The sequence below is a fragment of the Mustela erminea genome, chromosome 3 (genome assembly GCF_009829155.1).
Source record: "Mustela erminea isolate mMusErm1 chromosome 3, mMusErm1.Pri, whole genome shotgun sequence".
Taxonomy (NCBI): Eukaryota; Metazoa; Chordata; class Mammalia; order Carnivora; family Mustelidae; genus Mustela; species Mustela erminea.
Genome location: NC_045616.1, coordinates 142,339,775 through 142,411,863, shown reverse-complemented (window position 1 = coordinate 142,411,863; position 72,089 = coordinate 142,339,775). Strand labels below are relative to the sequence as shown.

The following is a 72,089-nucleotide window of genomic DNA, read 5'->3' as shown; positions in this document are numbered from 1 at the left end:
GAAAGTGGGGGAAGAGGTATTATGAGGACACAGAGAAAGGACTGCTTAAAGAGAGCTACCATACACAGCAGTGACTTCATAAGAGGATACCATCAGAATGCAATAAACCCACACAGATGGAGCTGAGACAATAAATATCCCAACCTCACTCACCTTTTCCCCTTATTTGTCCTGCTGGTACCTATTTTGGTTATCAGTCACCAGAGAAGAGAGAGCAAGAGAGCCTTTTGATCTGGCCAAGGTCTGTCAGTCTTCAGGAACAAAAGTGAAGCTAGATGAATAGAAAATATCCTGCACATTACATCCCTTTTGCCCCACAGCATCCACTATTGTCCTTTCATGGTTGAAAAACTGTGTAACAGAGAACACGAAAAAGCCTATCAACTGTCAAGTATCTCGATATAATGATGGTTCAGCCAGAGGTCCACCTGAAACTCAAAATGTTAGGTACTACCAAGCTCTTTATATGACACAGCAAAGGGAGAAAAGGCATGATAATTAATATTCACAGGCAACTTCTACTTTCTCATTTCTGCAACTATTCCTGAGTCTAAGTTGGTAATCACTGCTGTCTCCTTTTACTAGCTTTTCCATATTCTATTTATCTTCTATCAGCACCTCATCTAACAGGGCTCTTTATCTGGTGGAATGATTCAAATCTTTAATTTTATAGAGGCTGAGTCTAATTATCCGACCTTTATTGCCTTAGGTATCCATTGGCCAGGATCACTGGGCAAGAAAGTACTAGAAGTCATTTCAGTGAATCCTTTAGATTTCTGATAGGATCTTCCACTCCTGCAATGTCTAACAGCAATCCACTTTACCTATGGTAATTAGGATTTCGTAGCCAGTGTCACCCCTATCTGCTTACTCAATAGAAAACCAATAGCCCCAGGACAGACTCAGTTTCAGATTCAATGGAAGAATGACCATATTCACGATTAGAAGCCTTCCTTTAGATCCCTGGTGCTTTCAAAACAAATGAGTTCAAGGTCATGGTGCAAGAAGAAAAGAAAATGCTGCGAGACTACGATAATTATGATGAGAAAACTATTAGTTTTATCCTTTTTTCCTTGCTACGACAAAGATGGCACCAAACACTGGCTTCCATTTTAAAACATGTCTGAAATTAACCTCTGAGATAGCTGTTCTAAGTTCTTAGGGTTCTATTTTCCAGTTGGTGTGGTAGCTGCCTTTTCATCCAGTCATTTCACTGTCCTATCAAATTAGCTGATTCAGGATAAATTATTTCTTTAGACATGAATCCATAATCACAAAATGGATTACCTAGATGGAAAATACCTTGTATGGAATAAATGTAAGATGAATAAAATATTCTGCATGTCCATGAAAGTGAGTGCTGGCAGAAGTGCTTCAGTCAGAAAACACAAATCTGTTTCTTGATATGTACCTCTATTCCCGTATTGAGAAAGCTCCAGCCTTCCATGATCAAAGGTGTCTAGTGTTATTTTGCTACAAAAGCGCTATCTGACTGCTATTCCTTTAACAACATCCATGAAATGATGTCACAGCAGGAGTTATGCATTAGCCTCTGCAATGGAGGGCACTAAGCAATGGTGATAATGAAATTAGAGTTGGTGGGTGGAATTTCATACTGCTAAACCCCACACTGACCTTGATCCTTGTCATTATGACAGCTAGGTAGGTATGCAGGAGCTTCACTGAATAGAGGAAGGAGCTGACTGACCTTGAAAAGATGGGTCATAACATTTACATTTTTACTTAGATCCTCCTCTGTAATTATATATATAAAATAAATACCCTCCTCTGGTGGGTATTTAAAAAAGAAACAACATCTTCACACTCTGTTGCTGAATTTTTTTTTTTCAAGTGTGTAAACAGCAAGCCAAAATATTTGCCTTTGTCGGTGAATTATCACATGTCCATAAGCAGCATTCCATGATAATTAATCGGAAAATTAGACTATGTTTATTTCTCATTTCTTTCAATACTCATAGGTACTATTCCATGAAGCCATATCATGAGTTTAGGATGTGATGACAAAATAGTAATGTTGTAGGCTGCATTGTGTCCGTGTAAAATACACGTGTTGAAACCTAAATCTTAGTGTCTCAGAATGCGAATGTATTTTGAAATGGGACTTTGAAATAAGTGATTAAGTTCAAATAAAGCCATTAGGAGGGCCTTAATCCAATCTGATTGGCATCCTTATAAGAAGAGAAAATTCAGAAACACACAAAAAAATATCAGGGATGCACACACACGGGGAAGATCATTTGAGTTCACAGTGAAAAAACTGTCATCTGGAAGCCAAGGAAAGAGGTCCCAGAAGAAAACGAATCTGCTGACACATTGATCTTGGGCTTCTCGCTCCTAGGAATGTCAGAAAACGGATTTCTATTATTGAATCCACTCAGTCTATGGTGTTTTGCTGTGGTACTCCTAGCAAACCAATACAAGTAGGAACAGGTATAATAGAAATCTGGATCTTCTCATACCTTTGAACCTTTTCATACTGGTCACCTATTTAATACTTCTTTCTGGAATTGAATCTTTGAGGTGCACATTCTATTTAATGGGTCAATGAAACAATTAACCCTCAGTTCAAAATGGGTTGTTCAGGTCAAATATTAATTTGGTGCAACTATAGTTATGGTTAGGTGATCAACCTCAATTAAAATGCAAAATCAAGCCAAACTCATTTTCAAACAGAATAAAGTGTCAGGTCCCTGTATTTTACATTGCGTGTTTTTGTTATTGAAATATTTTCTTAATACCATGTTTGTGAATTTCATCCATGTTGATGTGGGCACCTATAGCTTGTTTATCTATATTACTATGTTGTACTCCACTATATTAATAAACCATAATTTATGTAACAGTAGACAATTATAGGTAGTTTTCAGTTTTAGTTTACTATGAAAAATGTTATTATGAACATTCTTATAAATGTCTTCTGACTCACTTGTGCATGCATTCAAGTTGGGTACTTGCCTAGAAAGGAATTGCTGAGTCACAGAATATAATAATTTTCAACTTTAGTAGATAAACTAAACAGTTTTCCCAAAGCAAACACACCAATGTAAAATTCCTACCAGGGCATTGAGATTATTCTGAGGGATTCCCTTACTTCACCTCCCCTTCAGTACTTTGCATTTTAGACATTCTATGAGTTTATGTTAGTTTCCTCTTGTGGTTGTAATTGGGACTTCCCTAATTATTAATGAAAGTAAACATTTTTTTCATGATTGTTTAGCCACAGGCGTAACCTCCTTTGTGAAAGACCAATTCATTTCTCTGATCATCCTTATATAGAATTAAATTTAAACTTGGTTTCTTCACAATTGTTAGTTCTGTGAGCCACAAATATCATCTCTACCCTGCAATTATACTATTTAATCTCTTCATTTAAAAATATGTACATTTATTAATAAGTGCATATGTATATTATTGAGAATATGTATATAAATAACCGAAAAGCCGAGTTAATGTGAAGTGAATATTACACACAGAGATGGGAATGAGTGGGCAAGGGGGATCAAGAACCAGTGTCGTATTTACAATTAGTTTAAGATTAATATAATGAAATTTTCCTTCCAGAAAGAAAAAAAGAGGAAAAGAAAGGAAGGAAGGAAAGAAGGAGAAAAAGACAGAGGAGAAGGAAGCAGGTAAGGAGAGGAGGGAGAGAGGTGAGATGGGGGGAAGGAGAGAAGGGGGAGGAAACAAGGAAAGGAAAGGAAAGAAAGGGGAGGAGAAGAGAGGAGGGGAGAGACCAGAGGAAGAAGGAAGGAAACAGGGTTCTTTCATAAGGGCTCTGAGAGTCTCCCAGGTACTGGAGCCCAAACCCTAGGAGGTCTACACTTCTCTTTGTCTTTCACTTACAGCCATATGCAATTGCTCTACTTCCATATTTAATCCATATGTAATGGCTCTGGCTTCGAAACATCAGAAAAGGGATCAGTGTGGCTGAGTACAGTAGGAACAAAATGGTCTTATAAGAGTTCCCAGAAATTGACTTGGTCTGGTCTTGTTGACTCTCCTTTGTCATGGTACAAATTTAGAACGTATTCTAATTGGAAAATAAAATGATGGTGTATAAGCGTACTTCAGATTTTTCATACAGAAAACATATTATTTCACATGTTATTTTCTCAGGGAGACCATTCACGCATGTGCACACACACACACACATACACACGTAAGGGCAACACATTTACCCTTCCAAAACAAACCCAGCAGAACTTTCTATTTTGCTGTCTTTTTTACTTATTCTTTTATTCTCTATGCAGAACTTATTAAATGGTATTATTACATTTGACTATGTGTGTAACTGTCTATTTCTATGAACATATATTTCCATATTATTTTTACACCTGCATTTCCAGTACCCAGAAGGTCACTGACATAAAGTGAAAACACAATACCAAATTGTAGAATTCATGTTTGAACTCTCTGAAACAATTATATGCCTAGACTTAGATTAAAATCAGTGTGGAGCTAAATTATGACATTAATTTCTCTTACTTTTCATTAATTACAAAAATTAAATATTGAGACATTTCATTACTTTGCATTGCTACTAAAATACATGTTTCAGTGGCGTGGCTAGCAGAAATAGATGTGTACAAAGAGAACTCCAGTAATTCAAGCTGTCCTAAAGATTAACGGAAAATGGGTAGGATAATACTCAAAGTTAAAAACATAAAGTACCATTTTAAAAATATTTTAAGATAAACTTTTTGAGTGGTTGATTATGCAATGTAAAGTTTTAAATCAAATAAATGTAGTAACATTTCTAATAGCTGGACATAAAGCATATGGCCATGCTCATAGTATCACATTATCTAAGCAATCTGTAAAGCACTAGTTTCATGAGAGTGAACTATTACTTTAATTTTGGTCAACATCTGTGATTTTTGCATTAGAGAATAACCTGGCAATAAAAATAACAACGGTGCATACCAGGGATGCTGAATTTCTTTTTTTTTTTTTTAATTTTCTCACACAGCATATTTAAAATAAAGCAAGATGATTGCACTTTTATTAATGCGACAGACTGACAATGGGATGTTCATGGATCTCATCTTTGGTTATGTTATTTCCAAGTACCCAATTATCTTTTACTGTATGTGGAATTGAAAGGTACCACTTGTATTTAGAAGGAGAGAAACGAGACACGTTAACAGTGAATAAAGGATTCATCTAATGAATGCTAGTACTCTCCCTTCCCGTCTTCGAGTGTTTATAAAATTAAGTGCTCCAAGAATAGATACCCACACCTCAGAGTAATAAAGATAGCTGTTTTGTGGAGACAGAAATAGATAAAAACAACTCACAGAAAATTGTAAGTGACCTCACAAACTCATCTAATAATTCGTCATAATTTTTTTTCTTCTTTGCTGTAATGGGCTGGATATCCTTGCTAAATGATCTCTCAGATTTAGTTAGCTTATCGTCACACTTTAGCTTTCCATGCTTTACTACCTATTACACATTTGCAAAATTACATGTTAATCTGAGTTTCTGTAAAATTTCACACAAACTTTTATTATAGCACTTACACCAACTTACACTGTAATATTACATATTTTGTATTCTCATCTTTTCTGTTATACTATGAAGTCTTTAGCAACAGGAATCGTAATTATTCATCTTCAAGAAAGTAGACTCTAGGCTTTTGGAAAAAGAATTTCATCTGTTTCCCATTTGTAAAAGGGAGTATTAGCGCTAAATATTGAATTGAAGTAACAACTTAGTTAATATTCTTCTCATTTATATCCTAAGTTCTCCATAAAATGTCTGATATTTAGTTAAATGGGTTATTTGTGGTTTCATTACTGAAAGCCCATGGTGAGCTTCAACCTTATAAAACCCCACTGACACAAATAAATGCTTGACAATTATTTCTTCATTTAATGAAGACATCAACAAATGAATAGTGAAGGAATAGTATACCTTCTTTATTAAGAACAATTAGATTAAGGAAAATTAATTCATAGTATAATTTTCTAAATTAAGAGAAGAACTAATAACAAATCCTCCCAATGGTTCATGACATTTTTCATATAAAATGTCACTTTGTTAGTAGAGACATCAACTGAATATCTCAGCTATGTTTGCTGAGCAGTGGCCCACATAATCTAAGTTAAGGTTACCTAAATGAAATCTACATTGTACTTTATACTTCATGAATTCTTCATTTTTGAGTATTCATTTTATACTTGTAGAAACATAATGCTTTAATGGAGAACTGGTTCAAGGGATCACAAAGATGCTGGGAAAATCTAAGATCCTTTCTCTAAGAAGCAATGACTTATCCAAGACTTACTTTCCTCTTAGCCCTTCTAAAGCTTAGATGGCCAGTAGTCTCAATGACTCAGGTCCCTGATTGTATAACTTAAGTCTCTATAATAAAGTATTTGAAAACTAGATAAATAGAATTAGGACCAAGCCAAAGTAAGAATGACATTACTGGAAAGGATTAATGAGGGTGAAGGTAATTCAAGCATCTAAAATCACTGAAAGAGCGACACAAAAACACCTGCTCATTTAGCAAACATTTACTGAGCTCCACTTAGGCACCAGGTACTACTCTAGGTGTTGAAGATTGCTATAGAAAAATTGTACAACATTCATATAAATAAGATGTTAAGAGCAAAGAGAAGAAATAGAGAGTCTTAGGGGCACCTCACTGAAAATCAACGTTTGAAGAGATATAAAGGAAACAAGCTATACTTACGGGAGAGGAAGCTCCTGGATATTAAAAGAAAGGAGTTTGGGGGGAAGCAGTATGATGTGACCATGAGGTGGCAGAGTGCCAGAGTGAAGGCATAGAAGCAGGAGCCCTGTGTGGTTGGAGTGGAGTGAATAAATGAAAGGCATTGGAAGAGGAGATAAGAAAAATGGTGGGATGCAAATCCTGAAGGTCTTTCAGGACCTCATTAGGTCTTTCAGGACATCAGGATTTTGAAATTTACCGAATGAATTAAGAATTAGTTAAGCAGTTCTGAAGAGTGAAAAGATATGAACTGACCCAAGCTTTAGCATAATAATATGTCCTGCTTTGTCGAGACTGGACAGTATGAGGGTGGTAGGGGGTGGTAACAGAGGCAATGAACAAGCTTGGAGAACCAGATGTGCATACTAGAATGACACCAGTGAGGATCAGGAGGCACTTGTCACACTGCAGGAGGCACCAGTGGGACACCCCGTGAGAAAGCTCTTAGAAATGCGGAAGGAGCATAAAACACAGAATATTTACCAGTAATGTTCATGTCCAAGTTTATAAATGAGATTGATGTCTAGTTTTATTTTCCTTTCACTATTTCTATCAAATTTATTTTAAGGATTATATTATACCATAAAAATTGTTTCTTCTTTTTTTCTATCCTTCTGCTATGGCTATGTAAGACAGAGCTCAGAAATTACAGCATGGACACTGTTGTCAGGCAATGCTGAAGGAAATGAAAGAGCATCATTTTGACTTCATTGGAGTGAAAGGAAGAGTAGGTAAGTTTTGATAGAAAGACTAGGATTGTGCAAATCACCTGGTCTTTTTGGTGGTGGTAATGACTGACTTTAATTTTGAGTGACTTAAGACACTATTGCAGTGTACATACCAGACAAGAAATTTAAAATGATATAACACATAAGGCTCATCCTAGATGCTATATTGAGTCAGGGTATAGAGAGATTTGGGAAGACAGTAAAACCCTTGCAGTAATCTTGATGGACTTTGGATCAAGTAATAGTGGAAACGGTGAAAATGTATATATACTATTGTTCGATTCCTTGATCTTCTGCCACTTTCATTGTTTTTATAATTTTTTTTCTCTTATATGTTGCTAGGATAGTCTTTTCATTTTTGTATGATCCCTCTGGATATTACAAGGATTAACATGGAGCAATGAAATAGCACACATAGATTCCACATTTTAGAATACCATAAATAATTTGCTAATGGTATTTCTCACCTACGCTCCTCTCCGTATATTTGTTGTGGTACATTTTGTGAAAATGATCTCTCTCTCTTTATATATATACAATACAGTTACTTATATATATATATTTTTAATATGCATGTATCTATAAATATATATGTGTGTATTACACACATAAATATATATGTGTGTATTAAATATATATGTGTGTATTACTGCTTTTAAGTTCAATGGTTTGTATTTTTATGGAGGATACTTCCATTTTATAACCCTAGATTTCATAATTAACTGATATTTTTATTTTTTTTCAAATTTTGTCGTCTGCGCATTTAAAATCACAATTTTCCTACTTTCGTAGTTGTTTATTTTTATTTGTGTCTCTGTTGCCTGCAGTAATACACTTTTTTAAAAAACTTTTTTGGTAGATATTGAATGGCTCCTTGAGCACTGATCTGTAATGTTCAGCGAGGGGAGGTATCACCAACGACTGAGGTTAGTTTGATAGTGGCATGAGCCAAGCTCATTCTAGAGGAGTCTGGGACAAGGGACCTCTGGGTGTTTCTCACGACAACACTTGGCTGCTGCCCCTGTAGAACTTCTGAGGTCCTGCCAGATTAAGCATCCTCTGGGAAGAGTGGTACAGTGCTACTGCCTCTGCCTCCAGCCTGATTGCACCATTCTCTGAACACCCTCTGAGGCTCAGAGCCCCCCATTTTCTCACTGCCCCACCCATCAGGACCACACTTCTTCCCCACAATCACCAGAACCCACACACCACCCCTGTAAGCTCCTGTTTGCCCTTTTCTGGAAACCCCACACTCTACCCTTCCCTCCTCCCCCTCCAAAAGAATACAATTTTAGTAATTTCACAAAAGAATGTCTATTTAAAGAAGTAAATCATTTTTAAGTAAAAATATTTCATTTTATTTTTTTCTTCTCTTACTTTTTTTTTTTTGCATTTTATTCACTTTCTAGTACATAAAATTGAGTTTTCATGTTATCTCTTTTCGGGTATCTCAGTTGCTGAATGTGAACCATGTTCTTTATGGCTATTTTATGGCATGTGTTCTGTGACAAAACAAGTGACAACATTTAATTCTTTTGAATTGTAAGTTGGTATGTCTGAACATTTTTAAATATACATGCAGCAGTTCTTAAAGGAAAAGCAAAGGGGAAATGTTTAGACAGTATCTCTAGAGTTCTATATGTATGTGTTTCAATCATGGGGAGAGTACTAGGAAGCTTAATTATGCCAAATATACTCCATAATTTAGAGGAACATATATAATACATTAGGAGATTCATGAATTCCTATATCTATGCCAAATAATGTTTTATAGAAATAGGACCATAAGTTAATAGGATGGGCAGGTACATGGTATACCCATCACATTACTTTTGTAAACCTGGAGTCATTTGGTAGATTTGTTTGCGTAACTGGGTTATTTTTTCCCATGTATGTCTTGTTATGTAACTCCTACTAAAGAAGCAAGAGATCCAGAAAATGCAGTAAGGAGAGATGAGATGCCCATTTGTCAGATATCCTAACGTCAAATTTCTCTTGGGTCAAGCTGGTCTCAGAGTACATAGTTGTATCTAAACACAGAAAGATAGAGAGGAGGCTGTCCTATAAATCTCTGCAAGCTTTCTCAGGAGAAGGAGGAGTGTTAGCAATGGTGCCATATACAGACTGTCCATGTTCAGTGGAAAGGAAACCAATGGCTTCTGCTGAACAAGGTCTTTAGCGTGGGACCTAGATGAAAGCAGGCCTGCAAGGACGAGTGACATCCTGAGGCAGCACCTTCCTTGTTGTAACTCTGAGCTGATCCTAATACTGACCAGACTGTTGACAAACACAAGATCAAACAAACAAACCAATTTAAAACAAACAACTCAATAGTGATAGTGTCTTTTAGTTATAAATACACGGGGGTCTAGCCAGAGAAAAATAAATTAAATGAAAGTTCCATTTTCATGAATTGTTAAACAATGTATTTTTAACATGCTCATCACCCATCCAGCAGTTTTGAATGTACCACTCATTTCTTTCTCATTTTTCAGTAGATAAAATTACCATTCTGTAGTCTTATCATGGTAACACATGACTCAGTTTATTATTTAAACTTTAATTTTATCATAGGATTTTGAGTTATTTATTGATACACTTTATATCTATTTCTTTGAACCCAGTAACCTCTTATATATGTAAAGACGAATGCAACAATCTGTATTTTCAAAGATGTACCTGCTTTTATGATATGTGCAAATAACTATCATATCATGTTGGATGGGATAAAAGCCTAAAATGCTGTGAGTTCAAGTAGCAGGTCAATTCAAGATAATGTTTCTAAGGAAGAAATATAATAACATAGACATTTCAACTGGATCCTTGAAAAAAGCATAGGATTTAAAAATTGGGGACACCTTACGATATTTATAGAGATGAGCCACAAAATCAAGGTGAAAAATCCTGTATGTTGCAAACATGATTAGGCCTTACAAAGTGGTTAGGGAAATTGCAACAAATATGTTCGTGAGCTGAAAATAGATAGGATCTATGGAATCCATGAGACAGAGAACAAGAGCTCGTTCTACTACAGTGGTGATAGTGGGAACAAAAAGGAGAAGAAAGATGCTGACACCTTGCAAACTTGAGTGTGATCTAATGAAGAAGAGGTGCTTACGTCTGCATTGAGGAGACAGAGAAGATGCTTCTATACTAACATTGCCATTGTGAAAAGATAAGGCAACCAGAAAAAGAGACTGTTTTGAAAAATATAAAATAACTGGGCATTTTTAGTAATAAAATACCTTGATTTTTTAAATAAATCTACCATTAAACATGTTCATTTCTAAAAACAAAGTTTCAAAGACATGGTGCTCAGAGAAATGGTTGGGGACGCTTTTCAATTCTCTCCCTCTCATCTATCTTTTTTCTATTATGTGTGTGTGCATGTGTGTGTGTGTGTGTGTGTGTGTGTGTGCGTGCATGTGCACACGCACGCATTAGGGGGTGTTTGAAGTGGTGGTGATATGGATGGAGTGATGGTGTACAAGGGTTGGTGTGGAGGTTTCATTTTATGTAGGTCACTTGGGAAAAACACGTGATGAAGCGAAATTTGAACAGAGAACTGAAGGTAGTGAGGGAGCAAGACATGAATATCAGGAGGAAAAACACAGTGGATGTAATGAGCAAGAATTAAGGCCGTGGTTTGGGAATGAATGTGCTTGATGAGTTTGATTAGCAGCAATGAGGCCAGAATGGCTACACCAGAATGAGTAAAAGCTTTAGAAGATGAGATCAGAGAGGAAATCTGGAAGCTGACCTTCTGAGACTTGGACAGGTCTGTGGGTACTATTCAACATAAGACTGAAAACTATAGCAAGCTTAGCAGAACACTAATATATAATTATATTTTAGCAAAGTGATTGTGCTTTTGAATGGACACTAGAGAAGCAAAGAGGGGCAACCTCAGGGATTATTGATTGCAATCACCTAGGAAAGAAATCATGATACTCTGGATCTGAATAGTTGCTTGTACAAGACAGTGAAATGAATCAGAATCAGGATATACTTTAAGGATAGGAGGAGGACTTTCAGAGAGGAGCTCTAAGATTCATTTAGAAAATTGGTTTTCCTCTTTCCTCATGAGGAAACAGTGAAAAGAAACAGGTTTGTAGAGAAAAATCAAGAGTGTTATTTAAAACATATCAAATGTATGATGATTATTAGATAAATAAAAATTGAAAACACATTTGGATATAATTATGAGCCTGGAGTTCAGGAGAAGTTTTAGGGATGTTAACACAAATTACAAGTGTGCCAAAACTAAGAGGTGGTTAAAGTTGTGAACCTTAGTGAGCTCTCTATGCTATTTAGTTTTGGATGTATGTTTTAGTGGTCTTTGTTCACTGTAACTCACCTTGTCCTATTTTATTCCCTTTCAGAAGTCCCTAAGCTCTTCCCATTTTATGTCATTTCTGTATTATCCCAAAGCCTTCTCATGCTCATCATAATAAACAAATATATAATCACACATACTGAAAAGCTGTTCTCACTCACTTTAATGGGATTTTATTATATAAAATTTTTTAGTTCATAATAGACAAAGTCCCATCTGTCCTAACTACATATCTGTGAGATACTGTATGGTATACATTAGCTACTTATTAATATAGTCAATCATTTACAACATTCATATGGAATATGTTTCTATTACAAACTGCTACACACATCTGTGTGTACATATATGTATACACATACAAGCTTACATTTGCATATATATGTTTTCATGTTGTGTGTTTTTTCAGTTTGTTTTACAAGAAAGCTATAACGGTTTAAATTTCCATCATTGATCTATAAGATTATTCCCCTCATTTCCATCCATAGCAGTGGGTCTTTGGGTCTTTTCATTTTTCTGATTACTCTCAATTGTATAGTTAAGCTCATTTATTGCTCTAATTATGTATTTCCTTGACAACTGGAGAGATTTTTCTTTCTTTGAATTGTTATAAAATTCAGGGGAATTTCTCACATATATTATGCATTTTTTATATGTTGGTTGACTGTCTCCCTCGGATTTCCATCTTTTGATCTCCTTTCATAGTGTCTTTTTTTCAGGTTCTACACTGCTAAAATGGTCACTTCTCTAATGGTGGTCCCCTATTAGTTAGAACCTGTAAATATTTAAAGTTTACTTCAAGTGTATCTTTCAACAATTTATTAATGCAGAGGCTTTATTTCATCAACATCTCTGCAAGTGCATTTGTTTGTTTTATGAACCCCAGGAAGGCTGGGTATTATCCTTGGAGCTATCATACTATTCTGAACATTAACCTATTTTCCCCTCCCAGATGGTGGAGAGGGAGCCAATATAGTAGTGATTTTCTAGTGTTCATAGCTGTTACATATTACTCTGTGTGTAACTTCTTCTTGGACGCAGTAGCTCAGGTAAAATACTTCGAACACATACATGCTTTACACCAAGAGGCAACACAGATTGATGATACTATCTTGGACTCTGTAAAAGACAAGCACATGTTTTGGTTCTAAGCTATGTGCAATTTGATGGAATGCACAGAAAATTTTCTGGCTTATGGTAGGAGCATAATGCATAATAACAGTAAAGCAACATCAGTAACGTCAATAGCAGTAACAATACCAAATGAACTACAGAAACACCCATGGATAGAGCAAAATAATAAGAGCTGACTAACCAAAGTAATTAAAAGAACATTATTAAAAAGAGAAGGATAAACATCCCTGTATTCTATGATGCTAAGTACTTTGGACAACTTCCTGATTTCCTCACAAAGAGTTGAAACTTATACACACATTTAGAAAATTTCTTCATGAAGGATGATGCTTCTGTTGCTTTCATATATTTCTTATGTAGCCTATGTTGCAGTCATTTAATCATTTAAATTATTAGAATTTCAACTATAACATCCTCTAAAGCCTGGATAGCAGCTGTAATAGTTGCTTACTTGTTTATAGATGAGAAAATTACCCAATGATTTCCTGTCTCAAATGATCACAAATCTGTCAAGAATTCAAGGTCTGACCTGTAAATACAATGCCTCACAATGCTTAAAAAATATTTGCTTTTATTGATGATATATAAAGTATCATTGACAGAGGTAAGACTTTTATATTCCTATAAAGCCTCAGGAAAAAAAAAAATCCTTATTTTTCCAAATTATTCTGCTGCTACTTTGCCTTTCAAGTCATTTATAAAGTGTGTGATTTAGTGGGTGCTATAACCAGTATTTCCTAAGATTATGTTTAATTTTATGTAATATCAAATGATTTTGAATATTTTTTATTATGAAGAAACCATTTATCTTTCTTTATAAAAATTTTCCTGAAGCATTTACAATGTTGAACAGATAGCAAAAGAATCATCTCCCAGGTGTGCCTGGGTGGCTCAGATTGTTAAGCATCTGCCTTTAGCTCAGGTCATCATCCTGGGGTCCTGGGATTGAGTCCCACATCGGGCCCCCTGCTCAGTGGGGAGCCTGCTTCTTCCTCTGCCTCTCTCTTTCTCTCTCTCTCTTTCTCTGTGAGTGTCTCTCATGAATAAAAATAAATAAAATCTTTAAAAAAAAAGAATCATCTCCTGCTTTTACAGTCTAAGTTTCTGGCATATTGTGGAATTCTAAAAAGCAAAATGATCATCCTAATATTGATCTGTGTATCATCTTTAAAAGTTATGAATGAGTTTCATGGACAATAGTTGTCCACCTCTTGTAGATGTAGGTTGGGATTGAAATACACTGATATAAATGATTTACTAGGTGGAGATTAAAGACTACAATTGACAGAGAAAGTAACAATCTTGCCCCACTCTTTGAAGTAAACATACATATTAAGAATTTCTGATTTCTATACAGTTATATTACTGTGAAATTCTCGCTTGATTTGGAAAAAAATAATATAGACTAAAAGAATTGTCAGAATATATAAAAAGGTCAATTCTGCCATCTGGATAGTCTAGATGATTATTCTGTATGTTCTAAATTGTTCTATGTTTGGATGTATGCTGTTATTTACCATAAAATACATAGAACTGTTATCTTTGCCTTTTTTATTGTTGTTTTAATTATTTTCCTTACATGCTGTTTCTTTCTTTTTTTCAGTTTAATATATCCTTTCCAGCATTGTAGAACAGAGTTTGTTAATAGTATTCTTAATTTCTAGGCTCTGTTTTCCATTTGAATAAATATTTATGCTAAATTTTGATGGGTAGCTTACCCTCATTCTCTGCTTAAGTTAAACTGAGTTAAATTTTCAGTCTTGAAAATTAATAGCTGACATTTTTTAGTTTCTGATTTTTAACTCTTTTTGGATCTTCTAGATAGAGTAAATAATTGTGTTTCAGGGTTTTGCAGTTTATGCCATTCTTGAACCACAAACCCCTGACTGTTGCCTGTGGATTCCATATCATCAGGAGCAGGCTGCTCTTTCCCCCAAGGCATCTCCTTGAACCAAACATCCAGATGTTTGCCCTGTTATCTCCAGGTTGGCTCCCTGTGTGTGAAAAAATGTTAAGTCCTCAGAAACCGCCTTCCTTGAATACCCCTGTATGAGGTTGCCTCCCCTAATCTCCATCTTTGTCACATTGGTCACATCTTTAGTGCATTTCATATTTTATATGAACTTTTCCAATTATACATATTATTTATTGATTGCTTCTTTCTACTTAAAATAAAATAGGTTCCTTATGACCAAATACTTTGCCTCGATTTTTGGTTCTCAGCACAACACTTCTGGGGTCTCGAGTATATTTATTGAATGAATGAGATAATGAATTTATATAAAAACTCTCACTAAGTCATTTGAGTTCTTCAAATCTCTTTAAGCAAATTTATTTATTTATTTTAAAGATTTTATTTACTTATTTGACAGAGATCACAAGTAGGCAGAGAGGCAGGCACAGAGAGAGAGAGGGGGAAGCAGGCTCCCCGCTGAGCAGAGAGCCCAATGCGGGGCTCCATCCCAGGAGCCTGGGATCATGACCTGAGCTGAAGGCAGAGGCTTTAACCCACTGAGCCACCCAGGAGCCCCCTCTTTAAGCAAATTTTAAAACAATAATAAGAAATAACATTTGAGCTTTGGAAATTTGACATAATTCACTATCATACAAATGTTTGTCAATCATATGTAATTATCTAGGATAGATGTGGGAGTTTATTTTCTTTCTCTTTAAAGATTTATTTATGTGTTTGAGAGAGAGAGAGCAAGTGAACACAAAAACTGGGGGAGGATTATAGGGAGAGGGAGAGAATCTCAGTCAGAATCCCAGCTGAGGGTTGAACACAGAGCCCAGGGTGAGCCCCATCTTAGGACCCTGAGATCATGACCTGAGCCGAAATCAAGAATCAGGACAACGTGACCGACTGAGCCACTCAGGCATCCCAAAGGATATTTCTTTTTTTAATGTAATTGTAATATAATGTCAAATCTATAATAGAAAATCAGGATTGTCTTGATTTTTTTCATAAATAATAAGGGCATTAACAAACAATGCAAAAACGTAAAACTTCTAAACATAAGACAATTTATATATAATAGTACCATATATTAGTTTTGCACATCTAAAATGCATTTGATACTTTTTACTATAGTCTTATGAGGCACCTATGGCAAACATTATCTTGCACTAATCTACTAAATTATATTGTTAACAGTTTAAGAATGGCTATTAAACATGGATTTGCATCCTAGTTTGACTACAAAATCTTGGAATATATTTTCAACAGCACAACACCATATCTTATTGAGAAACAGTATACATTTCATTCAGGCAAATTATTCAGTCCCCATGATTTGAAGTTTTATAGTCTGAGTAAATATCTCATCCCTTAACTCCTTTGTGGTGAATGATTCAAATTAAAATGATAGGGAAATGATTAATCCAGAAGAGATATACAATTTTAGCACTAGGGAAAATCTAGTTTTAACCTACAATTGGTCTTAATCCAATTGTTTTAGAATATCCCTTTCTCATCTCTATATGTGTTAGTTTATATTGTTCCTTGTATTGTTTAGGTTTCCCTGAAAGCTAACCAGAGACTTCATAATCCAGACAAATGTTACAATTTAATTTTGTGCTTAAAAACAAAATTGCCTAGGCCCTGAATTTTCAATAACATTTTCTGCAGAATTTTTTTTTTTTTTTTTTTTTTTTTGGAACTAGACATACAAACTCCTCAAAGTTTTATCTTAAAACTAGTTTTCCTGGAGTCCTTTATAGCTGAACAAATAATGAAACCAATAAAATATTTTGGTTGGTGCAAAACACATATAGATCAGTAATTCTGTGATGCTGATTTTAGCAGTTGGATTTGTCTCTAGTGAGAGCTGTGTAAAATCAGCAAGCATGATTTCTGCCCACTGACAGCAGCTATTAGCATTAACCACAATCTTCTTTTCTTCAAATATGTCTTCCTGGTTTATAAAATTAAAATGCTGAATTTTAACCCACCTCTTCAATTTGTGCCTTTGTTCTGTTTTCTCTGAGAGCAACCTTTTTTTTTTTTTTCCCTCTTTCTTTTATAATTTTAGTTTGGGTTTTTTTTTTTTAATTTTTATTTATTTATTTGTTTGTTTTTTTAAAGATTTTATTTATTTATTCGACAGACAGAGATCACAAGTAGGCAGAGAGGCAGGCAGAGAGAAAAGAGGGGGAAGCAGGCTCCTCTCTGAGCAGGGAGCCCTATGCGGGGCTCCATCCCAGGACCCTGGGATCATGACCTAAGCTGAAGGCAGAGGCTTTAACCCTCGGAGCCACCCAGGTGCCCCATTTTGGGTTGTTTCAAATACCTGTTCTTATTTCTTTAGGGATATCATTTATTCTCTTGGCTTACACATTAATTTTGTGCTAATACACTGTGTGCTTATCAGTCCTGATCTCTTACCTGAGACTAAACCCCATATATATGTATTTATAAAATATTTGTGAGCATATCCTAACTTGGTTCATTAATTTAATAGCTTCTTTCCAAGTAACAGATTCAGGCAAAGGAGTTCAACCAAAAGCAACTTTCAGGGAATGAAGAGCCCTGCCATGCAGAGGACCATGGCCCACCATCCCTCATTATCATTCCTCAACCAAACTTCACGGCTTTCCACCACCCAACCAAGGGGTGGTGAAAAGTGAAAGTGTAGATTTTATGAAATCATTAATACCTGGTCAGTGTAAAATTATGTGATATAATATTGTTTCTGCAATGCTTTGATAGTCTTTTAAGTCATGATAAACAGCATTTTGGACTACCTCTTGGACTGGCACCGGTTGTTGAGATACTCTACATTTTTAATATAAAACATAATTGAATATCTCAGGTGCCCCTTATTTTAATAACCATTGACCATTTGTTGCAATGCTGCTGCCTATCAAATGCTGAAACTTATGTTTCCAAAGTATAGTGTCTAATTTGTCTGAATGAAATGCATATTGTTTCTCAATAAGATATGACTTTGTGTTATTGAAAATATATTCCAAGAGGCGCCTGGGTGGCTCAGTGGGTTGAGCTTCTGCCTTCGACTCAGGTCATGATCTCAGGGTCCTGGGATCAAGTCCCACATTGGGTTCTCTGCTCAGCGGGGAACCTGCTTCCCCCGTCCCCTGGTCTGCCTCTCTGCCTACTTGTGATCTCTGTCTGTCAAATAAATAAATAAATAAAATCTAAAGAAAGAAAGAAAGAAAGAAAATATATTCCAATATTTTGTAGTCAAACTAGGATATATATCCAGGTTTATCCATGTTCATCATAGGTGCCTCAAAAAATTGCACTTTTTTCAGGAAAGGGATCTGCGTAATGAGAGACAACTTGTGTGTTGTTTTTACCATGGAAGATTTATTTTAACATAAGTCTATGAGGGCGAAGGTGTCCGACACTATTCCTTTGGTATCCTCAGTACAATAAGCAATACCAGCCACAAATAAATCATTCAAGATGTTTGTTAAATAAATGAATAATTAGTTATTAAAACTCATTTTCTGATATCTGTTATTTTTCACCTACTGATTCTTTCTTTATCTCTTTGCAACTCCTAAACTAAGATCTTTTAGGACGATTATCTGATCTTCAAATACTGTTATGTATTCTTGCTGTGAAAGACCATATTTACCTACTCTACTGACTTTATATCATCACCAATCCTATAAGGTTTCTATAGGCTCATGTGTCACAGACTCCAGTTTCAAGAACCTTTATCTCAACAGCTGTTTCTCAAGAAAGTGTTTCTGCCAAGATCACCTACCTTATAAGGGTATGAGAATTACTAGTATAATTTCAAAGTTTAAGCTTTGCTTGAGAAGTTTCTAAATGGTATTGGTTGGAATACTTTCAGTATAATAAGAAACTCAAATCCAATAGGAAGGCTTTGAAAATTGCTTCCTCTGCAAGAATTGTTAAGGTTAATCTAATTTCAACTGTTTTAGAAGTTAGTATTTTTATCTTATTGTTGATTTATTTGAATATTTTTTATGACTAATGGTGCTGAGCATCTTTTTATGTTTGGCATTCCTGTATATCATCACTGATGAAATGTCTGCCTGAATTATTTGTTCAGTTTTTTAAACGGTTGCTTTTTTACAGTTGAGTTTCAAAAGTTCTTTACGTATTCTGGATACAAACTTTAAAATATTTGTTAATATTTTTTTCCAAATTGATTATTACCTTTTTCTGTTTTTGAAAGAGCAATTTTAACATCATGAAATCAATTTTTATCAATTTATTCTGTTATGAGATTTGAGTTTTGGGGTACTATTTGCAAGAAATTTTTGCCTAAACTAAAATGATTTTCCCTTATATTTTGCTCTTAGAGCTCTACATTTTTTCACTTGCCTATGATATACTGAGTTAATTTTTATGAAGTGCAAATTATAGATTAAAGTTTATTTTTCATCATATAACTGCCCAGTTATTCTAGAACTATATGTTGTACGACTGTCCTTTCTTTAAAAAACTGATAATCAAACTTATATTTGTTGGCTTATTTCTGGAATCCTGTTCTGTGGATCTATTGTCTTTTTTTTTTTTTGAAGTTTAATTTAAACTTTATTTTTTATTTCTATTTGTCTATCTTGATTCTTATACTATGCTTTCTTAATGACTGTATCTTAATAATAAGCATGAAGTCACACAGAATATGTTCCTACATTCCCCTCTCTCTCTCTCTTTTTTTTTTTTTTTGCAATAGTCTTGGCTATTTTATGTTCTTTGTATTTCTCGATGGATTTTGGAAATAGTACCTCAATTTCTGACAAAGGTTAAAAAACACTGCTTGCAAGGATTATGATGAAGATAGGACCTAATCTACAGATTCGTTTGGGGGAGAAATGGCATTTAACTATATTTAGGGTTTTTTTTTTAATATTTTATTTATTTATTTGTCAGAGAGAGGGAGAGAGAGCGAGCACAGGCGGACAGAATGGCAGACAGAGGCAGAGGGAGAGGCAGGCTCCCTGCCAAGCAAGGAGCCCGATGTGGGACTCGATCCCAGGACGCTGGGATCATGACCTGAGCCGAAGGCAGCGGCTTAACCCACTGAGCCACCCAGGCGTCCCAATATATTTAGGGTTTTTTAATGTAAGGACTATATAGCATTTTTTTAAGTTTAGATTTTCCTTAATTTTTCTAAGTAATTTTTTTTTCCATTTTAAGTATAAAGATCTCATATAAATTTAGTCAGATTTCTTCTTAAAATATATTATAATTTATCAGTATATGAAAGCATAATTTTTCTAATTCCTAAATGTTCTTTGAATTATATGGAAATGAATTTTATTTTTATATTGATTTTTTAATCCTACAATTGTTGTAAGCAAACTCATTATCTCACTAGTAGGTTTTTTTTTTCATTTTTTTGTAGATTTTACATTTTCTTTATAGATGATCAAATAATCTAAGAATAAAAACAGTGGCATTACTTTTTCCTTTCCAAACTGTATACTTTTTGTTGGTTTATTTGTTTCCAAAGTTTTAATACATACACCTCTTTTAAGTCAAATAATACTTGTTCTCTCTTCTTGCGAAGATACTATATCTGCAGTATAATCTGGAAGGCTGACCTGAAAGCTCTAAGGATAATGTGACTTTCCAGCACTTTTCTGTGACTCTATGTCTATTCTTCCAACATAGAAAAATTGTGTGCTACATCCTGAACTTTAGTAGCTTTCACCATAATCTGACATAATAAGGGAGAGGGAAAACATAAACATTTTGGACACTGGAATATAACACAGCCTAAGGGTCAGTGACCTGAGATAAGTTTAAGATCTTAGAGGGTAAGTATAAGTAGGTCATGCAAGGTTTAGTAGGCACAATACAGAGTTTAGATTGTATTCTCATGCACAGAGAAGGTTTTGAGGTTTCTAATTAAGGGAATGATATAATCTGATTTATGTAAAAGAATTAACTCTAGGATTTGGTGGAGAAGGAATCTTAGGGCAGCAACAATGAGAGCAGGGATGATAAACTATTTTATTTTGCAAGGCAAGCCGATGAAGATGACAAACTGACTTTTGGCTACGGTAATAACATTGGAGAGACCTAGACAGGTTAAGGATACATTTTAGCCATGGATCCAAAAGCATTTTAACCACAGCTTCAAGGATGTGGACAGTGAGGGAAGTGTAAAATTAGGGTTTACTCCTGAATTTGGATAAAGCAGATGGATGGCTGATGACGACATGTACTGAAGTAGAGGAGGACTGAGCATATGCTGGATAATGTTCTAGAAGAAAGAAAATGATTGATGTTTTTGTAACTTGTTAGGTTTCAAATACTGTTAGAAACACAAGTGGGAAACTATGCATGCAAATGGATAGAAGAAATGGGAGTACAGGGTAAAGGATAAATCTGGGAATTGTAAACATATAAAGTAATAAAATTAAGGAGAAAAACATGTAGAGAAGAGGGAATGAGAACTGACTTTTCATCATCAACAACTGGTTTGTGTAACACAGTAAAAAGGAGTTTCCAGTGATCTAGAAACAAAACTGAAGAACACATCAGAATATTTAAGTGAGGAAAAAGTCAGCTGCATTAAATGCTACAAATACATAATGTACAAGGAGGACAATGGTGTATTCATATTTTGGCAACAATGAATCGATGGTTTTTGTAAGAGTGAGTTCAGTAGAATGATGCAGAAATAAATCATTGTGGAATAGATTAGAATATTGTCTGAAGAAAAACTTCTCCCTTAGTTTTTGCAAATGCATTTCTTTAGCTATAGTTACTTATGTTAAGATTCTTCTTTATAATTTTGATTAAATAATTTAGGTTGATGGTTGACAAAGATGGGAGTTGGGGGGGTAGGTGAAGTGGGTGAAGGTGGTAAAAAGATACAAAGTTCCAGTTATGAAATAAATAAATAAATAAGGGATAAAATGTACAGCATGGTGACAATAGTTAATAATATTGTATTGCTTATTTGACTCTTGCTAAGAGAGTAAATCTTGAAACTTCTCATCATAGAAAAAATATTTAACTTTGTATGATGGTGGATGTTAACTAGACTTATTATGGTGATTATTTCACAATATATATAAATGATGATTCGTTATGTTGTACATCTGAAACTAATATAATGGTATATATCAATTTTATCTCAGTTAAAAAAAAGTTTTCAACTATTATTCAGTTAGTTCTTAGTATTCATTTTAGTAAAGTAATGGGAAATGAAGAATTATAATTATTAGAATTTGAAGAATCAAATTTGACATTTCAAAATACTCAAAATTTGCAAACCCATTCATGTGTTTTCCTGAACCAATGACTATTAGAAAGAGGGATATAGGGCCTATATTGGCTTATGTAAACTTAGTTCCCTAAATTCCCCCCTGGTAAGAGTGTGCAATTGTGATGTTCGGCTATGACTAACTATGGACCATTCCTGAGCATGCCAAGTTCCCCAATCTATATTATTCCAGACCATATATGAAATACATATTAGGAACATACTTAGGAATACATATTTAAAATAGCTACTATGCGAAACTATGAGAGATCCAAAATAGACACCCAAAGCAGTAATAAAAGCAAGTGAATGTGCTATATTATATAATCAAATGATATATTAACATAAGCTAAATGAAAATACAGGGTTTTTGGAGAAGTCATAATCAATAGTTGTGAGCACTTAACATTGTGTACCTGAAAAGCAAAGAAGAACTAGTTTAACACAAGAAAAATAAGGATAGCATTACCAGGGGAGAAAATCACAATAATTATATTCTGTTGTGTTCTTTAACAGATCAGAAGAACAGATGCTCTGAGTCCATGTAAAATTAAAAAAATATATTAAATATATCAAGTTTAATTATGAAAGCAATAAAATTTTGATATTATTATCAATATTTTGATATGCTTTTTCAGATACTTGGGAATCGAATATACCATTCTAGATGCGGAGAGTACATTATCATAATGCTATTCGTCACCCTATACTCAGACACCTCCAACTTCCTCCCACAAACACACTTTGCTTTGCTATTTACAGCAGCTAATAAGGCAGTCAATAAGATCGGGATTAATTCTGGGAATTAAAGTAAGGGAGTAATATAAGGGACTTTGCAGCTGCACTGTGTGGTCTTGTGTATAATTATAACTTCAATTTTGTTCTGTATTTCAGAACAAGGACTTTACATCTTTTTTTTCTAAATTATAAGAACTAAAAACAAGTCCAGTTTTGACAAGTCATGTTATTATATTCTTAGAGACTTTTTCTGGAATCTGTTCTTTAGCATTAGGGGGAATTGAGTACACTAGTCCTCCGGGAGCCTTTTTATGATTCTTTTGTGTCTAAAAGAAATTATGAATAACATTTTCCTCATTTCTTTCATTTTAAACTACATTTCATAAGGCTGGATAAGCATAATTTTTTTCCAGCTGTTTCTATGGCTGCTTATTTTTTTGAGCACAGTCTTTGCAGCACTGATTTCTAATTCATAGAACATTCAGTGCACATTGTTCTTACTCAGTATGCATATTACTAAAAGAGTCTAAATTAGTTTTAGAAAGTTTAGGTACTTAAAACTATGATGATGTATATAAGCTTGTAATAATCATTAAGATAAAAGAAAATGCAATTTTACAAATGTTTTCTTTTAATTTTATAGATTAGTCTCTCCTTTTAAAAAAATGTTATGGAAAAGAATATCTAGTTTATCTGTTTCCTTAAAACAACAAAACAAAATATTCTTAAATTATATAGAGTAAATTTTCACTATGGTAACAATAAGAAAAAAGTTTAAAAGTACAATGTTATTATGTAAATATTTAGGCATTCTTGAAAAAAAATCATTACAGTAGTAATAGTAAAGATGATGATATTTAAGATGCTATTGGCACAAGATTTCAATTTCATTAAATCAGTTCAAAATCTATTTATATTTGAATTAACAGTGAAAAATTTAGGGTATTTTTCCATTTTATTTTTCTTATGAAAGTATTATACTCAATATACAGCAGGACATTTTTAAAATCACTAATTTATTTGAAATCTTACCAGTCTCTCCCTGGTATACCATTTCTTTCACCATCACTTTGGCTTGACTACTCATTTTTTTTTTTTTTAATATCCCCATATCCTCATGAATTCTCCTTGTTTTTTTTTTTTCACTTTTCATTTAAAATGAAGTTTACTTGAGGATATAATAATAGGTAATATAGGTAATCTGTAGACACCAATTGTATAATAGCAATGTATAGTAAGCATTATATAATTTTTTCTAATATTCTATTGAATTTTTCATTTTGTCTTATATTTCTAATAATAATCCTCTGTGCTGGTTCACAATCTGTATTCTAATAACAGGATGAGACTTTTTAGCTAATTTTAGTTATGAGATCATGTGGGATAAAATAATGAGTTGAGCAATATATTTCTAGATCATCAAATACTTGGAGACACAGGTAAGAAGACTCCCACAGTTATCCTTATGTGACCTTTGTTGTTGAAATGCTGCATAGACTGCATACCTCAATTAATTCCTGTCTGCTTCCCTACTTTTATTAAAATATATATACATGTAAGAAAAATCTAGTAGAGTGGGGGAGTTTCAATTTATAATATATAAGACAAAGTAAAAAGATTTGGTACTGATGCAATCTAAAATACTTAGAAGATATTTGAAAAGAAATAGGGCTATCTTTGTTTTAACAACTGAAAAAGTGTACAGATACACTTAGCATCTGTGAAATGCGTAAATTTCAATCAGATTCCTTCTATTTTCTTTGTACAAAGCAGTGATGAAAGGTAATTATAGGAGAGTATATTCATCAAAGAATATTAATAGGCTTATAGGATTAGTTTATCACCAATAAAAACATATATGAAGCCCCTTGTCCACGTTCTCAGTTGTGTGACTTCTTTTTTTTTAATTAATTTTTTATTTTCAGCATAACAGTATTCATTATTTTTGCACCACACCCAGTGCTCCATGCAATCTGTGCCCTCTATAATACCCACCACCTGGTACCCCAACCTCCCACTCCCCGCCCCTTCAAAACCCTCAAATTGTTTTTCAGAGTCCATAGTCTCTCATGGTTCACCTCCCCTTCCAATTTCCCCCAACTCCCTTCTCCTCTCCATCTCCCCATGTCCTCCATGCTATTTGTTATGCTCCACAAATAAGTGAAACCATATGATAATTGATTCTCTCTGCTTGACTTATTTCACTCAGCATAACCTCTTCCAGTCCCATCCATGTTGCTACAAAAGTTGGGTATTCGTCCTTTCTGATGGAGGCATAATACTCCATAGTGTATATGGACCACATCTTCCTTATCCATTCGTCCGTTGAAGGGTATCTTGGTTCTTTCCACAGTTTGGCAACCGTGGCCATTGCTGCTATAAACATTGGGGTACAGATGGCCCTTCTTTTCACTACATCTGTATCTTTGGGGTAAACACCCAGTAGTGCAATGGCAGGGTCATGAGGGAGTTCTATTTTTAATTTCTTGAGGAATCTCCACACTGTTCTCCAAAGAAGCTGCACCAACTTGCATTCCCACCAACAGTGTAAGAGGGTTCCCCTTTCTCCACATCCTCTCCAACACATGTTGTTTCCTCTCTTGCTAATTTTGGCCATTCTAACTGGTATAAGGTGATATCTCAATGTAGTTTTAATTTGAATCTCCCTGATGGCTAGTGATGATGAACATTTTTTCATGTGTGACTTCTGCCAGCAGCACGTAGGCTGCTCTTGTCCAGAAATGAAGAGAACAGAAAATTGAATTCAGCGAGGATTTGAGATTTGTTTAAGTTGTGGAACAAAACGGCAGAGCAGTTAGAAAGTTTGGATTAATAGGCAGCTATCTTTGAAGTGATGGACCGAGAAATCTGTGATTAATAATGAAGGACTTAAAGAAAGTGAATGGATGTAATGAAAGCAGAATGCTCTGCACAAGCTCAGAGAATGACTGAAGAAATTGAGTGAAACAAGATGGAGGGATAAAAGGTCCTAAGTAGGGAATGGGATGTTTGCGTGAGCAGTTTTTGATGGTGGAAGCAAGACAAGTGATAAAACTGATTACGACTTTTGCTGCGTCTTATAATTGGACTCAATGAGAAAGAATTTTATACGGAAATTCTGAATTGCTAACAGACCAAGAGTTTGACAGTTTATTGCATGGATATTGGACACACCAGGAGGGTTATAAAATATGAAGGAACACTTTAAGTCAAGTAGCAACTGTCTCTTTCCCTACCTTCCTTCCTCCTTTCCATCCTTTCTTTCTTTTGTTTACTTGTCTGTTATTCTTACTCAATAGGTTAGAAGTGCTCTCTATAGTGGTAGAGAATCATCAAAAGGAAAGTGAGAGCATGTTTGTCCTCATTGTGAAATGGCAAAAGCCTCAACATACTAGAATTTCTTAGGTAAAAATAGCGATTACAATTGTACTTGGATAAAAACAGATCAAATGGAATATCAATCCCATCTCTTGCAGTAAAAATGGTGGGTGTGTGACAAAACCAACAGCCATCAAATGAAAGCCCTCAGTGGAACTGGTACCCTCTAGTTTGAGGATTAGTTAACAGGTAAAAGAAGAGAAGGTAGGATGTGCTCAGACAGACAGAGAACATGAGAAGGTTGCTCATCTAAAGTTCTTATGGTTAGATCTCGGAGGTAAAGAGATGTGCAGACATCAATGGCGGGACTATGCTAGCACTTTGCGTTTTTGGCTGATCCAAACATGACAATTATGAGGAAACCTGTAGAAACACATTATAAATAGTGCTTAGTTCTTGGAGATGTTATTGTTCCAATCTTCTTTCTGGTTTTTGAGAAAACTTTCACTAGTGGCTCTTGGAAACCAGATACTTGACATTATCCCAACTGTACAACCTTACCTTGTTGACAAGTCGGTGGAAATGTCAGCCTATAACTTCTCTAATTTCCAAAACTCGGTTCTTTTTTTTCCTTTTCTCAGTGACAGCAACCTTGTCCAGCTGTATTTCCAGAATCTCTAAATACTCTCTCTGTCCACCACCCAGAGCTGGAGAAACTTATCTTTTAATCTTTTTCCTATTTGTGCTGAGCCCATAAAGATGGGCACTTTTGCTTCTGTAGAACTGTGAAAGAATTTGTGAGTTTGGAAACTACCAAAATCATTGCAGTGATTTTTTCTGACCTAAGACGTATATTTAAGAAATCATTTTCATGTGAATCTTCTGAACCCAGAAAGTATTTTTCTTTCAGTGGGGCGGTGGGGAGGGGGGCAACTTCCTGTAATCCTATAGTCCCTAAATTTTAATGCTGACCAAAACGCTGAGGTTGTTCTTTAAAATACAAATATCAGGATCAAATTCCAGACTTTCAGAAGAGGAGGAAGGAAACTTGGATTTGGGGCCTAGAATCTTCCACTTTTACATCCTAAGTGATTGTGATGCGGTCTATCCAAGTGAGCCTATTTTGAGAAACTGGATTCTCAATTTACTGTAGTTCTTAAAGACAAATTTTGAAGGCCACATTTCCATCTAGTTTTTGAAGAAACAAATTGAACAAATTCAACAAGTTCTCCTAATTTAAAAAAAAAAGTAACTATGTGGAAAAAGGATGCATTAATCATCTTAACCACAGTAATCATTTCACTATGTAGATGTATAATAAAGCATCATGTATACATCTTAAATGTATATAATTTTTATAAAAATAAAATTTAAAAATCTACATCTTTAAAAATGCATTCTCTGATTAGAAACCTTGGATTAGGGGCGCCTGGGTGGCTCAGTGGGTTAAAGCCTCTGCCTTCGGCTCAGGTCATGATCCCAGGGTCCTGGGATCGAGCACCACATCAGGCTCTCTGCTCAGCAAGGAGCCTGCTTCCTCCTCTCCCTCTGCCTGCTTCTCTGCCTACTTGTGATCTCTGTCTGTCAAATAAATAAATAAATAATCTTAAAAAAAAAAAAAAAAAGAAACCTTGGATTAAAAAGTTGTATCAGGACTCAGAAGCAAAGTCAAATACAAGAAACATTATTATTATTATTATTATTTTTTTCCTACTCAGTCTGGAACAGAGTTTCAACTAGCAGGTCTAGCTACATGAACTCTTCTCTACGTTCTGGTTGCAAACATTGGTTGCAAACTGATTTCACTTCATCGAAGGACATAACTCGAGGGCATTTAAGTCTCAGAATATAAATACACTTGTATTGATGTACATTTTTAAAATAATGCTGAGATATTTCTAACTTAAAAGATTACTCCATTCAATTATATATGTTACAGAAGTGAGACGATTTACTTATAATACTTGATACCATCATCGTTATCAAACTGAAAAGAATGGACATACTCTTTTTTGAAAAGAGTATTTCTAAAAAGATTGGTGACAAAGGTTAAGTGAGTAGGATTTGTTTAACAGAAAGGCTTGCCTGCACATGCCCATCCCTACATTTAGTTGCCCCAACAGCTACACGACATTTTGTATCTCATTTCCCCAGTAGGGTACTCCTGATTTAAAACATAAAAATGATACTTTACAGATTTTCTCCCTTCACGTGCTGCCCAATGAGTAAGCAGTGTGTTTTCATGAAAAGAGCCTGAGGTAAAACTCTGGCTTCTACGTATAAGTGGTCTTGAATAACATGCTTACCTCTGAGCTCCATTTATCTCATAACAAAAATAGTGATACCATTTACCTGTAAAGAACTACTACAGATGAACATTTGTGAGAAAAGAAAAAAACAAATCCATATGTGCATGATATGCTCTTTGTGTGTATATATGTACATATATATCACACATATATACATACACATACAAAGATATATATGCATATACATATAAATAATATACTCACAAATAAGTAACAGAATTTGAGAAAATATATTACATGGTTATTTTTTTAAAGATTTATTCATTTTGGAAAGAGAGAACTTGTGAGCAAGTGGGGGAGGGGAGAGGGCAGACAGAGAAGGCTGAAACCGACTCTGCCCCTTGGGAGGCTCTTTCCTGAGATCCTGAGTTCATGACCTGAGCAGAGAATAACAGAGTCTGCGCTTAACCTACTGCACCAACCATGCACCCCTGCATGGTAAATTGTAAGCAATCAATAAATGTTAATTCCTTCTTATCCTTTGGAAAAAGTCAGAAAATTCTGTGGGCTAACACAAATTCTCTGTTATAAAGTGGTAAAATGAATTAAGACATGTTGACATGTTCCACGAAAAAGATGGTAACACAAACCTACCAACCCAACAGGATTTTTCCAAATTGTCAGTATAATGAAAGACACAAATAATAGAGGGGGCATATAATATCAAAGGAGACTCAAGTCACATAAGTGAATGCAATGCTTGAATTTTTATTGGGTTCTGGGTTGAAAAGTCAAGTGAACAAAACTGAAACAGCTATAAAATATACACTGAGCAAATTTAAAAAGGGACTATACATTAGATTATATATATATTATATATATATATAAAGATTTCAGTTTGTTTATTTGAGGGAGAAAGAACACACGCACAAGCAGCAGGGGGTAGAGGGGGAGGGGAAGAATCTCAAGATGAGTTCCTGTTGAGCATGGAGCCCCATGCAGGGTTCGCAGATTTCAATTTCATGACCCTGAGATAATGACCTGAGCCAAAATCAGGAGCCAGATGCTTAACTGACTGAGACACCCAGGCACTCCAAGATTATATTATTAACATTATTAAGTCTCTGGTGCAATAATTGTATTATGATGATATGGTATATTCTTCTAGAGATACATTCTAAAGTATATAATGTGGCAGGATATCGGCAAATGTCAAGTGGTTAATAAAGGGAAAGAGAGAAAGAAGAATTCAATAAAGTAAAAGGTATACTCTCATACTACTACTCAGACAGAAACATGACACGATGCTAAACTAGGAAAGCGCTTTAATCAGAAGTAAAATATAAGCTGGTTTAAATATTAGAGAAATTTATCCTAATGATAAGTGTTAACTATTTATGTAAATTGAAAGAATTGTGATCATAAGAGCTGATTTTCAGTACTTTAATTTGACTTCCTAAACTCAAACCTACAAAAGGAATAGTAAAAAATAAATGTCTGCCATTTTCAATTACTATTTTTAAAATTCAGTTACAAAAAAGAGTTGACATCATTTTAAGTTATGAAAATACAGAATGTGTCACTGATTGCCAGTTGTTGTTCGGATCCAGTCTTAGTCAGATTTATCTCAAGAGAAAGATTATGATATTATCGAAGTTGGATGTCTTTCCAAGCACTTTTTTTCACTAATTATTTTTGGAATTTCAGAGAATCAGGAACATTTGAATTGACTTATAGAGGGATTAAGAATGAGATGGAAACATCTGCTTTTGTCAAGATTGTTAGTTTTCAGGAGCATTGATTCTATACAGAACATTTTCTTTGTTTTTATTTCAAAAGAATTAGTGGTCCAGGAAATTAAAATAAGTTCATTAATAATTTACAGATAATGCTTTCAATGTGGCAGTACTAATTATATGATGATGTAGAAGTCTAGAATGGTAGTAAGAAAGCAACTGGGCGCCCAAAAAAACTGACCAAAAAAAAAAAAAAAAGTAGGTATAATCATAAGAGATGATTGTGTTTCCCTTTTTAAATGAAAGCTGCATCAAGTACAAAATCTCCTTACTTTTCTTGAGACAAAGTTTATGGAGGGATTTTGAGCCACTCGATTGATAATTAGCTTCCATTTTTATGTGTACTATTTTAGAAATAATCAGTTGCCATGTTCTGATGATTCAAACTTGGATTTTTTTTTAAATCACCAATAGAATGATGTGGAGAATGTGAATGTTTGGAAGGAGAGACCCCGAGTCAGGCAGCTAAGGTTCAAACTCCATCTCATTTCAAAACTGTGACCTTGAGCAAATTACTTAGTTTCTCTGTTTCTCATTTAACCCATGTATAGAGAATGAAATAATAATAGTCCATAATACACAAAGCTGTTGTGAGCATTTAATTAATGAATAAATGTAAAATAAAATGAAAGCAATGCAAATATTTACTTATGAAACTTTCACATTTCAAGGCTTTCACTTGAATCTGGGCATTTGAGATCTCATTCTTCCTTTCTTCCTCTCTCTTTCTCTGTCTCTTTCTAGAGATAATGGTATTTCTCTTTTTTTGTGAGGTTTCTTCTCACATTACCCATATCTGTAATTATTTTTAGGTTTATTTTTCTATCCTAATCTTGTGTTTTTGAACTGTCAAATAAATAATGAGTTTGAACTCAAGAAAGGAAAGACTTACTCAGAAAGGCTGTAGTAATAAGAGGAATGTTCTGACCGCAGATCCGCAGTTTCAAAATCAAAGCAAAGAGGGGAGGGATAAGGGAGGATGGCTTAGCCCAGTGATGGGTATTAAGGAGGGCATGTATTTCAAGGAGCACTGGTGTTTTATACAAACAATGTATCACGGAACCTCTACATCAAAAACTAATGAAGTACTCTATGGTGACTAACATAACATAATACAAAAATTAAAAAAAAAAAAAAAAGAAGAAGAAGATATGGGCGCCTGGGTGGCTCAGTGGGTAAAACCTCTGCCTTCGGCTCAGGTCATGATCCCAGTGTCCTGAGATTGAGCCCCGCATTGGACTCTCTGCTCTGCAGGGAGCCTGCTTCCTCTTCTCTCTCTGCCTGCCTCCCTGCCTACTTGTGATCTCTATCTGATAAATAAATAAATCAAATATTTTTAAAAAATAAGATGAGAAAAAAATAAATTTACAACGAAAAAATATCAAAGCAAAGAAAGACTTTTTGATTAATGTGGGTAGGGTAGCCTTCTGAGGGGCTAACAGGAACTTCGTAGAACTTTATAGCTGGTGGAGATGGTGTTATGAGGGATGTTGAACAAGATTTCTTCCCCCTGGAATCAGTCTGCTTTCAGGATGAGCTCTAAAGGGAAAATGTTCTGTATCTTAGCTCTTCTTTAAGCTTAGGGGCAAATCTAAAAGAAGAAAGATTCATAGGATCTGAAGAAAAATCCAGACAATTAAGGGCAATCTAAATCCAAGTATATGTCATCCAGAATAAAACCTGATTAAAGTTTAGTTATACCAAGTCAGTGGGCAAGTAAGAGGTAGCTGAGAGCACTTGGTGGTCACCTATGTCTCCTCTGCTAGCCAATAATCAGTAGGTCTCTACTTCAGAATGAAAAGCTTGGAGATACTGAAAACTATTGTTTATTGTAGATTCAAGAGAAAAATAGAAAAAAAAAAAATCCACTACAGAAGAAGCAGAGAATCAGAGAGAAACTTTCATCAAATAATAAAGATTACTTACTTGATTCGAAGTCCCTCAAGGGCAATAGGTCTTCAGAATTTGAAAATGGAATAACAAATGCCAACAGTATACCATTAATAATATGTATTTTTCAGGGGCACCTGGGTGGCTCAGTGGGTTAAAGCCTCTGCCTTCAGCTCAGGTCATGATCCCAGAGTCCTGGGATCAAGCCCCATATCAGGCTCTCTGCTCAGCAGGGAGCCTGCTTCCTCCTCCTCCTCTCTCTCTCTCTCTCTCTCTCTGCCTGCCTCTCTGCCTACTTGTGATCTGTCAAATAAATTAATAAATAAATAAATCTTTAAAAAAATGTATTTTTCAAATTTCAGTTTGTACTGCAATATGCTGATAAAAGTTATTTCTTTCTAGCATAACTTGTATCTTTGAATAAGAAAATGAACAGTAATGCATTCAGTTAGATGACAGCTAAAATCATTTTTCCCAAGAGTAATTAATTTAGACTTAAGAAGGTATTTATTTTTGATTGCTAATATAGCAAATATATTTAATGTTTTCTAGTTTACTTAATTTTTATCATATCTCACATTTCTTTCAGATAAAGCAAAAATTTTGTCTTATATTTTAACAGCTTGAGCTGGTATGTTAATGATGTAAATTTAATTATAAATAATATATAAATGTACATAATCACAGATAAATACATATAAATAGGCTTGCTCAGTTACGCTGTGGAAATTCTCTTTTTGGCAAAAATTAAAATAAAAAAATAATGTGATAAACACAACCTATTCAAGCAGAGAAAACTCATTTTAAAAAAATGTTAACACTTTTGTATCTGAGTTATGGAAATAAGACTGATTTCTATTATTTTTTTGAAGATTCATTCAGTAAATTTTTCTTTTATTATTAAAGAGAAACTAAAAATACAATTCATCAATTTTGTGATCATGCCATGAATCGCCTTTAGTTACATGGAGTTCTGATATTTACTTGTCTTAGTCAATTACATCAACATTAGGACTTTTATGGTTAGAAAACTCCAGCATAGGTAGATAGATGATAGAAGATAGATAGATAGGTGACAGAGATTAAAAAAAGAGGTTTCTGTGTTAGAGAAGAACCAAATCACCAAAATTTTTCATTGCATCCTCGCTATGAACTTTTTTCTCATTCAATTCCTATAATAATTCTATAAAATAGGCATAATTTTCCCCATGTTATGGATATAGAGATTTAGTGCCATACCCATATTCAATATCTAGTAAGTGGAATTTTACCCACAACTCTCTGACAACTAAATCTGATAGTTGAATTTACCTATTTCTTAATTTTTCGTTCTCAACTCTGGAATACACAGTGATTATAAAAATCACCTTGCATACTTATTTAAAATATGTATCTCTGGCTTCCACTCAATGTATTCTGAAACAAAACCACCAGAAAAGATTCTGGAAAATCATTTTATCATGTACCTTAGGTAGATATTAGTCAGTGTTCTCCAGAAAAACAGGATCAGTAGGAGATATCTACAGATCGATGATAGATGATAGATACATAGATACACAGATAATGGATAATTATGAGAAATAAGCTTATATGATAATGAAAGACCAAGAAGTTTCACATTCTGCTGTTTAGAAGGAAAGCTGAGATCAAGAGAAGTCAATGGTGTAATTCAGTCCAGGTCTAAAGGTCTATGAAATAGGGAGCCAATTGTGTAAATCACATCTCAAAAGCAGGAAAAGACTGATGTTGGAGCTTGATCAGCTAGGCAGAAGAAAAAATAAATTCTCTCTTTGTCCACCTTTTATTCTATTCAAGCACTCAGTGGATTGGATGACGCCATTCCCTAGCAGGAGAGGTAGTCTGTTTTACTGAGTTTACCAAACTCAAGCGCAAATCTCATCTAGAAATATCTTCACAGACACACCCAGAAATAATGTTTAGCAAAATAACTGGGCATTTTGTAACCTGCTCAAGTTGACACATAAAATTAGCTGTCACAAGTCTATTTCTTTTCAACTTGGAGCCCACACACTCCCCCTTCAATTATACTTAATTTCCAAATAAAGGTAACAACAAGGTCATAATTTTGTCTATCATGACAACTAATCTACATACTGAAAATGCACTAATCCCTTATCCAGAAAAGAAGGCAAAGTCCTTCTGTGAGGTTCACTCTTTTCTTTGAGATTGCATAACTTGAATATTATGATGTAAAATTAAAAATATTAAAAACTGGGGGTGCCTGGGTGTCTCGGTCCGTTAAGCAGCTGACTCTTGGTTTCAGCTCCAGTCATGATCTCCAGGTCCTGGGATCAAGATTCACGACAGACTCCCCATTCAGCAGGCAGTCTGCCTGTGGATTCTCTCTCTCCCTCTGCCTTTCACCCCACTCATTTCCTCTTTCTCTCAAATAAATAAATAAATGAATCTTTAAAATAATATTAAAAACTGTTATATGAGTTTAATACTTTAATGTTACATATGATTGGGGAGTAAGTAAGAGTGGAAAGAAAAAGGCATTTGTTTTATACACAGACACACACACATCACACAAATGTATTCATTACAAACTAAGGAGGAATAACTCATAATAATTAGAGTCCTGGTTTCTGCAACTGGTCATGGGGTTGTGGCTGGTATTTATAACTATGTTCTTCCACTGCTAGCTATGTATTCCCTTTGCCCTCATCAACCACCTCAGCTGGTCATGGTTCTAGTGGGGTGACCCAAACCTTCACTCCTGAAGGGTCTGAGCCCTCAGTAACTTTGTCTGAATTGGATCATTGTAGTTTTTCATTGTCCTTAATCATAGGGCATGGTAATATTAAGAGATTCTCTAAGGGGTCACCTATATTGCAAGCATAGTCTTCCTTACCTCCATTGTGCAGTAGTAGTCCAATTTCTCCTTGGTAGTCAAGACCAATTATCCAAACAGCACAGTCACTTTCTTCCTTGCCTGTTGACTCAATAGTGTGAGAAACCCAAAGTGTCCCAGTGGCAGTCTTAATTTTTAGTTCAAAGTATCATTTCTCCCTCTGGAACTAAGGTCTCTAGTCAAGGAGAGTAGGAAGCCAAAATTTTGTTAGTGGATCATAAATGATAATATTGAGTAGTGCCACTCCCATTTCCACCCCTTGACTGCTGGCCCTGTGAATCTTGGCTATAAGAAAGAGCACCATATACTGGATTCTTATTCAGAGCACATGCAGCCCTCTAGATAACCCTGTTCCAGCCCTACAAGGTATTGTCACCTAGCTATTACAGTAACTGAGTATTCAAAAGGCCACTCCACCATCTACCAAGCTAGTTGTTTCAGGATGGTGTGGAACATAGTATAGCCAATGAATCTCAAGAGCATGGACCCACTGCCACACTTCTTTTGCTGTGAAATGAGTTCCTTGTTCAGAAGCAATACTTTGTGGAATTCTGTGAAAGTAGATAAGGCATTCTTTAAGTTTGCTACAGGTGCTTAGCAGAACCATATGTGCAGGGAAGGCAAATCCATATCCAGTCTGTCAGTCTAGGAAGAACAAAATGCTGTCTTTCCACGATGGGAGTATTCCAATGTAATCAACTTGTCACCAGGTGGTAGACCAATTACCCTGGGAAATAATGTCATATCAAGGGCTCAGTGCTGGTCTCTGTTGCTGGCAGATTGAGCACATGGTATTGGGTGCTAGCTAGACCATCCTTGGTGAATGGAAATGTTGCTAAATCTATACATGATCTCCATTTTTGCTAGCATTGCCACTTTGTTCATGAGCCTGTTGGACAATGACAGAGGAGTATGGGGAAAGCAACTGACTGGTATCCATAGAACAGGGCATTCTGTGTTTGATTATTAAAATACTCCTCAGTTAGGATAAGTCCTTTGTGCATGTTCACATGGGAAAAAAATATCTTCATGTTTTTTGCCCCCTCGGAAGGGTCTATTCATACATCTCTCTTCTCCAAACCTTATCAAAAATTTTCCAATTATTTTCCTTCTAATTCCCTGACCATCCTTCCAAACCATTGTCATAGCCCATGAATCAATATATAATGCCACATCTGGCCATTCATCCTTTCAAGGGAAGTAAACATTCAATGCTCTGCTCAAAGTTTTTCCCCTGGGAGGACTTCCTTTCACTGCTGTTCTTAAGAGGTATCCCAGCAATGGTCTGTAGTGCTGCGGCTGTCCATTTCTGGGTGGTGCCCACATATCACAGAGAAACATTTGTGAACTAGGCTGGAGTATTTCTTTCTCTGCCAACTGACCAGTAAGAAATTCCCATATGATCATGCTTACTGGCTGGTAGAGAAGCCTTGTAGCAGGAATAAGGAACCATGGATAGTTAGGACATTTCTTTAAGTAATTTACTTGTGCCTTCAGAGCCTGATTGGGCCTGATCACATATACACCATTTATTTGATAATGGAATGATGCTCCAACTTTATGACTTGATGGGTCAGAAAACATTCAGTTCAAGATGAGCAACTCAGGTTGCATGGGAACTTGATGGCTCATGGTTAGCATTCAGTTTCTACTAAGGAATAGTAACAGGCCAAGAGATATTTTTCAAAGGAGAGTGGTTATCTGCAGAGCATGGGACATTTTGAACTAAAATCCTGAGCTTTTATTCACCTACAAGGGTTTGGCTAAAGTTCAAATAACCATCCCAATCTGCCACTGCCACTTCAAGCACCACTGGATCTTTCGGATCTTATGGCCCAGTGGCAGAGCAGCTTTCACAGCAGCATAGATCTCTAGCAGACCCTTCTGCTGTTCTGGGCCACACTACTAGCAACTTTTTTGGGCACTCAGTTAATGGACAGAGTAACATGCCCAAGTGAGGACTATGTTGTCTGAAAAATTCAAAGACAACCATGAGATACTATCACCTTTTATTGGTTATAGGAGGGACATTATGCAATGACTTTTCATTCAACTTAGAGAGGACATCCCTTTGCAATTTACCTGAGGTATAAAGTCATGAATTTTTGTTGGATTTATTTCTTACCATGTAACATGCAAGTATCTTACTGATAAGTCTAGAGTGTTGCTACTTCTCACTTACTAGATCTGACCAGCAAAGTGTCAAAATGCCATTAATGTAATTAACCAGTGTGATATCTTGTGGAAGAGAAAGATCAAAATCCTTGAAAACTAAATTATGACATAGAGTTGGATAGTTGATATACCCCAGAGGTAGGGCAGTAAAGGTGTATTGATGGCATCATCAGATGAGAACAAAACTGCTTCTGAGGACATTCTTGACAGTGATGAAGGAAAAGGCATTTTCCAGGTCATTTGTTACATGCCATATACTGGGGGAGAGGGGGGTGTTAATTTGTTCAAGAAATGAAAACATATCTGGTACAGCAACTGCAACTGTAGTCACCAGTTGGTTAACCTACTGTCATTCTCCAAAGTTCCTTTGTCTTTTGCACTGCCCAAATAGGTGAGTTAAATGGAAATGGGGTCATATTCTTCACATCCTGGAAGTTGGTACTAATCTCTGCAGTCCATTCAGGAATAAGTTATTGCTTTTGGATTTATATATATCCCAAAGTGGAAGCCACTAGAGCTTCCTCTACCTAATATATTAGGTATATATTCCTTCCTATATATACCTAATATATTAGGTAGAGGAACTCTAGTGGCTTTCATTTTCCTTCCCATAATGGCTCTCACTCTACAGATGAATGAAACAATGTGGAATTCTTTCAGCTGCTGAGCATGTCTGTTCACTTATGCATTCTAGAACTAGGGGGAGAAACAACACAGGAAGGGTCTTAGAAACCACTGGGCCCACTGTGAGGTGGACCTGAGCTGAAACTCCACTGATGGCTGCTTTAAGACCCTATTCTGTCTGGTGGGCCACAGTGATGTTTTGGAGTCTTTTGGAATTATTTTCAGTTCATAATGTCCAGTTGTTCCCAAAAGTTCTGATTCTTTCCTTTTTCCCCAGTGCGCAGTGTTCTTGGTAAAGGCTGTAGGTGTCTTTGGCAAAGGCTAGGAGAAAGATGAACAGTATAAATTTTTGGCAGTTTAATGAGGTCCTTTCTCTAACAGTCCTTGCCTTCCCTTCATTCAAGGACATTTAGGTGGTAAACTGGTTCAAGTCAGGGATCATGACACTGCTTTTATAATTCAGATTAGATTTTTGCTCACTTGACATAGAACTTTAATGCTTATACAGATTAAGTAATAATTTAGTGAGCTTTTTATTTCACTTCTTGGGATACCATGATCAAATACCAAATGCCAGAGGTCTGTGAGAGCTGGACTCTTTTGATTTCTACTTTGACTCTGCTGTCTATTATGATAAATCATATCCTCCTTGCCTATGTCTGTTGAGTTTCACCACGTGGCCGCTGATACCTAGGGATCTAATTACTTTTATTGCATTTTGTTTTCCCAATTCAGTGATTGCAGTTACCCTCTTGAGATCCGGCCTGCAGAGAAGAGTGAACTCTTCAAGGATTCTGGGACTTGCTCCCCTCATGCAATTATTTATCACCGGTAAATGTATTTTTTTTTTTATCAGTGCCATTTATCAGTGGCAAATGTATTTTTTCTGGACCTTTCCAGTGTGGTGGAGTAGGCCTTAGATGACAAGTCCACCTTAACATTACAATCTCATTAAGCTGAATCTCTTCTTCTATGTCAAATTGAGGCAGGTCTGAAATTTCCAGTTTTCTCACATTTGACCCATGATATTCAGCCAACCAACCAGATAGTGCCCTTCTAACTTCCAGAGCTACAACATTAAACACAGAAACTCTGCTAAGTGAGACCATACCAATAAATTCAGCCTGATCCAACTTTATGTTCTTTCCAGGATCATACCACACCATTATATCCCCACCCCCATATATGGTCCCTGGTTTTCTAACTTCTATATATTTGAAAACTCAAGTAGTTATTGTGGAAAGCATAACAACTCTTTATGGGTCACATTTTGTACTTTAACTTTAGGGGCTTGCTGAGACTGGAATCCAAAACAAAAGGTCTAAAAACAAAGAGGGGTAGTAAGGCAGGGATCCTGTGAAGAATCTTCATTGTCCTACAAGTAACTCACTCAGGGGATGCCATTACAGTTTCTTCAGTGAACAGAAGGGTGGAGAGGCTGTGGACATCCCTTCTGACGGGGATGGGGAAGCTGGTTCTACTGAAGGTGGAGAGGTTTCTTCCACTGTCAGAATTTAGATGTACCTGGCCTCATCAGAGTCTTCCGATAAATCCCCATTCCAACTAGAATGATCCATTCTTTCCCAGTCAATGCCCTCACTTAGATAATAAACACCCTGTGAAGCTGGAAGCTCAACTTGGCCTATCATTTAGCCAGTCTTGAGGGGACATTTTGCATTTGATAATTAACAATCTCAGCCACATAGGAGGTAAAGATCTTCAAGACACATATAGAAACTCTTAAGTCATTTACTAGTGCTTTACCTGGGAATTTGAATCCCTGAACTCATTCTTATCTTGACCACTCTGTACAGTGACATTAGAGGCCACCAGTGTCTCAGGATTTTTTTTTTTTTTCCCTATAGTGTCCATGGTTCTTGGTCATTCCACTTTGAAGAATGAAGAGGTCGACCAGACCAAGAGTGATGGGCAACAAAGCAAAGTTTATTGGGATATAGTACAAAGTTCCCAAAGAGGAAAGGGGCCTAAGAGGGTTGTCTTTGGGTCTTTCTAAGTCTAGTGCTTTTATGAGATTATTGATGGGCTGCTTTAATCTGATTAACTTTCCATGTGTCTGTCACCAAATCAGGTCTTTGTCCACCCACTCATCTACCTCTCAGGTTGGGAAGGATGGAGAGCTCCTTTCAGGGTGGTATAGAATAAACAGGATGGGGTCTTTTTCCTTTTAAGAGTAGTTTCCTCTTAGGATGGATTCTCTTACCCCTGTCAGCCTTTCTTCCGACTCTCCTCTATTACAACCAAACTTATATTAGTTTTCTAAAAATCTTCTAAAGTATCATATACAAAGTTACCCTGCTCCTTACTTCTTACAAGTAGTTGATTAGTAGCATCCAATGCAGACATTTGGCATATATTTATTGTTAGATGCAGATATGGACTATCAGTGAACTCTTTACTACTAAAAATAAAGTCATTATCATCTTTAACTCTAATCAGAGCATCGATTCTAGAACCCTATTAACCTAACTTTAAAAATTACCCTTAACATTCTGTTCCTCTAGAACCACTCCTGGCATCAAAATCTGTATTAGTCAAGATTCTGCAGGATAAAACAGAATACACGCAGAGAACGAGTATCATAAGGAATTAGCTCATGTGGTTATGGAGGCTGAGAATCGCACAGTCAACTTTCTAAAAAGCAAGCCGGAAACCTAGGAAAGCCAATAGTGAAATTTAGTCCAAGTCCAAAGAAACCCAAAAAGTTCTCAAACCTCAAAGTCTTAAGAAACAGACCTTCCTCTACTTCAGGCCCTCAACTGCCCCACCCAATGGATTAAATGCCACTTTACTGAGTTCACTGATTGAATTGTAAATCAATTAGGAAGCATCTTTAGGGACACACCCCAAAATAGTATGTAGTCAAATGTCTGAAAAAACTCATAACTTAGTAAAATTGACTTATGAGATTAATCATACCTGGTTATTTTTATAGTTCACAGTGAATTCACATATGAAACGATCTCTAAAGCACTTTCTATACTTATCCTTCAATAATTTCATAAAAATTTAGCTGAATTGACTTACCTTTCTCACCATTATTTTTAGAAATGGTATTTATTTGGAATTCATTTCATACGACACATTTTATTAAGCTAAGCCCGTTTTAAATTGTGTCTATTTTCACCATTACAGCCATACTTTAAGAGGTTAATCTATTATTATACTTATTTTAAATATGATGCTAAGAAGGTTTAGATGGATAAGTTAATGGAGGACATGTAGCCATTAAGTGAGACACAGTATTCACATCTGGATTTTACTGTAATCTTTATATTATAGTATATCATTTCTTCTGTTACAAAATCTAGCTTGATTATGGAGAATTTTTTTTTCCTAACTCAATAGTAATTTTCTCTACACACATAGGATAAATTCAGTGTGACATACCTAAAAACCAGGATACATTCAAACACAAGATAACTGAGGTTTTCTTTATTTCTACAAACTTAGAGATCAAGATATAAACATATCTTCATAGAAGATACATTTGATGATTTTTTAATTTTCATCTAACACTGCCATTTTAGTTTACTACAATTTTTCTTCCAATTTCCTTTGTCTAGGGTAATCAAAATTAACAGAATCTCCAATTCTAGATCTGTGACTTTTGCGACATTGAGAATACGTTATTTATTAAATAATTGAAAATTATAAAAGCTGTAACAAAAATTGATATCTATAGACCCCATTTAGCACAATCTCAGACAGCGTTAGCCCTCTGATTCATTATAATAGTCCAAATCCTGAAATGTATATAAAGAGGGGGAGAATGTTAAGTACATACATATTTACTTATATCTTTCTAAATATAACTAAAAATAAAGTATGCATACATACATATATACATATGCATTCATGTATGTGTAAGTAAATAATAGATGGATAGACAGGTAGAAGGATAATCTCATAGATAATCTTAAAACACTTTTGATACATTTTCCCTGTGCATTCTCTGTATTTTTACTTTTTTGTTAATGGGAACTAGAAAAATTGTGCTATTTTTATATTGTTATCATTCACACATTATACTCAAAATGCTCTCCACACTTTCATGAGTTCAGAATTACCAACAATATGTTTTGTTTACAATTTCTGGCTTCTTTGCTAAGTAGCTACATCAAAGTAGTAAAAAAATAAATCAAAGTAGTAAAATAAAAAAATTTTATTTTAACCAATAATTTTCACTCATAGTGGCTGACACAAATGTTGTAATTGATAAGATTACCTCAGTGAAACACAGGAAGCATTTCACACAGAATGTTCACGTAAATGCAAAGAAATGTTTAACAGAATAGAAGGCAAAGATCACCAGGTAATTGGTGAGTCTTTGGATATTATGATCAATTCCAAATAAAAAAACACTGCAGCTTGGGAAAATTAGCCAATAAACATTAGAGTACAAGACAGAAGAAAAATTGCTAGATACATATATTGAATTCAGGATAATTAAATAGGATGGAAAATCTATATCAATTATAAAATACTGGCACCTCACATACATGAAAATTAGACAATTTCTAAGAATGTCTATCCTATTTTCACTTTCAAAATGCTAGTGTATATGTATTTTCATACATATGATTTTTAAAAATACCATTAATCCTAATATAAGTAACACTTAAATATACAGACATACAGAGACATAAATTTATTTGCATATCTTTGCATTTATTAAATTATTTTCATGGTTCTTTGTGATAGGTGTTATTATATCCATTTTCATCTGATTAAGCTAACGCTAGGAATATGTAAGTGAATTTCTCATTTCCAAAAGGTATTACATGTCATTTCTAGTCTCTCAGTTTTTAAAGCCCATGAGTTCTCCAACATGGTAACATTTCTCCAGTCATGTTCCATGAAAATCATATTTGTACAAGGTTAATAACTATTGAGTGAAAAAGCATTTTATAGTTAAATCAGTTTGGGAAATATTGGACTGAAAAATGTTACATACAGATTTTGCTAATGTAAGAGTCCTAGGAGCTATTCATATAAAAATATGTGGTTCTGCTATCCAAAAAGTAATATATAGCATTTCAGAAGACTTCTGTTCTATGGATTACACATTCCAAAAGCTTGGACTTTATCATATTGTTATTTCCAAATAATAAAGTCTCCATCGCTTTCTCAGAGTTTGGACCATAACTATTGAAATTAGGCTTTCAAACTGAATTTATGGCCTATTCCAATCAAATACTTTTTTACATATACATTGTTCAGTGTGCCACAATGAATAAAACCACTATGAAGGAGAATATTTTAAGCCCTAGAGGCTTCAGAAAAATTTTACCTATTATTACTTCATTTCTGCTGCAGGTCCTTCTGAACCATAAATAGTGAGAATGTTTCTATTATCATAATCCTTTTCTTACACAGAAAACAAAAAATGAAAAATGATGGGCAAAAGAAAGGATATTTACTCTATCTTGAAGTGTTAATGCTCCTTTATAAAAAATTTAATAATAATGAATTTGACTTGTTTAGAGGAACACTTGAAAATTACAGGTATATTCTCTTTAAGTCTGTAGAGGATATGTATGTATAATCCTGTTTCCCAAGTTAAAAAAATATATGTATGTATTGACTAATACTAGATTTAACGATAAGCCCAATGCAAACATTATTTTTAAAAATCTGTGTGTTCAAATACACTTGTTTCTATTTATACTAAACTTTTAAATTTTAGACTAGTTTACATTTGTGGAAAAATTACAAAGATAGCAGAATTCCTTCCCAAATACACCTCACCTAGTTTCCCAATTATTAAAAGGTTATGTTACTAAGTTTCATTTATATCAATTAGAAAGGCAATCTTAATAGATCATTTTAAACTGAAAATGAAACCTTTTGACATACCCCCATTAAAAGATGCTTGTTTTCTCATTTTTATTTTTGAGTATGATCTTATTTTTTGGACCTATAAGATGTTCGGGTTCATGTGGATTATTTCCTGCCCCAGTTTTCCATTTGATTTTGAAATAACAGTTATTTGCATTATTCTAAAAAGGTATGCAGGGATCAAGAAAAAGATAGAAAGTTTGTATTCAGTTTGAATTTTTTCCTGAGAGTATTCCTTTTCTCCTCTTTATCTTTGCTAAAGAAGGATATGAACCCAAGAGTCATCAGATAACATTTATACTAATGGGAAAAGGTGTTGTGGTTTCTACCTATTTCAGTCCACGGGAAAATGAAAAACATGTCTGTCAGAAACTCAGAAGGGAGATTTGGATTTATTCTGAAAAAACCAACCATGCTGACAGTTTTACTCTTACAGTATCTACAGAGGTTTGAGGCAAAACTGAATTTGAAGGAAAAAAAAAAATCCCAGAATGTTAAGCTATATTTGCAAAATGTGATTCCTACAGATGTCAAAAATACTGTCTCTCTAATTTTACCTTCATTATGAAATGCCTTCAGGCTCAGGCTGTGTAACTTTTCTATGAAGCACTTAATCTCTACTCAGGCCCCTTAGGAAGATGTAATGGCAATCAGTAAATAACAGTGCAGAGACTGTTGATTACTATTGAATAAACTAAAATGCTTTCCATACATTGCAAACTAAAAATGGATCACTCTCATCACTTATCTTTTTTTAATGACATTTTAAAGTCTAAGGGCCTTATTAATCAATGCTTTATATGATGCTTTCCAAAGATGTACATGTACCTTGCTTAGAAAACAGAAGAGAGGCAGATATAATGAGATTCTTCTGAGAAAATTAAATTAAATCAGTATTCATAAACATTAGGCATCGGAAAAAGAATACGAAAAAAGAAAGATGTTAAGAAAAAGAGGAAATAGAAAAAAGAAAGAGTAAAAGAAGAGGAAACTATCATTGAGCAACAAGGACATAACCTCTGATGGTTAGTTTCTTAAACAGTTTTTGATAGGCATTTTACATTTCATGTTACAAAAGATGAGGAATCTGAAAAAAATCACTTGTTCAGGTCCTCATAAAAGAGTATGGTTAAGGCCAAACTTTGAAACTGTGCCTAGTTGGCTCCAGAATTTGTGCTTCATTCCCTGTTCATAAAAATCCTGACATATTGGCAATTTGATAACATTTTAAACATAACGATGGTATTTAGCTGTTAGTTGCAAAAGGAGAGGTTTAGATTTTCACTTTTAGTTTATATTCCATATGGCTTTATCAAAATAATCAATGTATTTATAGAAAAGTTTAAATGATAATTTTAACATATTGAGTAAAAATTGAGAGGAGGCTATTTACTTGAAAGATTTTCTTTACAATGTCTAAAGTTTTAAATGCTTTTATGGAAGAAAAGACAAACATTAAATGGTACACATTTAAACTATACAACTTGAAAAGTTTTGTAATTTTTATGTACCCATGAAACTACCATTGCAATCAAGATGCTAATGTCTCACCTTTATATTGGTTTTGTGAGACGGCCATTAACACTACCAATGACTGGATGGCTTAAATAGCAGAAATTAATTCTCTCACAATTTTAGAGTCTGGAAGTCTGATAGCAAGGTGTTGCTATCAATTGACTAATTCTGAGGACTCTTTCCATTGCTTGTGGATGGCTACCTTCTTGTTGAGTCTTCATGTGGTCTCCCCTTGTCCATTTCTTATTTACTGATTTACTATTATTGAGTTCTTAAGTTCTGCATGGAGCACTGGATGTGGTGCATAAACACTGAATCTTGGAACACTGAAAAGATAAAATTAAATTAAAAACAAACAAACAAAAAGTTTAAAGCATATCCTGGATGCATGTCATTTGTCAAATGTGTTACCTGAAAATATTTCTTCTAGTTTGTGCCTCAATATTTTATTTTCTTAAAAAATGTCTTTCCAAATAGCACTAGTTTTAATTTTAATGAAGTCCAATTTAAAGACAAAAAAAAAAAAAGTTTTCTTCACTACATAGTGCTTTTGAAGCCATAGCTAAGAAATCTTTTCCTAACACAAGATCACAAAGATTCTCTATAGTATACATTTTCTATAGTTTCATACTTTTAGGTGCTCTATGTTCTTTTATTAATTTTGAGTCAACTGTTTGTGACATGAAATATGACTCAAAGCTTATTGGTTGAGCATTTGGTTTTTCTTTGGTTAAATCTTCAGTCTTCATTCACTTTTATCTCATAAATAATATATTTGCTAGTTAGGAAGCATCAGATTTTCTTTCATTAGAAATCTAAAAATAATATTTGTGACTTTCAATATCTCCCTATAATTATAATTTAATAAAACTTAGATTCTTTCCTGACTTACTTTCATTAGTTACCAGTAAGCTATGACATAATTAGTGTTTAGGAAGTATTTAGAACAAATTCAGGAGTAAATTATATTATACGTTAGATTTAATGAGTAATAACTTCATATATGTATATAAATATATACTTTTTCATGTTTGAAATTAATATATGCCTGCATAAAACAAAAATCAGAAAGAATGGGGAAAAGATGTCACATAAAAAGTTAAAAAAATTTCCATTTGTGTATCACTCTTTTAGTAAAATTAAGGAAAAACAATTTGAGTTATTGCAATCTGGGACAGTAGAAAAACATAGGTGCCTATGGAAATATTGACATGAGCTTGAGGTACCTTTATCCCAGGGAAGATAATGTAGCAAAAATTTATTATTTATGTCTAAATCTCATCATGGTTGTGTGGAATAAAGATACAAAGAAAAAAATACCTATATATATTTGGAAACTAAGAATAATACTTCTGGGGTGCCTAGGTGGCCCAGTCTGTTAGGCATCCAAGGGCTTCATGCTTAGCTCAGAGTCTGCTTGAGATTGTCTTCCCCTCTTTCCCCCCAACCCCACGCTCACACACTCTCTGTCTCTCCCTCTCCCTCTCTCATAAATAAATAAATAAATGAAAAAGAATGATACTGCTAAATAACTCTTAAAGCAAAGAGAAAGAAAATGGTTTAGGTGGATGATAATAAAAACTCCTATGTGCTAAAATATGTGAGGTACAACAAATCCAAGCCTAGGTGGAATTTCATGGTCTGAAGAGATATATTGGAAAAAGAGAAAGTTTAAATAAAATTCAGAAAACTAAACGTACATCTCAACAATTTAAGAATACATGGACAAATTAAATCATAATAGTGCAGAAGAAAGTAAATATAAAATTAAGTGCAGAAATTGGTTAAATAAAATATCAGATAGAGAACCAGATTTTTAGATGAAATAGAGAATTCAGAAAAATATGAATATTCCTATATATTTATTAAGCAAATTTATTACAATCATTTATAAAAGTGTGCATGTCTTATAAAGAAAAAAAAGGGAAATCTTAGGGAGAGAAATCCTCTTTTTAAAAAAGAAACAGACATTTTCTATGAATAAACAGTCCAATATATCATTAAAGGTAAAACCTTGGTGTGAAGTTTCAAAAAAGAAAATTTATAGACTAGTGTCACACATGGTTGTTTTTGAAAAAGTTCTGCATGAAATATTATTATTCTAGCTCCAGCATTATGTAAGTGAGTAAGTAATGCATCATCTAAAATTTGGACTTAATATTTTTTAAAAAAGTTTAACATTCAAACATTAATCAATATAACTTACCAAAATTAATATTAATGGGGAAAAATGACAATCTCCAATGATAAAGGAAATAAAATTTAATAAGATCTAAAACCTAGCAATGATTAAACTTTAACAGTTTAAGAAAAATATATATAACTTTTGCATAATGTTTACTGGCAAACTACTGCTATTATTTCTGTTCTGTTTTAAATGTATTTGCCTTGAACTTGGGAATTAAGCAAAATGGTTAATAGAAGTACCTAGCCCATGATGTGATGAACACTAAGTGTTATACACAATTAATAAATCATTGAATAGGGGCACCTGGCAGCTCAGTGGGTTAAAGCCTCTGCCTTCAGCTCAGGTCATATTGGGATGGAGTCTCACATCAGCGGGTGGAGGGTGTGTGTGTGGGGAGTATGTGTGTGTGTGGGGAGTATGTGTGTGTGTGTGTGTGTGTGTGTGTGTCTGCTCAGCAGGGAGTCTGCTTCTCCCTCTCCCTCTACCTGCTGCTCTGCCTACTTTTGGTCTCTCTATCTCTGTCAAATAAACAAATAAAATTCTAAAAATAAATAAATAAATAAATAAATGGATATTGAATAGTATATCAAAAACTAATGATGTACTATACATTGACTAATTGAATTTCAATGAAAAAAAGAGAAATATCTAGGATCTGAATTTTCTTCATAGAGACAATCAAATGAATACATAAGCCATGACTTCCTTTCTTTTTGAAAACCATATTGATAGAGCTTAGAGCTCCAATTTATGAGACACTCATTTTTATGCACCATGATGCATAACAAATTCCCTTGAAAGCTTTTTATTTGATAACGACATAGTAAGCATCCATTTTATGCCATATTCTAAATGTATTATTTTCTATTTTTTTTGAATTTATTTAATGGAGGCAATTTTTTTTAATAACTGAGAAAATGACACAGAATAGAAGAACCCACATAAACACATATTTATACTTACTCCTTGTTATTTCTATTTCTTTCTATCTCTTAACTTTAAATCCTTTAAATCTTTTAAAACTTTAAAACTTATTTTAAAAATTTATATTTAATCCCTTTATTTGTATTACCTGGAATGCCACTGAAATATGGAAAATACCTATATCTTACTATATAGAGCTTGTCTTTCATTGCTGGAAGTCTGTTTCAAGTTTCCCCTTTAGATTACAGCTCCTGGTAAGGACTGCTTCAAGTGTGTAAACATGGCTACATGAACATTCAGAAAAGTTGGTTCTATTGCCTTCATGCATAGGAATGCAGATGAATCTTGCCATTAGAGTCAGAGAAATGCCTGTTTCTCAGTACAAAAGACTGAGCTCTATCCTCTAAAGTGATGTTTCAGAGAAGTTAAGGAGGAAGAAGGTATTGTTTTCCAAAATGTCATTTTTCCTTAAATAATTTTATTTCTAACCTCCCATGACCTTCTTTCGATATCAAATAATGCCTAATCTTTGACTGCAGAATTCTTTGCTTCATGATGGCTAATAAGTACTCTCTCTTATGATCTTTTCAGTTGATATCAGTAGAATGTGTGTCTTATCCCCTGAATGAACAACAATAACAACAAAAAGGACTATAGGTAGAGATAAGTTTGAGTAACAGGCTCATTTTGGCAGGAACTGTAAAACTGAATCAAATAATTGGGGTGTGGGTTCATATGTCTCCTGACCACCAGATCACCAAATATATTAATATTCAATTGCTGCCATAAACATTACCACAAATTTAGTGGATTAGAACAACACAAATGTATTCTCACAATTCTGTAGTTCAAAATTTTAGGTTGGTACAGCTGGTTATTTGGCTTTAGGTTTCACATTGCCAAAATCAAGATATCAGCAGCTGAGCTCTTACTAGCCAACTCTGAGAATTCAATTCAGGTTGTCAGCACAATAGAGCTGCTTTTGGTATGGAGGCTGAGGTCCCCACTTGTTTGCTGGCTGTTGGTTAGCTGCCACTCAGGCCCTACTAGAGGCTTCTTTCTCAGGTCCTGGCATATAGGATCGTATATCACAGAACCAGTGTCAGTATATTGGTTGTTTCTCATACATGGGATCTCTCCGGACTCTTTGAGCACAGAATGACTCTTCCGTTTCCTCTTCCACTTTATGATTCCATTGGGCCTACATGCTTAATCTAGGATGGTATCTCCTCCATTTTTTTTTTTTTTAAGATTTTATTTATTTGACAGAGAGAGAGAATTCACAAGTAGGCAGAGAGGCAGGCAGAGAGAGAGAGAGAGAGGAGGAAGTAGGCTCCCTGCGGAGCAGAGAGCCCGACGTGGGGCTCGATCCCAAGACTCTGGGTTCATGACCTGAGCTGAAGGCAGAGGCTTTAACCCACTAAGCCACCCAGGCACCCCTGGTATCTCTTTTAAGGTGAATTTACTAGCAGCCTTAGTTACATCTGCAAAATTCCTTTAGAGCAGTAGATAGATTAGCGTTAACTTGTATAATAAGGGAACTGTAATCTTTGGGAGATAAATCTTTAGAATCCAGTCTACCAACCCAGCTGGTGAAAGCTCTTCTTGGTCTGCATGTTACAAGGCCACAATTCCAGATCCAAACATCCCTATGCAGAAATGGCAAGAAGTGGGTGGTGAACTCTAGGACTATGAAAGTCTCCTGATTTTACCATAAATAGAATTAGCTCTACTACAAATATTTTTTTGGTTAAGAACTATGAATTGTGATTTTTAAGAAAACTAATAGTAGGCCTTATTCTGTAAATTAAATATATCTATATTAAAATTATCTTCCCAATCCCACTATTCCATTGAGAGTAGATCATTTATTTATATTATACTCTCCTCTTTACTAAGCACCACCACCTCCAATACCTTATAAACACTTACTTTCATGAATACCAATCGCTATGATTAGTTGCCATTTGGAATTTACTCCAAAGGGCAAAATCTGGTGTCAGGTCCCTTGGTGATTCTTTTTTTTTTTTTTTTTCCCCTTGGTCATTCTTAATTCCTCTTCCCTAAAGTTCTCTCTATGTTTCACAGAACAGGGCAACATGCTAATTTATGTGTGTGTATGTGTTTGGGAGTATGTTTCGGATCCTGGGTATTGGTATGAATACCAATATCTAAATTATAGAAATTATATACTGCGCCCAATTCTAGGATTAAAATGTTATTTATTTTCCTATTATTTTAATGCAAAAATGCATGTATGGTACAATTTGGATAATCTTGGATTCAGTAAAAGACTTTCTGAACATTAAATTAGTTGATAAATTAATATATGTAAAAATTATATTTTGACCATTATAAATGTGTTTTAAGTTAAAAATAAATAAAACCAAGGAGGAAACTACAGCTACATTTATAATGATAAATTAATTAATGAAAATCATTAGTTAAGCTGGCAAAATAATAAGCAAATAGTATTAAAGGAAGGTTTACAAAAGATGAACACACAACCTCACATTATTTTAAATCAGGCAATTTATAAGCATATTGTAGTTGTTACAGAATTCATATTAAATAAATGATTTTAGACATATGTGTTAGTGAAAAGTGTTTCTGAGCTACTCCTAAAGTAGAGGTGGGTAGTGATGTATCTTCAGTCCCTAGGGTCTAAGAGAAATGCATGCTACCATATTCCATGTCTAGTCACAAAATGTATCCAAACCAGAAAATATCTAACGTAAGTACAATTTCCTAAGTAGATGGCCATAGGGAATGTATCATTTACCTATTGCTATGTAACAAATTATTAAAAAATGTAGTGTCTTAAACAGCACTTAGGGAGGCTTAGAAAATAAATGTGTCAAAAGACTTTAATTAATAAGAGAAGAGAGAAGAACCACATGGTCCTCTCAATTGATGCAGAAAAAGCATTTGACAAAATCCAGCATCCATTCCTGATTAAAAGGCTTCAAAGTATAGGGATAGAGGGAACATTCCTGAACTTCATAAAATCTATCTATGAAAGACTCACAGCAAATATCATCCTCAATGGGAAAAAGCTTGTGTCCTTCCCGTTGAGATCAGGAACATGACAAGGATGCCCACTCTCACCACTCTTGTTCAACATAGTATTAGAAGTCCTAGCAACAGCAATCAGACAACAAAGGGAAATAAAAGGTATCCAAACTGGTAATGAAGAAGTCAAACTCTCTCTCTTTGCAGATGACATGATTCACTATATGGAAAACCCAAAAGACTCCACCCCCAAACTACTAGAACTCATACAGCAATTCAGCAACGTGACAGGATACAAAGTCAATGTACAGAAATCAGTGGCTTTCTTATACACCAACAATGAAAATGCAGAAAGGGAAATTAGAGAATCTATTCCATTTACTATAGCACCAAGAACCATAAGATACCTGAGAATAAACCTAACCAAAGAGGTAAAGGATCTGTACTCGAGGAACTACAGAACACTCAAGAAAGAAATTGAAGAAGACACAAAAAGATGGAAGACCATTCCATGCTCTTGGATCCGAAGAATAAACATCGTTAAAATGTCTATACTGCCTAGAGCAATCTATGCTTTTAATGCTATTCCGATCAAAATCCCACCAGTATTCTTCAAAGAGCTGGAGCAAATAATCCTGAAATTTGTATGGAATCAGAAGAGACCCCAAATCGCTAAGGAAATGTTGAAAAACAAAAATAAAACTGGGGGCATCTTGTTACCTGATTTCAAGCTTTACTATAAAGCTGTGATCACCAAGACAGCATGGTACTGGCATAAAAACAGATACATAGACCAGTGGAACAGAGTAGAGAGCCCAGATATGGACCCTCAACTCTATGGTCAAATAATCTTGGACAAAACAGGAAAAAATATACAGTGGAAAAAAGACAGTCTCTTCAATAAATGGTGCTGGGAAAATTGGGCAGCTATATGTAGAAGAATGAAACTCGACCATTCTCTTACACCGTACACAAAGATAAACTCAAAATGGATAAAAGACCTCAATGTGAGACAGGAATCCATCAGAATCCTAGAGGAGAACATAGGCAGTAATCTCTTCTATATCAGCCACAGCAACTTCTTTCAAGATATGTCTCCAAAGGCAAAGAAAACAAAAGCAAAGATGAACTTTTGGGACTCCATCAAAATCAAAAGCTTCTGCACAGCAAAGGAAACAGTCAAGAAAACAAAGAGGCAACCCACGGAATGGGAGAAGATATTTGCAAATGACAGTACAGACAAACGGTTGATATCCAGAATCTATAATGAACTCCTCAAACTCAACACACACAAAACAGACAATCATATCAAAAAATGGGTGAAGATATGGACAGACAGTTCTCCAATAAAGACATACAAATGGCTATCAGACGTATGAAAAAATGTTCATCATCACTAGCCATCAGGGAGATTCAAATTAAAACCACATTGAGATACCACCTTACACCAGTTAGAATGGCCAAAATTAGCAAGAGAGGAAACAACATGTGTTGGAGGGGATGTGGAGAAAGGGGAACCCTCTTACACTGTTGGTGGGAATGCAAGTTGGTGCAGCCTCTTTGGAGAACAGTGTGGAGATTCCTCAAGAAATTAAAAATAGAACTTTCTCATGACCCTGCCATTGCACTCCTGGGTATTTACCCCAAAGATACAGATGTCATGAAAAGAAGGGCCATCTGTACCCCAATGTTTATAGCAGCAATGGCCACGGTTGCCAAGCTGTGGAAAGAATCAAGATGCCCTTCAACGGATGAATGGATAAGGAAGATGTGGTCCATATACCCTATGGAGTATTATGCCTCCATCAGAAAGGACGAATACCCAACTTTTGTAGCAACATGGATGGGACTGGAAGAGGTTATGCTGAGTGAAATAAGTCAAGCAGAGAGAGTCAATTATCATATTGGTTTCACTTATTTGTAGAGCATAACAAAAAGCATGGAGGACATGGGGAGTTAGAGAGAAGGGGGTTGGGGTAAATTAGAAGGGGAGGTGAATCATGAGAGACTATGGACTCTGAAAAACAATCTGAGGGTTTTGAAGTGGCGGGGGGGTGGGAGGTCGGGGTACTAGGTGGTGGGTATTATAGAGGGCACAGATTGCATGGAGCACTGGGTGTGGTGAAAAAATAATGATACTGTTATGCTGAAACTAAATAAATTAAAAAAAATTTATATAAAAAGAGACTTTAGTTAAATTTATAGTAATTCAAACATGAATCCCTTTGAAGTAATACATCTAATTAATAATTCTAATAGAAAAATAAATTATTATGAACAAGTTTATGGTAGAGAATTATGAATATGCTGATTCCGGTCTTAGGAATTAATAATGGTTATGCACTCTAATTTTGTTTGAAACTTCTCATACAGGAATATGATTTTAATTCAATCTATGTTTTTAAAAGCATGATAGAATAGCTAAATTTAAAATGCATTTATAATCAATGATTAAGTACATTTAATAACTACTTTATCTATAATATAAGTTTAAGAGTATGTCATTATATTTTAAATTTTGAGAGTACTTAACTAAGGATAATAATTGAGAATTTATAGATCTAATCTTTTTTTCCTTTTAAAAATATAATTCTTCTATAACTTACTCTATGATGGCCAGCATTACCTAATACCAAATACCAAATTACCTAATACCAGCATTACCTAATACCAAAACCAGACACAGACATTATAAGAAAGCAAAATTACAGATAAATATCTCTCATAAATATAGATGCAAAAATCATTTTCATGGACAGTTAAATGGATAAAGAAAATTACATATATACAATGAGATATTATATGGACACACAAAAAGGACATTTTGCCATTTGTGACAACACGGATGAATCTTGAGGGCATTATGCTAAGGGAAAGGAGTCAAACAGAGAAAGACAAATATTTTATTATTTCAGTTATATGTGGAAGCTAAGAGAAACAAGCAAACAAAAATGAACTCCTAGATACAGAAAACAGATTGGTGGTTGCTAGAGGTCAGGAGTAGAGGTGAGAAAAATAGGTGAAAAGGTGATCAAAGGTGGAAAATTCAAATTTCAGTTATAAAAGAAACAAGTCCTGGGGATCTAATGTGCACAGCGCGGTGACTACCATTAATTGATACTGTATTGTATATTTAAAAGTTGCTAACAGAATGGATCTGAAAAGTTCTCATTACAAGGAAAAATATGTTTAATTATGTGTGGTGACAGATGTTAGCTATATTTATTTTGGTAATTGCTTTGCAGTATACACAAATATAGAATCATTATGTTGTACACCTAAAATTAATATAATGGTTTATGTCATTTATATCTCAATTTCTGAAGTAATAAACCTAATAAGGTATGTCTTATTTCATGAAAAAACACTTGTCAAACCTTCTAGCTATAGCAGAATTAATACAGTTCATAGTTAGGAACTCTAATAATCCTATTTGAAATAGTACAAAAGACTGAAATCTATTATTTATTTGGGGTACAAGGAAACCATATAGATTGACATTGTCTCAGTAAGATAATTTCCATAAGACAGTGTCAAGTACAGAAGGAGGAAGAAAGTACAATTTCAACCTCTGTGAAAGAAAAGAAAACGATCATTAAAAGAAAAAATCCAAGCAAACACTATAATTGTTTCTATATATGTTTCTTCACTTCATGTCATCTAATGTTACTGTTTACCCTTAAACTGAAAACCCCATCCATTCTTTCCAAGTCTGAAGCTTACCCTCCTCTACACTTTACAAAGACAGGACTTCTGCTGATTTCATTTGGCTCACACAGATGATGTGCAACCATCCGGAAGTCATCAGCAATTCTAAACAAAGGCATTTTTTTTTTCCTTGGGAGCAACAGAAGATTATAATTCTATACAGGAAGGGTTTATGGGCAGTAATCCAGTTGCAATGGAGAGTAAAAGTAGGGTTTTCAAATATTTTTGCTGGAATATACAATTAAGGAACATTTAAACACTATGAAGTCCCATTTTTCAACCCAAATATAAAAATGTCACCCCCCATAAGTTTAAACAGTAGCAAAAGACACAATCCCAACATATGTTTTGAGAAAAAAAGAAGGCTCACAAAAATTAGCATATTGAATCCAATACTGATTAAAAACAAGCATACACCATTACCAGACTTTGTTCCAGGTATGTAGGCTGCTCTTATAGTAAAAATTATCACATTAACAGATTAATTAAGAAAAATCACATGATCATATCAATAGACCTAGAAAAAGCATGCAATAAAATCCAACACCCATATGTAATAAAAATTCTTAGCAAACTAGGAATACAGGAGAATTTCCTGCACTTGATAAAGAACAGCTACAAAAAGCGTATAGCTGCATAGAAACACAATATTTCCCTGCTAAGATCAGGAACACAAAAGGTTCATGCTCAGCTCACTTCTCCAATGCAACTTCTCCAATTCAACTTTGCTCTGAGAATTTTAGCTAATGCAGTAAGACAAAACAAGGCTAGAAAATATATGAAAATTAGCAAGGAAGAAATAAAACTGGTTTGTTTGCAGATGACATGAGTATTTATGTAAATAATCCCAAAGAAATGACAACTCAAAAAAACAAAACAAAACAAACAGACAAACAAACAAAAAGAAACCCCTCCTGAAATAAAAAGTGAGTATAGCAAGATTGCAGGACATAAAGTTACTATGCAACTTTTAATATTTTTCTCAGGTGCCAGCAATAAAAACTTGGAATTCAAAATTAAGAACCTAATACTATTTATATTAACACCCCAAATTTGATATAATTATGTATAGATCTAATGGAATATGTGTAAGATCCATCTGGAGGAAACTCTAAAACTCTGATGAAAGAAAGCAAAGATTTCAGTAAGTGGACATACACACGGATATGGAGGCTGAATATTAGCAAGATGTCAGTTATTCCCAAATTTTTCTATAGATTCAATGCAATCACAATGAACATCCCAACAAGTTATGTTGTGGATATTGACAAGTTAATTCTAACGTTTACATGAAGGGGCACCTGGGTGGTTCAGTTGGTTGAGCATCTGACTTCAGCTCAGGTCATGATCAGCTCAGGTCATGATCCCAGGGTCCTCGGTTCAAGCCCCAGGTTGGTCTCCCTGCTTAGCAGGAAACCTCCTTCTTCCTTTCCCTCTGCTGCTCCCCCTGCTTGCACATGCTCTCTCTCTCTGTCAAATAAATAAACAAAATATTTCTTAAAAATTAAAGTTTACATGGAAAGACCAAAGACCCCAAATAGCCAACACAATACTGAAAGAAAAGAATGAAATTAGAGGCCTAATATTACCTGACTTGAAGGTTTACTACAGAGCTACAGTAGTCAAGACAGCGTAGTTACTGGCAAAAGAATAGAAAAAGAGATCGATGAAACAGAATAGACATCCCAGAAATAGACCCTCACAAACTTAATTAATTGATCTTAGACAAAGAAGAAAAGTCAGTTCAATAGATAATGGATAGACTTTTCCATAACTAGTGTAGCAAAAACAGGATATGCACATGCAAAAACATAAATCTCATTACTGACCTTGCAATTTTGACAAAAATTAACTCAGATTGGATCATAAATCTAATAAAAAATAAATGTAAAACACAAAACTACAAAATATCTGAAAGCCACCATAGGAGAAATCTAAGTGATCTTGTGTTTGGTGATGATTATTTAGCTACAACACCAAAGTACAATCCATGAAAGAAAAAAAAATCATAATCTGGACTTCATTAAAATTAAACATTTTCTATGAAAGATGCCTTTAGAGAATGGAAAAATAAGCTGCAGACCAGGAGATAATACAATACATATATATGATAAAGGACTGGCATCTAAAATATACCAAGATCAGCTAAAATTCAAGAAAAAGGAAACTGATAACCCAATTTTGAAAATCAACAGAAGATCCAGGCTCTTCGGTGGTCCAGTCAGTTAAGTGACCAACTCTTGATTTCGGCTCAGGTCAAGACCTCAGAGTGGTGAGATCTAGCCTGTCCCTCCACACCCCCCACCCCCGTCCTGCTTGGGATTCTGTCTCCCCTTATCCTACTGTCCCTCCCCCATCCCTGTACTTGCTCTTGCTTTCTCTCTCAATAAATAAATAAATACATAAATAAATAAATTAAATTAAATGAACAGAACATCTGAACAGATATTTCACTCAAGATGATATAACCTTATGGAAAGTTTCTCAGCATCACATGTCATCAGGGAACTTCAAATTAAAAGAACAATGAGATTGCACGACACATACAAAAATGACCAAAATACAAACCTTTGACAACATGAGACTGCAAAGAGGTTTGGAGCAATTAAGAATTCTCATGTGTTGCTGGTGGGAATGCAAAAGGGCACTGCCAGTTTGGAAGACAGTTTGGCAGTTCTGCATAAAACTAAACATACTCTCACCATATGATCAACCAGTTGCACTCCTTGATGTTTACCCGAAGGCGCTGAATATGTATAGCTACACAAAAACCTGCACAGAGATGTTTATAACCCATTTCTTTCATCACTGTTTTTTACTTTTCAGTATACAAGTATTTCACTTCCTTAGTTAAGCTGATGCTGAAGAGCATGGATATGAGGAAAACTAAAACCAATTATAATGATTTTCTCTTGGTGATAAGAATTGAGTATAAGTCTCAAGACAATGGACTGTTAAACTGCAAGTACATGAAAATCGAATCTTTCAATTTAGTTCCTTTTTTTTTAAAGACTTTTATTGATTTATTTGACAGACAGAGATCACAAGTAGGCTGAGAGGCAGGCAGAGAGAGAGAGGTGGAAGCAGGCTCCCCACTGAGCAGAGAGCCCGATGTGGGGTGTGATCCCAGGACCCCAGGACCATGACCTGAGCCGAAGGCAGAGGCTTTAACCCACTGAGCCACCCAGGCGCCCCTCAATTTAGTTCTTAATATGACTTTATTTACCTTCCTTTTTATAGTAAATTGATTGGATTACAGTGAATTCCTATAAACTCAAAATGTAAAAGTAGTAAGTGGCGTCTAGTCTCCATTTCTAATGGAAGAAGCTTAGATCAAGAATGCTAAGAAAGTCTGTATTTAAGACGAAGTTAGAAGTAGTCTGTATATATAATTATACACATTGCTAGGTAAGATGGCTAATATGATTTTAAAAATCTTGACATATTCAATTTCACTAAAATTCCCTATTCCACTAAATTCCCTAGATTCCACTAAAATTTTCTATTCCACTTTTTTCAGTGGCAGAATAATTCTGTCATTGGGGCATGTGGGTGGCTCAGCCAGTGAGCGTCTGCCTTTCGTTCAGGTCATAAATCCAGAGTCCTGGGGTCCAGCCCACAGCTGGGCTCCCTGCTCCTTGTGCCCCCCTTCTCTCTCTCAAGTAAAATCTTTTTTTTTTTAAAGAATAATTCTGTTATTTATATTATTTAATTTGACCTAAAACCAGTAGCATTAATTTATGTGAGAAATACAGAACACAAAGAAATAGAGCACAGTTTTACTTGGCACCTTGCATAGCTGTAGGCAGGTTTACAGTTCCCTGAGGCAAAGTTATCATCAGAACCCAACTGAAGAGTTCTCTTTTTGTTGTGTGTGTGCGTGTGCATGTGCATGCTTGTGTGTGTGTGTGTGTGTGTGTGTGTGTGTATGTCAGGCTTGAGGTATTGTCTGAAAGACAGCCAGAATAGGAGAAGAGTAAGTATGAAGCCCCAGTACTTAGGCTGGAGATCAGAAGGAATGATTGTTCTAGGGGAATAGAGGGTTGCCATGTATAGACCTCTATGGTTTAAATAATTTTGTTCATGGTTTATTGAGCTAAAATATAAAATTGCTTTACCATACTTACACAATGAAAATGTTCTGTTTTCAAGGAATAGAAATTGACCTCTGAAGTGTTTTCTCTTAAAAAGACAAAACACTGTCAGGTGTTGCCTGCATCATAATGGCCACCTTGATAATCTATTTCTGAATAGGTTTTTTTTTTTAATGTTTTGCTGTGTATATGCCACTACATTCATAATTGCACTAGTATTATAACATAGGACAATTCAATTAAAGTGTTTGTTCAAGCTAGACTTAATTTACGAGCCTCAATAGGTCACCTGCTTTATTTACTGAGCAATATATAACACAAACCAAAGCTCTTATAATCCATTACAGAGACTGAAATAAATCACAACTGTCCTACAGAAACTCTGTCAGAGAACCTAATGAAAAACCAAAGTAATGAATTTGATTTTATTCCAATCTCTACTTTTTCTTCTTTCCTATTTTCTTGGGAATTTATATTTATTGAAGGAGGAGCTATGGGAGATTGGGTCAGGATCCATTTTCATACCCGCCATTTTACAAAACCATCATAAAGGTGACTATACCTTCTAAATAAGGAATATAGGGTTGATCATCATGACAAAATTTATCACTTGGATTCATTACTATTTGCCCCTGAAAAGTAAATTATCATCTAATAGTTACTTTTGGAGTAGTAGGCCCTTGGTCTCAACAGCAGTCTGTTTAAGGTAGCCATGCTGCTTTGCCGCCTCTCAGCATTTCACCTTAGCTCTTAGCCTTTGGTTTCGTCTCTCAGGTAACTACTAAAAGAACAGGTTTCCTTCCCTTTCAGAGACATTCCAGTAGTAAAGCTGCCAGGCCTAAGCACTAAGTAGCCTCAGGCAACTGAGTCAAGCTACTGATCTAGATGTAAGTGAAAGGATTTATAAGAAGCACAATACTGGTTCACAGTGGGCTGTGATGCCCTTATTCTAAAGAAACAGAGCCATCTGGGAAATGTCATTAGATATTTATTTACCCTTAGTTTTGTCTTTAAGGACAAATAGAAACAAATACTATTAAAAGGCATGCATAAACATACACATACACATACACAGTCCAGGACATCTTTTGCTAGGCCTCTGGCCTCTGGTCATGAAGCAGAAATCACTTTCTGTTTCATTTGTCCATTGGAATTTGACAAAGTTAGTTTTTGCTGATGTTGGAAATCTGTAACTAAAAAATAATTCAGGGAACTAGACTGTTTTGTAAAAAACACTCAGTCAGCATGGATTTGAGACTGGAGTGAATGGTTTAACTTGTACAAGGGATGTTCTCAGAACTCATGGCCATGCTTAACCAGGTGAGACAATGGAATAGACCCAAGGTGTCTGCTTGTGGTAAGTAGGCAGGATCCATTTCCCTTCAGTTGCGAGAAGACACTTCTGGATTGTAAAAGAACAAGATTTCAACTAACTAGAAATGCAAACCGAAAGCATCAATCAGGTACAATGCCTACCAATCTTAATATTTTAACAATTAAGCTTTAAGAGATTCTTGTTGTCTTTTGATACCTAGGTCAGATTTATAGAGTGGCTTGTAAAAACCGTAATATAGGAAATCGATTGTTTTGGCTATTTAGGGTCCCTTAAAATTTCATATGAATTTTATCAACTTATCAATTTCTATAGCCATCTGTGATTCTACTAGAGATTGCATTGGATCTGCAGAACAATTTTTTAGAATAAAAGGTTTTCACTACCTTGTTCAATTTATTCTTAAATATTTTTTCTTTTTTGTGCTCTTTTAAATGGAATTGTTTTCTTAATTTCTTTTCTATAGGTGCTTTACATAAAGATATAAGTATTCTTTTTTTTACGGATAGTACTATTGAGATGTAATTCACATACCATATAATTCATCCATTTTAAATACAATTCAGTGTTCTGTTTTGTGTTTTTTTAGTAATTCACACAGCTGTTTTTGGATTTTTCTCTGCAAGTTTATAGACATATAATTGACTTTTGTACATTAATGTACCCTGCAGCCTTCTTACATGTGTTTATTAGTTCTGTTCATTTTTAGTGGATTCCTTAGGATTTTCTATGTATAAGATAATGTCATTTTTTAATACAATTAATTTTACTTCTTCCTTTCTAAATTGAATGTCTTGTATTTCCTTTTCTTGCCTTACTGTTCTGACTAGGACCACCAGCACACCGTTAAATAAAAATGGCAAGAGAGGGCATCATTGATTTTTTTCCTTATCTTAGAGGGGAAAGTAAACTCATTAATATGATTTTAGCTTTGGGTTTTCTACAGGTGCCCTTAATCGGGTTGAAGACGTTCTCTTCTACACTTAGCTGTTGAGAGTTTTTATCATGAAAGGGAGCTGGATTTTGTCCAGTGAGTTTTTATTGAGCTGTTGATGTGTTTTATTGTTTTATAGTGTATTGATATTGTATGTTACATTTTTTTTAATATTGAACCAAGTTTATATTTCTGAGATGAATCCCACTTGGTCGTAATGTATAATTAATTTTATACGTTGCTGGATTCAGTTTGCTAGTATTTTACTGAAGCTTTTGTGTTCATATTCATGAGAGATATTGGTATGCAATGTTCTTATGACATATTTTTCTGTTTTTTATTTGTTTGTTTGCTTTGTATCAGGTAATAATGGCTTCAAAGAATGAGCTGGGACATAATCCTTCCTGTTCTAATTTTTGGATAAGTTTGAAGAATTGGTATTAATTCTTATTAAATGTTTGGTAGAATTTACCTGTGAGATAATCTGAGCTTAGGCTTTAATTTCTGTGTATTGCTTTTTTTTTCTAAAGATTTTATTTATTCATTTATTCATTTAGAGAGAGCGAGGGAGCAAAAGCAGGGGGAGGGTTAGAAGAAAAGCAAGGGACTCTCAAGCAGACTCCACATTGAACATTATAGGTATGTTTAGGTTTTCTCTGTCTTCTTGAATCAGTTTTGTGTCTTTCTAGGAATTTGCCTTCACATCTAAGACATCTCATTTTTTGGTATATAATTGTGCATAGTATTTCTTTATAATTCTTTATAATTCTTATGGGTGTTTGTTTTTATTCCTAATAATTTTAAAATCATAATTACATTTACATTTTTTGCATTTACATTGTATTATGTAAATGTACTGATTCACATTCAATTAGTTTTCTACATCTATTAAAATAAGCATGTGTTTTCTTTCCCCTTTAATCAGATAATGAAACATAATGTGTCTTTACAAATTTAAGAATAATAATTCTTCCTTTTAGTCCTGGTTTAACTGGAAATTAGTGGTGTTTTATTTTTTATTTTGTTTAAAGATTTTATTTTTATTTTTTTTAATTTTTTATTTTTTATAAACATATATTTTTATCCCCAGGGTTACAGGTCTGTGAATCACCAGGTTTACACACTTCACAGCACTCACCAAAGCACATACCCTCCCCAATGTCCATAATCCCGATTTTATTTATTTGACAGAGATCACAAGCAGGCAGAGAGGCAGAGAGAGAGGAGGAAGCAGCTCCCCGCCTAGCAGAGAGCCCGATGTGGGGCTCGATCCCAGAACCCTGGGTTCATGACCTGACCTGAGCCGAAGGCAGAGGCTTTAACCCACTGAGCCTCCCAGGTGCTCCAATGTGGTGTTTTATGTTTTAATACTTTGTTAGATTTTATATATTAATGAGGTTTTATTTTTTTTCAAATTTAGGATTTTTTCTCCATGTCTTTGTATTTCTTATGTATTGGCCTGTGATTTTTTTTTCTTGTAATATCTTTTTCTGGTTTTAATCTCAATGATTTACTTGTCACGGGATCAATTGCAAAGAACTCTCTCTTTGGCTTCACTTGTGGTAAAGATTATGGCAGGAGTACTTGGTGGTCTTAGTGAAGGACTTTTCTCCTTGACTGGGCTTGAAGTGTAATTAGATAAAACTGCTGAAATATCTACTAAATTTTTTAAGCAATTAGATACATTTTTAGAATTGTCAACTGCCTAGGACAAAGGATGTCAAATATCAGACTCATCCTTTACGTTTTTCTTCTCTCCAGAATTTAGCTTTTCAAGACCTTTCTTCCCAAGCAATTTACCAATAGCTTTACAGAAGTATTTATAATACATTACACAAGCTTTCCAGTTACTCTTGGCAGGAAGATTGATCTGAATAAAGTTAATCTGCTATTGCTGGAAGCAAAGTATCGTACAAATGAGTGTATATGTGTGTGTGTGTGTGTGTGTGTGTGTGTGTGTTGTTTCACATATGGGAGTATGCCACATATACTTTTTGTTATTAATTTATATCTTTTAAAAATATTTATTTATTTATTTTGGGGGGGAAAGAGCAGAGGGAGAGAGAGAGAGAATCCTACACAGACTCTGCATCCAGCACAGAGCCTGACACAAGACTCAATCTCATGACCCCCAGATCATGACCTGAGTTGAAACAGGAGTCAGAGGTCAGCTGACTATGCCACCTAGGTGGCCCTTCAAGCAGAAATAAACTTTCTTTTATGGCTTATTAATATGAAACTATTTAAAGCAGACTTTGATACTGTAAAGTTTTAATATTAAACAATATTAAATTTATTCAATTTATTTAAATCAGAACAAATGAGAATTTATAACTACACATCTCACATTTTGTTTACATTTAAACATCCAGTTTTCTCATAAATCTTTCACATTTAAAAGTTACATTCTTAACCCCATTTTCTCCTCCAGTTGTACTTTATATTTTCATTTTCACCAACGCTGCTATAAGCAATAGATTATGTTGCTGGTTTCTTCAACTTTGCCCTAAACTGATATCTATGAGTTTTTCACTCTATTACGTGACAATTCCCCCGCAGAAATGTCCCTAATACCTCCATGTTTTAACCTTCATCTGCTAGTCTAAATCTACCACCCCTCTTGGTAACATTTGACATGGTTCATTATCCTTTTCTACTTGATAGCACCATTTTTCTTTGGTTTTTATGTGATCACACTATTCCTTGGTTCTAGGATGGAACTTCTATTTCAGTTTTCTTTCTCCTTTTTTTTTTAAGTCAATATAGAAAAGTATAGGATATGTCTTTGATCTTTTTATTTGTTCTACCTTTTCTATCTTCTTTGATGATCTCATCCCATGTAATGATTTTAAATAGCACCTTTATGCCAATGACTTTGAAATTCACATCTCTATCCCTAATTCCACACATTTTCAACTGAATATCTAATCACTACCACTTGAATATCTAATAGTTACATCTTGAATTAAACAACAGCAAAACTGCTGATTCTTTAAGACATATTCCACCTATATTTTTCCGTAGGTCAGTTCATGGAAACCCCATTTTTCCAATGGCAGATGAAAGAGCTTTTATTCTTGAATACTCTCATTCTGTCACATGTTATAGCCAATCACCAAGAGACACCGTTCAGTTTCAAAATATATCCAGAAATGGATCCTTCCCACACTTTTACTTCATCTAAGCCACAGCTACTTATTTTGGGGATTACCGCAGTAGTTACATAGTAGTACACACTTCTATCCTTACCTTCTATAGGATCCTCAACAAAACAGGACTAGAGTGATCCTTTTAAAACACAAATTAGTTTGTCAATCAGAATTTACCAGTGACTTCTATTCCATTCTGCATAAAAGCCACATTCCTTAAATTGGCTTGTAAGACCTTGTCTAAACTTATCTGTTTATTTCTTTTCTGGCTTTTTTTTTTTTTTTTTCTCCTCACTCTCTCTCTGTCATTCTCTCTCTTTCTCTTTCTCTGCTCTAACCACCCTGGTATGTTTATCATTCCCGGAATATGCTAGCTATGCTCCCTTTTTACCTCACTTGTTCTAGTCCATCTTCTGTCTAGAAATATTTCCATCATTATCTCAATCACCTCCTTCAAATTTTAATCCAAATTTTGTCTTTCCATTTGATCATACAGGAGTCTCAATTTCTTTTTATTTTGTGACACTGTTTTTTTCCCTATATCACTTACTATGTCTAACATATAATAGCATTTATTCTTTTATTATTTGATTTTTTTAATTGCCTTTCTCCTTTGCCTCCCTCTTGATTTATACTCCATATGAACAGAGGTCATTACTGTGTTCATGTAGCCTGGTACTTTTTATTTATTCAATAAATATTTACTAAATATAGGAATACTCTGTATAAATGGTATACAAGGAAATGTGATTGAATGATCACTGATTTTGTTACCTTTTTACTTATTGTAGGTATTATCAAAAACAAAATAAAAATCAATTCAATAAGCATACTATTTGTATGTATAGAAACAGCAAGAAATAGTGTTGATGATAGATAATGCAGTGATTTTTATAACAGAATTTAAGTCCTTTCAGTTCTGCCAATATTCATGAACTTTAGACAGATATATTAAAATCGTAATTGCAAAAGGAATATAGACAAGTCTACAGGAGTTTCAGAATTTCTAGGATTGCATTCAAGATTGGTGATAAGATTTCAAAAGACTTGACTGTGGAATAAAAAAACCAAATTTCATGAACAAGTGAAAAACTGCATGAGTATTTGGGGATATATGAATAATATAGGGCAATAGGTCAATGAAGGCACTGGAATCAGAATAATTGGACTTCAGATGACTATCCCCCAAATGAAATGGCCAGTGACTACTTAACCTTTAAATCCTCAAAGCCCCTATGTATAAAACAGGGTCTGTGTCCTATCCCATTGAATAGCTGTGAGGATTTAATATGATTAAGCAGTTAGACCATAGAAAACTTGTTCCTCATATAGCAAATATTCAATATATTTTTAAACAATTATAGTGCATAGAGAAGTTTTGGGAAAAATTATACTCATATTGAAGTTTCATGTTTGAACATTCCTTAGGAGTTTACAGTGTATCAAGATTTATCACACTGTAAGAGTTAACATTCATTAAAAATACTTTAATGAATAGAAGAGAAATATAGTGAAGCAGTAATGTAAACAACAACTTTATACACAATCAACTGTACCAATGCAATATTAACTGAGAATGTATTAAGACATATTACATATGTTTTTACATCATGACACCTAAATGTAAGGCAACCACTTTATCTGATTCCTATCCTAGTAAAAAGTTATATTTCAAAACATATGAGGCACATTAGGAAAAGCTCAGTGTTTTAAACTTATTAAGTATATTTAGTCTGTTTCTTTTGAGTGTTTGAAATGATTTTCCGAAATAATGTTAGTTATACATGAGTGTACTCCATGTGTTCTTTTTAGAATATAACAATATTTCATGCTCAAAAACTTACTTTGTGGTGAGCTGAAGGCATCTGTAAACAGACGTTAAACTAAAATATTGGAGTTAAAAGAGAGATAAAACACAGGGAAATATTGTTCTCTAATTTTATAGAAGGTAAGAGGCTTTCTATTAAAATAGCACAACAGTGAGATGATTAGGACCACACTAAGAACAGATAAGATGAAGTATCCTATAATACACAATCAAGTCAAAATCAACAGAGCACAATCAATTATGTAAACTGGGGATAATAGAAACAAGTTAAAAATAAAATCTCAGTTGATATAATAAGCACATATTTCACAAAGATTAAAACTGATTCCTCAAAAATATTAATTTCAAAAGTGTTCAATACACTGTTGATAACACCACTTCCTCTGTTAAATCTAATTTTCTTTTGTTGTCACAATGTAACTTTCAATGGTAATACATGAACTTAGTTCTATATAAAATCTTTCCTTGGGCTGCTTGGAAAAAGCAGACCTTCTAGTTTTATTTTTTTTTGTTGTTGTTGTTTTTTTTTTGTTTTTTTTTACTACCAGAAACCAAAGTCATTTATTCAAAGATCATTTATTATATAATTTTCTCTCAAGAAAGCCTTTATGTTTTAAGACATAAGAATATCCCTTAATGACTACCATGGACAATGCTAGACTAAATCCCAGAATCATAGTCAAACTACATACCAGTGAAATTCAGTAACTTCTACACATTTCTTTTTCTATGAGGAATATAAAACTTGAAAATCATTTCAAAGATGGTTTAGACCAATAGAAATTCAGCCTATTCAATTGCTGTAGTGTTTTTAAAATAATCTTTATTTATTAATCTTTACTAATCTTTATGAATCTAAGTTAAAGGAATCTTTAACTTTCTTATCCTGAAAATTATTCTGTAACATCAAATGGATAATATCAAAACTACTCTGGGCACACTAAGAAGACAAATAAAAATTATGAACACATTTGTACCATATATAAAATAAGTCAAATAAATAAAATGTACTTAAAAATAATGATAATTTTCAATCTCCATAGAAATAAAATTAATTTGTAAAAGTAATAAATGTGTATGCACTTTTTTGAATAAAGAAGGAATTCTGTGGATGCTACATCTTCTGATATTCCTAGAACACTCATCAGAAAAGAATAATATTTATTACACAGAACACCAGAACAATGAGAGCTATTAAATGAGAAAATGGTTGCCAAATGTATCAAGGTAAAACAAATCTGATTTGTACTTAAGTTGAAATAAATAATGATGAGATTTATATTTTAGCAAGTACATGTACATTTATATTCATATAATGTCTTAGTCATCATTCATTATGCTAGAGAGAAAATCAACAACAGTTTGTTTGCCTTTTTGGAACAGTTCTGCATAATAGGAGAAGACTAATGGAAAGAAGAGATACAGTGAGTGATCCTTATACAATAATATATTTATTTATTTATTTATTTATTTTTTATTTTTTTTAAAGATTTTATTTATTTATTTGACAGAGAGAGATCACAAGTAGGTAGAGAGGCAGGTAGAGAGAGAGGAGGGGGGGAAGCAGGCTCCCTGCTGAGCAGAGAGCCCAATGCGGGGCTCGATCCCAGGACCCTGAGATCATGACCTGAGCCGAAAGCAGAGGCTTTAACCCACTGAGCCACCCAGGAACCCCACAATAATATATTTAATATGTTCTCTTCCCTGCAAAAATATTTAAAAACTCATGAAGTAAATTGAAAGGAAATATAGCACTGTAGTTGTATTGTACTATGTAGTTACTAACTCAGTATAAAGCTAATTTTCAATATGAAAGATACTTATCAGTTTATCTTAGTTTAAGCATCAGAGCTCTAATTTTAAAATATCACAGATATTTGGACACATAGGAGAGCAGACAAATTCATATACTTCTCTCTAGAAATAGTGTGTGTTTGTGTGTGTGTGTGCGTGTGTTTTGTGTATCCTCACATGTAACATTTGGTTGGTGTGGGACTGAGAAGTAGAGCTCCAGCTCTAGTTTCAGGTCCAAATTCTAATGATATAAAAGGTAAACCTTAGTGTCTGAATTTTGAGTCTATCGTTAGATGTTTCAGGCAATAGTAACAATTAATCCTTGACAGATTGATTTTCAAACATTTGTGTATCCTGAAGTTATCTCAGTAAAATAAAAGAAAGTAAAACCCTTACTAGGCTGTCCAAGAAATAATAGAAACAGAACTGGAATTTTAATCTTTCAACATCAAATGTTAAAATGCTTTCTATGATATTATGGCATTGTTTTTCTCTCTCTCCAGACTCCCTAATCTAAAATCTTTAACATCAAATGTAAATATTTTCTATCTCTCTATTTAGTACCATCCCACCAGCCCTTAGTTAGTAGGTAGGGTAGGGTTGAGTCAGCCACTAATAAACTGAATTGTGCTTGCAATTACATGTTCCTGACAAATATTTTATATTTTTATATATTTTATATTTTTATTTTGACAGGTCAAAAATATTTAATAATGTAATCAATGGTATATCAAATAATACCATAGAGTGTTCTAGTGTCATGCATTCGTTCACTCAACAAAATCTATTGAAGAATTGTTATATGTCAAAACACACTAGTAGCCTGCAAGGCTAGAAAGAAAATGTTATTGTACCTAAATATCTTCAGTTCATCATTCAATTATTTAAGCAGGAATCATCCCAATGAACTTATGTCATTAAGGTGTTTGACTTTTTAATTTTATTTAATTTATATTTTAGTAGTGGCCAAATTGTCCTCTGTTCACAACCAAAATTCAAAACTCATTACAGTTTTAGAGAATACTTTGTTCCAGTCTTTTAAAATAAAACAAGATGGAAACAAGGATGGAAGATCCCAAGAACAGACAAAACCCAAGTAAGCCAGTAACCAAAACTTAATCTACTTTATTTCATAAATGTAAGCAAAATTTAGATTTGGGTATTTCTTATAAATGCTTCTGATAGTCATAAACAAAACAAATCATCTTCTTAAAATGGTATAAGATAATTACTTTTAGCCAATCCCTTGCTGCCTGGGAAATGGCTTTAATAACTAATTATTGTAAAGGTTGAACAATTTTCTCATTTTCACTTTATAAGCCATTCTGTAATGTCATGCTTTTAAGCTCCATACCAGTCCAAGGGTTGAAGTCGCTCTGCTTTTTAACAGTTTGTTTCTCGCTCAATGCAATATGCAAGCAGAGCCGTCTGAATATTCTTTTGACAAGTCGCATAGTCATTGACCTAATAACTGCAATGCTTGTTAGATTAGTATTTGAAACAAGTTAGCCAGCTGCTGACAGTGCAGCTCTATCCCAGAGCAGTATAAACATATCAGTGATACAGCCAAGATGAAGTAAGGCAACAGGCTCTTTCATTAAATCATTTGTTAGAGAAATATTTGAATGATTTGCATTGATAAATCTAAAGCAGGTTTCTTGCTACTCACTAATTGTATGACTTCATTTCTAAACATTACTTTCCTCATTTTAAAAAGAGAAACGTTATAATGTACCCTCTCAGAAATATTATGGGAATCATATTAGAGACCATATGATATACTCTGTGACTTATAAAGTTATATAAATTAGGTATTTATATTAAAGTAGTAGTTTATATTTGATCTCTTAATTTACACACCCAAAAACATTCCTTAAGGACTAAGGATAATGTGAAATTTTTTGAATGTTTGCTAATTAATTGATATGGAGGAAATATTTAACATAAAAAATTTTGTTCTTATAGGTGGTTATTCTCTGTTCCCTATTCTTCAAAGATATTTTCTGATTATATGTCATACTAATAGATAAAATCTTAAATAAGAAAGCTGGTGTCATTCAAGGACACTTAACTATTTAATTCTGACAAAATATGTTCAAATGTCTCATTTATTCTTAAACCTGGTGATTCACAGACCTGTACCCCTGGGGATAAAAATATATGTTTATAAAAAATAAAAAATTAATTAAAAAAAATGTTCAAATGTCAAATATTTTAGATTTTTTTCTTAGTCTATATTAATGCTTTCACACGTTTCTAATTTAGAGTTCTACATGAATATGACAATTTTTTGAATAAAATTTCTTGAGTAGATTTTATTATAGAAATAAATAATTCAGAGTAAAAATGTTTCTTTCTTTCTTTTGTATAGAATAAAACTCAAATTAGTGTAATGATATTTTAGCAATGCATTATTGAGAAATGGAATTAGAGAATATTTTCTTACATTTGTGGCAGATCACAAATTTACTCACATTACATCAGCTGTTAACAGAAAAGAGAATTTCTTAACTCCATTTAAAGCTTTTGGACTTTCCTCATTAGCTCTTAGCTGATATAGATAGAGGGGTAATATAAACATTTAAAATCTTTTTACTAAATAGGGGAGCCTGGGTGGCTCAGTGGGTTAAAGCCTCTGCCTTCAGCTCAGGTCATTATCTCAGGTTCCTGGGATCAAGTCCTGCAGAGTGCTTTATGCTTGGCAGGGAGCCTTCTTCCCCCTCTCTCTCTCTGCCTGCCTCTCTACCTACTTGTGATCTCTATCAAAGAAATAAATAAATTTCTTATAAAAAAAAATTTTACTAAATAAGTAAATAAATAAAACTTTTACATTTTTTACTTAAGAATGCATGCTGAATTTTATGAAATAATATTTGGCAACCATCAGGGGAAAAATATTTGTGATGTTTGTTTTCCATTTTAATTTATATATTTTGACATTTTTAATATTCATCCATGTTTTTATTCCTTATATGGTGCCTAATTGTCTATTGACTGTTAGTTTTTAGCATATAGTAACTGGTTTATTCCCACTGATTACTTGTAACTTTGGCATCAACAGTAGTAATTACAATTTCTTTTTTTTTTTTTTTTGTTTTTTGTTTTTTTTGTTTTTTTTGTTTTCCAGCATAACAGTATTCATTATTTTTGCACCACACCCCGTGCTCCATGCAATCCGTGCCCTCTATAATACCCACCACCTGGTACCCCAACCTCCCACTCCCCGTCCCTTCAAAACCCTCAGATTGTTTTTCAGAGTCCATAGTCTCTCATGGTTCACCTCCCCTTCCAATTTCCCCAACTCCCTTCTCCACTCTAAGTCCCCATGTCCTCCATACAATTTCTTTTTTTAACCAATTATTACAGCTATTTAAATAAATTAGGAAAGCTTTCCTCTTTCTTTATGTTTTGAATCATATTAGCTAGTTGAGAAAATATGTACTTTTTGAATGACTGATAGAACTTGTCCAAAGAAAAATTCAGGCCAGAGATCTAATTTTTAATAACTATCTTTTATTTTTTTCATGTTTCATATTTTTATTGATCTATTTTTGTTTGCTAACATACATTTTGAATTATGTGATCTTTTATAGTTTTTTTTCTCTATTTTCTTAGATCTTTGAATGGGATAATCAAATTTTTGATGTGTGTTTTTTATTTAGACAGTTTTAACAATCTTGATTTCTTGAAATGTATTGAGGTTTTGTGGGTCAATAAGTTGTCAATTATATCTTGAAAATAACTTTTATTCTTTGTGAATTACTATAATGTTTTTCTTTTGAATATATGTAATTTAGACTTATTTTCTTATAAAATAAACATATAATCCTAGATAAAGTTTTTTTCAAACTGGATCTTTCATGCAGAGTTTTGTTTTATTTAAATTAAATTAAATTAAATTTAATTAATT

The 72,089-nt window shown here is 34.2% G+C and overlaps 1 long non-coding RNA gene across 1 annotated transcript; it reads right to left on the bottom strand.

Moving 5' to 3' along the window:
- Window positions 1-12,698: 12,698 nt before the first annotated feature.
- Window positions 12,699-39,316, bottom strand: LOC116585659. Its single transcript, XR_004283751.1, has 3 exons — window positions 39,232-39,316; window positions 35,043-35,217; window positions 12,699-12,943 (listed from the first exon to the last, which is right to left on the bottom strand). It is a non-coding gene; the product is annotated as an uncharacterized LOC116585659 (long non-coding RNA).
- Window positions 39,317-72,089: the final 32,773 nt, after the last annotated feature.